At 44.6% G+C, this 72089-nt stretch overlaps 5 long non-coding RNA genes across 9 annotated transcripts in view; 3 read left to right on the forward strand and 2 right to left on the reverse strand.

The window, feature by feature from the left end:
* Positions 1-857: 857 nt before the first annotated feature.
* LOC307212709 lies at positions 858-6190 on the reverse strand. The gene is made up of 4 exons (XR_013837128.1): positions 6103-6190; positions 3777-3975; positions 2359-2447; positions 858-1270 (listed from the first exon to the last, which is right to left on the reverse strand). It is a non-coding gene; the product is annotated as an uncharacterized lncRNA (long non-coding RNA).
* LOC307212671 lies at positions 1464-35701 on the forward strand. 5 transcript variants are annotated; one of them, XR_013837071.1, is made up of 8 exons: positions 1464-2329; positions 5751-5909; positions 8077-8157; positions 10656-10755; positions 14996-15165; positions 17247-17303; positions 27605-27852; positions 32977-33202. It is a non-coding gene; the product is annotated as an uncharacterized lncRNA (long non-coding RNA). The 5 variants fall into 5 exon arrangements; XR_013837072.1 differs by lacking the exon at positions 8077-8157 and having other exon boundaries at positions 1470-2329; XR_013837073.1 differs by lacking the exons at positions 5751-5909; positions 8077-8157; positions 32977-33202 and adding an exon at positions 35466-35701 and having other exon boundaries at positions 1480-2329.
* LOC307212733 lies at positions 11595-14791 on the forward strand. The gene is made up of 3 exons (XR_013837154.1): positions 11595-12525; positions 13323-13679; positions 14058-14791. It is a non-coding gene; the product is annotated as an uncharacterized lncRNA (long non-coding RNA).
* A 17627-nt stretch (positions 35702-53328) lies between the features above and the next one.
* Positions 53329-60029, forward strand: LOC307212707. Its single transcript, XR_013837126.1, has 3 exons — positions 53329-53536; positions 53664-53791; positions 59639-60029. It is a non-coding gene; the product is annotated as an uncharacterized lncRNA (long non-coding RNA).
* Positions 60030-69789: 9760 nt separating this feature from the next.
* LOC307212693 overlaps positions 69790-72089 on the reverse strand; it is a 10136-nt gene continuing 7836 nt past the window's right edge. The window contains exons 2-3 of the long non-coding RNA XR_013837105.1: positions 71612-71689; positions 69790-69986 (exon numbers count right to left, since the gene is read on the reverse strand). This is a non-coding gene — a long non-coding RNA (uncharacterized lncRNA). The remainder of the gene's footprint in view (positions 69987-71611; positions 71690-72089) is intronic.

The raw sequence follows: 72089 nt of genomic DNA on the forward strand, positions 1-72089 counted from the left end.
GACCCAGAAGCTGTACGCCGGCTCCCTCGGCCAGTAAAGCGAGAGGAGCGCCGCAACCCCAGAGTCGGCCACGACTGGACCTAATGGTCAGGGATCCCTTTACCTTTACAACAACCATTGGACCTTCTTCCTGCAGCAACCATGTGCTTAGAGAATCTCCCATGCAAGAGCACCTGCTCACGTGTTGGATCTCCATGCAACTGGGAGACCTGTGCAATTGGACGCTCCCATGGTTCACAGCCCATACATGCAGGCAAGTGATTTTGCATTGGCATTTTTTTCTAGACAACCATGTCCTACATGCAAACAATGCATGGAAAGGGCTGGAGCCTTGGTACCTTAAAGTAAAGGAAACCCTGACCATTACATCCAGTCATGGCTGCCGCTGGGGTTGTGGCGCTCATCTCACTTTATTGGCCAAGGGAGCTGGCGTACAGCTTCCGGGTCATGTGGCCAGCATGACTAAGCCACTTCTGGCGAACCAGAGCAGCACACGGAAACGCCGTTTACCTTCCCGCTGGAGCGGTACCTATTTATCTACTTACACTTTGACGTGCTTTCGAACTGCTAGGTTGGCAGGAGCAGGGACTGAGCAACGGGAGCTCACCCCGTCGCGGGGATTCGAACCGCTGACCTTCTGATCAGCAAGTCCTAGGCTCTGTGGTTTAACCCACAGTGCCACCCATGTCCCTTAAAGACTAACAAATTCATTGCGGCATCATCTTTCTTATCAGTATCCACATAGTTGCTGATCATTAGAACAATTCATCACGTGTGCATATGGGAAAAACTGATGTACACACCCCTCTTCAAAGCCACATTAAGGCCATCTTAAATGGCTAGCATTCCCCCCCCCCCCCGTTCATTTGACCAAAACACAATAGCAGAAGCAAACTGTTCCAGGTAAGGACAACTTGGGGGTGGGGAAGGCTTCTACTCCATGGCTCCTTATCCTAAAAATGCACTGACTCAAGCTTGCAGCTGATCTGCTGTTCTGGGAAGTTGCTTTTATTGCTCATCTGGTAACTGTTTAGAGCTTTATGTGAAACAACCTGGTGGCCAGGCCCCTTTAGGGCAGCAATTCATGTCAGAACATTTGCTTTTGCAACCCGCCCCCCACCCCAATCTCCAGTTTGTTTCTCACAGAACCAATTCAGAGTCCAGCCTGATGCAGGTCCCTGGTTTTCTGCAGAAGCAAACAAAGCAACAAAGGACTAATGCACCTGAAGGTTTGACGGATTCCTCAGGAAGCTTGTTTTCCCTGCTTTCACTGGAAGACAAAATATATTTTGTTATGCAACAGAATGCCCTGTATTATTATTATTATTCCATTTTATACATTTCACTAATTTTACAATCATTTTAACATTTCAATACTTGAATTCCTTCCCCCTCTTTCTGCAGTTCCTTAAATTTATTTTAATATCTTCTGCATATCCAGATTAACTTAATTTGCTCATTGATTCATCTACTTTAAATATATACTCTTAGGAAACTGCAGGCTATTACAATAATCCTGCCAATTTTCTTATCTGATTACAATTTATCTGTAAATATTCAATAAACCATTTCAATTCTTCTATAAAAAGTTTGTGATCTTGATTTCTTACTTTCCTGGTAAGCTTTTCCATTTCTGCGTATTCCATAAGTTTTTGTATCCATTCTTCTTTTGATGGGACTTCTTCTTTCCATTTTTGGGAAAGAAACATTCTTGCTGCTGTAGTCGCATACATGAATAAATTTCTATACAGTTTGGGTAGTTTTGTCCCTATAATTCCCAAATAATGCCCCTATAATGCCCTGTATTATTATTCATCATTGTTATCAGCACCAGAATGAGATCATAATGGCCATTCTCTCTCCTTCAAGTGGACAAGTCTCTCTCCTTCAGTTGGCCACTATCAACATGAGGTCACAATGGCCAATCCCTCTCCTTCAGGTGGACAACATCAGCACAAGGACACAATGACCAGTCTCTCTCCTTCATTGGCCACTATCAACATGAGGTCACAATGGCCAGTCTCTCTCTCTCTCCTTCAGGGAGGCAGCATCCTCATGAGAACACAATGGCCAGGAGAGGGTCAGAAAAAACCAGACCACAGCAAGCTGTGTGTGCAGATGGTAGATGCAAGTGTTGCCTAGCACCCCAAATTGAATGGTGAGCCTTCAAAGTCCAGTAGCCATCGCAGGTTGAGGGCAGAGTACAGAGAAGAGATGCATTAGGCAGCAACTGATGGGCAAAGCAGCAGTAGAACAGCCAAGAGGAAACTACAGAAGAAGAGAAGAAGGCTAGGAGGAAGCACCCAGTACTTGGAGAGGAAGAGAGAAGGTAATTAGGACAGGAGTAGCAATGCTCACCTGTACTTGTCCCTGTTACAGTCACCCAGAGTCATAAGGCAGCTCATGAACATCAACCCCAAGCAATGAAAATTAACTTTCTGGGACACCTGTAGCAACGGAAGGGGAAGGGGTCAGATGGCACCATTAACAAGATGTCTCAAGTCAAATCAGAGACTCGTGAGTCATTCTGTGGATTGCAGGCTTCCAAGCCCCACTAGATTCAAAGGCAGAAATTAAACAGGTGCCAAAGGCTGCAGTCTTATACCAATTTTCCTGGGAGCAAGCCCCCTGAATTTAATGAAACTTACTTTTGAGTAGGCATATATAGGATTGTAATATAGCTCTCCCAATGAGATCAATAGAACCTTGGAGTGCTTCAGTTTGGGTGGAGCACACCCAAACATTCATTAAAGTTTTGTCTGCAGTATAAAGCTTTGCAGACTTTCAGGGGAAATGACACTTATAATTTCCAAGATTCTAATATATAGCCGTACGTGGGTGGCACTGTGGGTTAAACCACATAGCCCAGGACTTGCCGATCAGAAGGTCGGTGGTTCGAATCCACATGATGGGGTGAGCTCTCGTTGTTCAGTCCCAGCTCCTGCCAATCTAGCAGTTCGAAAGCAAGTCAAAGTACAAGTAGGTAAATAGGTACCGCTCCGGCGGGAAGGTGAATGGTGTTTCCGAGCGCTGCTCTGGTTTGCCAGAAGCATCTTACTCATGCTGGCCACATGATCCGGAAGCTGTCTGCGGACAAACGCCAGCTCCCTCGGCCAATAAAGCGAGATTAGCGCTGCAACTCCAGAGTCCTCTGCGACTGGACCTAATGGCCAGGAGTCCCTTTACCTTTACCTTTAAATGATAAATGGAGGCTGTGGGTCATCTCTTAAGGTGACCACACAAACCTATCATTTGGGCATGGCAAGGAATGATGCTCCATGAGAAGGTTTGGAACAACTTTGTTTTAAAGTCATTGCTCCGGTAATTTGCTGTTGCCCCACTTTTGCAAACTACAATGTATCCCTGATACCCTCTAATCTGTTTTGACTGAACTGGGAAAAGGTGAAGATTTTGGGCACAGTGGAGGGTGCCAAAGAACCCTGATACAGACAGAATTTTCCATATAATTTGCCTTCTCCTACTTCCTTCCAGATCCAAAGCCATGACCCCTTCTTGCTGAAACCATTTTAGGGTCAGACCAGAGACAAAAGGGCTGGTGTCATTGCTGCCAATTTCTGACTCAATGGGAGGCTATCTCAAAGTGTGGAGGGTTTTTCCCATGAACAGAGTGTACTTTACCCTATGAAACTCGAAGGCAGTATAATTAGCATTCTTACTGGGCAAAAGAACAGCTTTGATTGTGTCTGCATTCACTGGACATTTGTCTGCTATCCAAGCAAACACTGACTATCATTCTATGCACTTGTTCTACCCACCTGCTTGTTCTTAGAAAACCCAGCACAACTCTTACTCATTCCAGTGTTATTGGAGCAACGTGGTCTCATGTCAAACCATTTAGTGGCTTGTATTTCAAGAGAGTACCTGTTTTGTGACTTCTTGTTTTCTCAAACTCTTAATTATTCAGTTCCGTTCTAAGCTTTCCTCATAACCATATGTAGACAGCATTTTATTAATCTAAACAAGCAAATCAAGGATACTTAGCTAAATATTATAGATGCCCTCATGCAATTTGAAGAAAATAAGGCCAGTTCACACAGGTGTTTCTCCCAGAGTATGTCAGGTGAATCAGGATTTGCCACACTTCATTGTCTCATGGTGGCATATCTTACAGCTGCAGTAATAACAAGAATCATCACTGATCAATGGTTTTTGCATCTTTGCCCCAATGCATCTTGAAGAGTATAGTACAAAGACCTTCATAGGACGAGACACACAGTTGCCTCCACAGAATTCAGCAGCTAGATTGGTGACTGAGAGAGGCCACCAAGACCATATAACACTGTTCCTGAAAGACCTACATTGGCTCCCAGTACGTTTCTGAGCACAATTCAAAGTGTTGGTGCTGACCTTTAAAACCTTAAACGGCCTCAGCCCAGTATACCTGAGGGAGCAACTCCACTCCCATCATTCAGCTCATGAGGTCCAGCTCCGTCCGAGGGCTTTCTGACGGTTCCCTCCCTGCAAGAAGTGAGGTTACAAGGAACCAGGCAGAGGGCCTTCTCAGTAGTGGCACCCGCCCCGTGGAACACCCTCCCATCAGATGTCAAGGAAATAAACAACAATCTGACTTTTAGAAGCCATCTGAAGGCAGCCCTGTTTAGGGAAGTTTTTAATGTTTGATGTTTTATCACTTTATTATTATTATTATTAATAATATTCTTTTGGGAGCCACCCAGAGTAACTGGGGAAACCCAGCCAGATGGGCGAGGTATGTATGTATGTATGTATAAATAAATAAAAATTGGTTACACAAGGAGAGAAGTGCCATGGCTATTGAGCTTGTCTTCAACATCCCACACACAGCTGCCCAATCTCTGACACCCTGAATTCAGTGTGGTTGATGTGGGCGGGGCCAGGATACATCTACTGTTCTTTCTGAATGTAGACAAAATGTCTGGAGGTGACCGTGTGTATTCAGCCTGTGACACAAATAGATGAGAAACTGATTGAGCGCATCATGAGACATGTACAGAAACAATCTGATGTATTGCCAGCTACCCAGCATCCAATTGTGTGAGCATTTACATTTTTTTGAAATATTGATAAATATAGATGATTTGTTCATTTTTAAACTTTGAGGTAGAAAATATAGATTTCAACTAAATCCTGGTTGCAAAGGTGGGGAGAAGTGTCTAAAGAAATTGTGGGTGGAGGTACTGAATTTTCTGGCGGGGGGGTACCTTTCAATTGAGTTAGCAGAGAGTAAGGTTTTCTCTCTCGCTTTTTAAATAAATAAACCCTTTGTCACTGTTGCAAGTCATGGCAGCTCACTGGCATCTCCCTTCATTTCTTAATGTGGCATTGTTCCTCAGGCATTGAACCGTAGGCTGTCCCTTGAACAAAATTTGGATCATTCCCATGATCTTCTGTTTGTCAATAAAGTCAGATGCTGCTGGGGTACTGGAAAACTCTACCATGGCTTAAACAGCAGTAAATATTACTTTTTGGTCTAAGCAACAGAAGAGAAATGTGCCCTTGTGGCTCCTGAAAAATGCAGATAATTTATCCCCCAGAGTCTACTTTCATCCAACTCCCATAAAATCACTTGTGGGGGGCGAGCCTGCCCCAATAACTTTCACTCAGGCTGACTTTCAACAGGGAATGAGAGAAAGCTTGCCACAACTGTCTCATCCCATTTTAAAACCATCACCAATGGTAGGCCTGTGTTCATGACTCCTATTTGCTGTCCTGTTTTGATAGTTTTGCATTCAAAGCACATTCCTTTGCAGAAATTAGAAAAGGAAGTTTCCTTGCTGAAGACTCCAGCAAGATCTTCGACCGAGCAGCAGTTGAAGGCTGTTTCACACATTACGCAAACCTGGTTTTGGCTTCAGGTGAACATTTGACAGGGAGCTGCAGTCAACTCTGACCTCCTACCATGTGTGATGGTATGTGTGGCATTCGTATGGAGCCCCTGGTTGTCTCACAGACTAGTGACCCGTACGCCACTAATCCGCTGCCACCAACCAGGCCCTCCCCAGTAAATCACTTAGTCTCAGTCAGGTTCTCAAGTTAACAAAGAAGAGTGTAGTTTATTGCAGACACAAACAAACTGCATTCCAAAATGTTGTTACTCTTTACCATCTTAGTCTTATTTTATCCTGTCTCTATCTCTTCTACCTCCTCTCACATAAGAACCCACTGCACTAACTGTCTCTCTATTTCCAACTGCCTGCCAACTGCTTTTCCAACTGCCTTTCCCAACCAGCCAACCCACTAAAACCAACCAACTACCCACACCCAAACCTCGGGTAAGCCCTTTTATAAAAGCTAAGCTCCGCCTCCAGTTTTCCTATTGGTCTACATTTTAACCCTTTCTCCCCCACCTGTACAGACATTTTCAAACGAACGGGCAAACACCACAGTATGTTATAGGTATTTCTCAACATGAGCTTGTCTCCTGCATACAGTGCTTTTTCGGCTGGGGGAGTACGCATACCCCTAAACATTTTGTGAATCTAAGTTTGGCCTCATTGAGGGGCAGTGTTTCAATATTAGTAGGAAAATGAGAGTACCCCTAAACATATAATTTTTTAAAGAAAAAAAGCACTGGACCTATTATTAAGCCTTTTCTACTGCATCTTTTTCAATAGACCATATCGTATATAAATCCATTATCTCCATAGTATTTGCCACATTCCAAGTGTTATTGCAATCCTGCTAATGTTTTCATCTGCTCACAACTCTCTGTCCAAGGTCACGCCAACACCATACATTTAAAGAATACTTATGGCACCCCTCCAAAAAAAAAGAATCCTGATAACCGTAATTGGTTAAGGGCAGTGGGTTTTTTTCTGGAGGCACGCAGGGGTAAGCATACCCCTAAACATTTTGTGAATCTAAGTTTGGCCCCATTGAGGGGCAGTATTTCAATATGAGTAGGGAAATGAGAGTACCCCTAAACATTTTTTAAAAAAAAAAAAAAAAAGCACTGCCTCCATACATTACATTTCAGTGACATGCCTAAGGCATTCCAAGTGTACATTTTAAAATGCAATGCACTGGGAGATGCTGAATAATGGAAGACAAGGCCCTCCGCACCCTGACGCAACATTAATCTTTTCCTGACAGTGCAGTAACTGACTGGTATTGGCGTTAGCTTTGGGGTGGGGTGGTTATCACTGATTTGAAAGCTAAGATCCCACAGAAAGTTTCCATTTAGAGACAACGCAAATTGGAGAAAGGAATCAAGGATCTCCCCACTTCAAAAACTATAACATTCCATGGAGTGGCTCAGACACTCATGAATGGGTGCAGCAGGATGGAGGCTGGCTGTTCTACTTATCCTAGACAAACTTTATTTGGTTGGCTCCTTGCCAGGAAAAATAACCTATTGCAGTCCAAGCCCAGCTAAGTCAAACAGTTCATGCTTAATTAAGCTCACTGTAAGAGTTCTCTGTCCCCACCAAACACTAGAAAGCTGATATTCTCAGCAGGTGAGATTGAAACTATCCAGGTCTAGCTACCCAGTTTAAACTCCTGAAACAGGAGGGGAAAGCCTGAGCTGCAGCGTGCTGCAAATGGGTGTTAATTCTGAAAAGGAGACCAGGGTCTACTAAACGTGTGAGCGTGTATTATGCACAATTGTACCCCACACAGTCTTTGATGGCTTGTTTTAGAAAATAGTGCCCAATCATTTTTGCTTTTGGAAGGAGAGCCCAAATGATACCCGCTCCAGATCCGGCTTTTGTTAGATCATTCATAGCCAATTCCTAAATATTTCCTAATATTGCAGCATTCAAAATTATGAATTCCTTATGTTGTTCATCTCAGCAGCATGAAATCATAAAAAACATGTAGATTATACTGCTGCTTTAAATAAACAAAAAAGGAGTACTATGATCTTTCAAACTGCTTCTTTTCCAATCTTCCCTTGATCCAACTATCTCCACTAGTTTAACTATTGCACAATATTCTAGCATCCATTCCATCACCAAGGGTATTTGAGGTGTTTCCTGGCCAGTTAGTTGCCAGGAAAACTCCTACAGCTCTCAACCAATTTCCTACTGCTGTTATGTGTTCTGATTGAATATCCTTTTCCATGTTTCCCAAAAGACTTAAAAGTCGATCAAAAGGCACCACATATCCAACAATAGCTGCAAAGACCTTGAACAATCATCGCCCAAAATTTCTTAGGTGTGCATTGTTTTTGACATTTCCCTTCCATTGAAATGTATTGAAATTACTTATGTAGTTAATTGCATTCATTTCGACCACAGCCAAGAGAGAGAGAGATAATGTACGTTTTAGCAGAAGCTGAACTGTAGCAGAAAAGAAACAGAAATGATTGCAACACACTCAGGACAGGAAGGAAATCTCTGCCTGCCCTACTCAATGCAGAATGTGCACAAATGTGTCTGCTGTTTTTCTAATTTCCCTTCAATCCATCCCCGCTTCTAAAACACCTGCACTGCTCTCCAAGTTACACTGTGTGAAAAATAGCTCAGCCTTTATCTTCCAATGTCGTGTTCCCTTCTAGACTCAGATTTCTCCAGACAAGTCTCCCCAAAGGCTACAACATTCGGATGGCTTGCTCATTCTTGCATTTTCTTATGGGGCTTAAAAATGGCACTGCCTTCTTGGTAACGTCGTCGCACCCACTATTATACTTGGCTCACGTTCAGTTTGTAATCTACTACCATGTCCAGAGCCTTCAGACCAGTGTTGCCGCCCAGCCACTGATCCCCGCATTTTGTATATGTGTTTTATTTTGGTTTCCCTTCCCTGTGGGCATGTTAGAGGTCAGACACATTCGGCCAAAAGAAAAGGCAGACAGGAAAACATCTGTAGCATGTGTACAGAAGTTTCTCAGGGCTGTCTGTCTGCACAGAGGGATCCAGGCAAATAAACAGTGAGACTCTTCAAAAGAGTCTCCCTTGTTTTCAGACACAGAGGTGTGCAGGCCAAGTCGTGGCTTGATACGGCATAGAGTGGCTCACCATGGGATGATATTCTTGTCTTCTTCTTTTTTAATTACTCAGAAGCTTTGGTTCCAACCCCTGTTTTCAAAGGAGTCTGAGAATGAAATATGATTCATCCTGTATCTGTTAAGAGGTTCTATGACTGAGGAGTAGCTGATGGAATGCCCCAAACTGGGCCATGTCAGACAAACGAAGGAAACTGATTTCCTTTCCCCAGAATGGTTTATTGGCTTGGGCTACCATAATTGCTACTACATTGCAACCACAGCTGTGAAAGACTGACAAAAATAGAAGTGTGGCAGTGCCAGCCTCGGTTAGACCCATGTCTTTTATTTTATTTTTTACATTCCTAGAAAATAAAAGTCAAGTTAGGGTTTAAAAAGGTAAAGGTAAAGGTACCCCTGCCCGTACGGGCCAGTCTTGACAGACTCTGGGGTTGTGCGCCCATCTCATTTAAGAGGCCAGGGGCCAGCGCTGTCCGGAGACACTTCCGGGTCACGTGGCCAGCGTGACATCACTGCTCTGGCCAGAGCCAGAGCCAGAGCCGCACACGGAAACGCCGTTTACCTTCCCGCTGGTAAGCGGTCCCTATTTATCTACTTGCATCCGGAGGTGCTTTCGAACTGCTAGGTTGGCAGGCGCTGGGACCGAGCAGCGGGAGCGCACCCCGCCGCAGGGATTCGAACCGCCGACCTTTCGATCGGCAAGCCCTAGGCGCTGAGGCTTTAACCCACAGCGCCACCTGCGTCCCCCTAAGTTAGGGTTTAGCTTTGGCTATTTATTTATTTTTAAGTCAAAAGATGTTTGCAAAGAACCCCTTTGGATTTTTGACAACAGAGATGCTGTGGATGATGTAATGGGACTCAAGAGCCCAAATCTCACCCTCGCAGAAAATGTATCATTTAATGTGTTTCTGCCTATGTGCGCCGTAAATGTGCTGATGAACTGTTATGCATCATACTTGCCATATTAATCTGTGCTATCATAACAGTAGCCGATGGGAAAATGCCATGCGTTTTCTGAAACTCTCCCCCCTTTAACCTCTCTAAATGCCATCTGACATAGAGAGAAAGTATAATGAAAAGACCTTTATTAGATTGACCAACAGGGCATCCCATTCATAAAAAAGCAGGCAAGGGAAAGGAGGGGAGGATGCTGTAGCTGTGACATTCACAGTAGTCAAATAGGATGGGGGAAAATAGTGATTGACCAAAAGGGCTGGAAAATACTGTAACTTCTAATCCAGGCAGATAGAGCCACATTTGAGATCAGCAAAATGCCTAATTCATTCTTACAGCCTTTCCAGCCAATCAGTCCAAGTGTTTAGCTTTGAGAAGCAAAAGGCTAGCCTTTGGATAGCCTTTTGTGAAATTCACCAAATCAAAGGTAACTTAACATGTAATTGATGAGGATATGTCAGTATAAAAGTAAACAAATTGGGGGGGGCAGGGATGTACTTCAGCTTAGTATATGTTTGCATGTGTCTATACAGAGTCTTCAAAAAACTTTTTAAGATGCTCCATGATCGTTCTAAGTGAGAAATTGAGAGATACTGAAATGGGCAGGTCTGCCCATCCCTACTTGTGTGCAAATAGGAACAGTACATTGAAGGTCTGGATTCTGTCCAGCCAACAAGCAATCACAGTCCACATACACACACACACATGAAATAGAGGAGGATATAAACATTCTTTATGTGTTTTCCTTACACAGAAGTTCCTTCTGTATAAGAAAACCATAACATCTGAAGACTTCATGATCGCCGAGAGCTATAATTTGTTCCCCTTCTGTGTGACAGGGCACACGTTGTCAAGTAAGTGATTCCAAGTCACTGACTAGTTACTTTCCCACCAAGGGGGGTCCCGGAGCCGTTGCAATGATCTGTGAGTCAGCGTGAAAAAAGAGCTTTGAGAAATTCCAAGATGGGAACCATATGCTGGCATCCTCCCCTCTGAAATTGTGTGTGTGTGTGTGTGTGTGTGTGTGTGTGTGAGCACAGACCACCAACCAACACACCAATAACTTGCTGGGTGTCTTTATGCGTTTTCGGTTCTTAGCAAGTGCCAGATTCCTCATCTTCTGAAGCTTCCTCATCTTCTGAGCAGGTTCTCATATTGCACATGTGCAGTGTGTGTGTGTGTGTGTGTGTGTGAGAGAGAGAGAGAGAGAGAGAGAGAGAGAGAGAGAGAGAGAGGTTCCCACACCACCACAGCAAATGTGTTGGAGGAGAAACTTGACAAGACCAAGTATCTAACCCCTCTGACACTCTCCCTAGGTTTATCACTTCTGATGATAAAGCAAAGATGCTGCCTGCTGCTGAGAATGGGTTGCGTTATTGGGCATACTGCCTTGATTAAATCGTGGCCTATTTAAACAAAGAACAAACATTCAACGCGCACACACATGCATAAAGAGAAACACACATGAAACCATTTCTGATCATGGGCTGCGATACAGAAAAGACCCCCCGCCGCTTTGCAGAATGACGTTGGAATATGATCTGAGAATGATACCGTCTCTGTCAACAATAAACCCCTGCCATTGATCTTCTTTGCATATGGAACATAACGAGTGAAGCTCTTTTGCAGCTACTCGCTGCAGATTATGGCGCTGGAGAGTTTGAAGCGGCAGCACGCAGGTTAGCCAGTTCAAATTCCTGTTCTGGATCCTATATTCCCAAAGATTCATAGGAACACTCAGGTATCATACAGGATGGCTTGCCCTACCGTTAGACAGAGGGGAGCAACAGCCGCAGGCAAAAAATGCTGTGGGGCAGCAACAGCAGTTCCCAGATGTTCCTCCTCAGCCCCCTATCATCCTACATGTTGCCACATGGCCCTCTCAGTCCCCTAAATTGTCATAAGGTAAAAAGGTAAAGGACCCCTGGATGGTTAAGTTCAGTCAAAGGCGACTATGGGGTTGCGGTGCTCATCATGTTTTCAGGCTGAGGGAGCTGGCATTTGTCCGCAGGTAGCTTTCCAGGTCATGTGGCCAGCATGACTAAACCACTTCTGGCATAACGGAACACTGTGATGGAAACCAGAGCACGCAGAAATGCCATTTACCTTCCTGCCACAGCGGTACCTATTTATTTACTTGCACTGGCATGCTTTCAAACTGCTAGGGGGGCAGGAACTGGGACAGAGCAACGGGAGCTCACTCTGTTGCATGGATTCGAACCACCAACCCAAGAGGCTCAGTGGTTTAGACCACAGCGCCACCTACAATGTGCTTCATATGCAAGAGAGGGGTGCTATCTTGTCACCAGCGTTGAGGTAAGTAAGGTTCACATGCCAGTCCAGTAGGTTTTTACTTGTTGAAGGGATGCAATCTTCTTGACTGAGTGGTCATTTATTGCAATTCTAAGTTGCCACACTGTGTGATGGCACCTGATTGTGGCGTGCCAAAACCAGGTGAAGTCAAGATGCCCCCATACAGGAATGTTTATTGGACAAAACACGGTTTCTGCTAAGTGCCCCCAAAGACTACCACACTAAAATGCTAAGGCAACCAGTGAGGGGAGGGAGTAAGAGTGTTAAAGGTGGGGAAATTTGTCCTCATTCCCTCTGAACATAGCATAAAGGTAAATGTAAAGGGACCCCTGACCATTAGGTCCAGTCGTGACCGACTCTGGGGTTGCAATGCTCATCTTGCTTTATTGGCCTAGGGAGCCGGTGTACAGTTTCCGGGTCATGTGGCCAGCATGACTAAGCCCCTTCTGGTGAACCAGAGCAGCGCACGGAAACGCCGTTTACCTTCCCGCCGGCGTAGTACTTATTTATCTTTTTTTTTTTTTATAATAATTTTTATTAATTTTCCACACAAATAATAAAGAACAATATAAAACAATACAACTTCAAACTCATCAGTTCATGCCCTTCTTTCTTTGACTTCCCCATACCTCCCCATCCCTGCATCCTTGTTTAATGGTTCTTTAGCAACCCTTAGGTCCATTGTCCTAATTCCCTTTCATAAAAAAAATAATTCTTAAATTTTCTGTTTACTGCTGCAATTCTTTACTTCTTACCCCCTGACATCTTAACACTCCTCAATTTTACAATTATTTTTAAGATATATTTTAAATTTCTTCCAGTCCTCTTCCATTGTCTCTTTCCCCTGGTCCCGGATTCTGCCCGTCATCTCGGCCAGTCCCATGAAGTCAATCACCTTTGTTTGCCATTCTTCCAGAGTAGGTAAGTACTTATTTATCTACTTGCACTCTGACGTGCTTTCGAACTGCTAGGTTGGCAGGAGCAGGGACCGAGCAACAGGAGATTACCCCGTTGCGGGGATTCGAACCGCTGACCTTCTGATCGGCAAGTCCTAGGCTCTGTGGTTTAACCCACAGTGCCACCCGCGTCCCTTGAACATAGCATAGAGCACAGCTAAAGGTCTACACCTGCCTTTACTAGCCTGGTGCCCATCCAATGTTGCTAGACTACAGATCCCATCATCCTTTACCATACTGGCTGTGGAGTCCACTATGGTAGAATTGGTGGTGAAGAAAAGATGATCTTCTGCTACCTTTCCACAGAGAAATGATATGCCCAGATTCCTTGGTTATCATATATTTTCCCTAATGCAACTAGCATGCAAGCCTTTGCGCAGTTGATGTTGCTCATACCTGGTCCAAGTCACAGTTAGCTTCCGTTTCAGTTTCTCATGGCTATTTGGATTGTTTTTGATGGCTGCTCCCAGAGAATGCACACATGAGGAGGGGTTTGGACAGTTATAAAGGTAAAGGTAAAGGTACCCCTGCCCGTACGGGCCAGTCTTGACAGACTCTGGGGTTGTGCGCCCATCTCACTTAAGAGGCCAGGGGCCAGCGCTGTCCGGAGACACTTCCGGGTCACGTGGCCAGCGTGACATCGCTGCTCTGGCGAGCCAAAGCCGCACATGGAAACGCCGTTTACCTTCCCGCTGGTAAGCGGTCCCTATTTATCTACTTGCACCCGGAGGTGCTTTCGAACTGCTAGGTTGGCAGGCGCTGGGACCGAGCAGCGGGAGCGCACCCCGCCGCAGGGATTCGAACCGCCGACCTTTCGATCGGCAAGCCCTAGGTGCTGAGGCTTTAACCCACAGCGCCACCTGCGTCCCTTTTGGACTGTTATATAGGACCACAAACTTGAGTACTATCAGGCTGGGTCTTGTGAATAAGCTTTTGCTGGTGCTCCTGAAATAAGTGAAGCAACCCTTTCGGATAGATGACTTAAACAGTATCGGGTATCCCAAGATGAAAGGACACCATATTGATTCTTTATTTTTTACTAACCTTTTGTAGTCCCCCCCCCCCCAAAGGACAGAGAATGTGCTATTTTTTAGCATCTCACTCATTTTTCTTTTAACGGCGGAATGAAAATGAGCTCATTTTCAGCTCCACAAGAAGAGATTCCCTTCTTAATGTGTTGATTACATACTTGTAAGAAAATGTGAGCAATTATTGCTTGCAGTAAAACCAAATGTAATAGCTGTCGGGGTATTACGCAGAGTAATTGCTCTACAATTTGGAAGATTTTAAACAACCATGGAAAAGCTTCTATCCTAATTAAACCTATAGCAAGATGTAAAACTCATTATGTAATAGCCACATTAATACATAGAGGATGTTGACGTTGGAGATGAAAGAAATGTTGGGTAGTTGGGGAGGTGGGAAGGAAACAAATTGTGGGCTTGAGTAAACTAAATGGACAAAATGACAATATATTCTTTTTCTTACCAATGATCAACTATGGCTGGAAACAGACAGAAACATTCAAGGAAAGCTTGTGTATGACAGACATCTATACCATTGAACTGAGTGCTGATTTGGTCATCAACTGTTTTCTCTCTCTCATGCTTCACTCAGCCTGGTTGCCTATGGAATATATACACACACACACACACACATTGCCATGTATCCATCCTTCCCATAAAGAAAGGAAAGAAACATTTTCTAAAACAATGGCAAAACCACTCCAGGAATTTAGGGTGGTGACGTCACTGATGCTAGCCAGTCGGCACCTTCTGTAGTTGGTCTTTGCAGTAGAATTGCTTAGCTGTTTTATGGAGTTCAGCCCTAGAAAGCAGGCATCCTAGCCTCTTCCAAACCAGCTCTGTTGCTTCACAGACAGCTCTTCACCCCATGAAATATTCTTAAGTGTGACATTTTTGCCTGGCAGAAACACGTCACTGAGCTCTTCTTGCTTGCCTTGAGGAAGGATAGAGATGGCAGGGAATGGGGAGTGTAAGTAGAAACTAACCTACTGACCTTTGGAAAGTTGCCATGAAGTTTCTCCCATGCAAAAGGTGTATATTTTCAACAGCCACTTTATTTTTGTGATTGTAAATTGTTTTTAACTTTCCTGAATTTTGTGTTTTAATGTTGTAACCCGCCTTGGGACCTTAGGCAGGTGATAAATAAATAAATAATCTACTGGCCTCCTGTTGATGGGTATTAAGAAATTAAGAAGTGTGGACGTTCTCACATGGGAGACTGCTGAGAAACATTTTCACATGGCCATGCTCCACGTACGAGCTGGAACATGTGCAGACTCCTTAGCACTGGTGTGGAGGACTCCCTGGTCCTGAATGGGGTAACTGTGCCCCTGAAGGACCAGGTGTGCAGCCTGGGAGTCATTTTGGATTCACAGCTGTCTATGGAGGCACAGATCAATTCTGTATACAGGGCAGCTGTCTACCAGCTCCACCTGGTACGCAGGCTGAGACCCTACCTGCCCACAGACTCTCGCCAGAGTGGTGCATGCTCTAGTTATCTCCCGCTTGGGCTACTGCAACACACTCTACATGGGGCTACCTTTGAAGGTGACCCAGAAACGACAACTAATCCAGAATGCAGCAGCCAGACTGGTGACGGAGCAGCTGCCAAGACCATATAACACTGGTCTTGAAAGACCTACATTGGCTCCCAGTACGTTTCTGAGCACAATTCAAAGTGTTGGTGCTGACCTTTAAAGCCCTAAATGGCCTCAGCCCTGTATACCTAAAGGAGCATCTCAACCCCCACCATTCAGTGCCAAGGTCCAGTGCCAAGGGCCTTCTGCCGGATCCCTCACTGCGAGAAGTGAAGTTACAGGGAACCAGGCAGAGGGTCTTCTCGGTAGTGGTGCCCATCCTGTGGAACGTCCTCCCATCAGATGTCAAGGAAATAAGCAGCTATCTTACTTTTAGAAGACATCTGAAGGCAGCCCTGTTTAGGGAAGTTTTTAATGTTTAATGCTGCATCATGTTTTTAATATTCGGCTGGGAGCTGAATATTAAATATTATTATTATTATTATTATTATTATTATCCATCAGGTTCATCTGTGTGGGGACAGTTTCCATGGCACTGATTGCAAGAGGCTCCCTGGAATGTGCTACAGGGTGCTCAGGTTCACTACATGACCGACCAGTCATGTGCAGGCAGCTTCCTGATTTGTGTTGTGTGCTCGTATGCATTCTATTGTGGTTGTATTAGACAACGCGATGCCCTAAGATCAGTGGTTCTCAAACTTTCTTCTCTGGGCCACACTTTCAGAATACAAATTTGCTCCTACCATGCTGAATTTTTTTTATTGATAAGGAATACACTGGGGGAAAACAACAACTAGAAAAGAGCTCTCATTTTGAAAAGATATCTGCCCATCTCCTGCAGATGTAAACAATAATTTTAATACTATACTACAGGGATTTGTTTAAATGTTCCTTTGGTTGTCCTTGAATCTTCCCAACACAATGGAGTCTCCTTCTTTGGAGGTCTTTAAGCAGAGGCTTGACAGCCATATGTCAGGAGTGCTCTGATGGTGTTTCCTGCTTGGCAAGGGGTTGGACTCAATGGCCCTTGTGGTCTCTTCCAACTCTATGATTCTATGATTCTATGATTCAATTGCCGTCCTCTCCTGCCAAGCCAGTGTGGTGTGCCACACCCTTTGAGAATCATGCCCTAGAGAGATCTCTTACTAATATTCATATTATTATTTTTCAGTGTTCAATCTCTCTATTAGGCTAGTCTATCCCTCCCAAAAGCCAGCTGTCTGGATGACTGGTTTGCTCGTGGACCAGTTCTAAATATGGCACCGTAAGTCAATCTCCAACCAGACTGTTTGCAAAATGGCAGATGATTAGAGTTCAGGTTTAGAACCACAACAATGCCTACTTCTTACATAACCTCAAACTTTGGGAAGGGGCATAATGTGGCGGTGGTCCCTCTAAAGAAATCTCTCTGCTGTCATTAGATCTCCCACGGCTTTCAATGAGATAAATGGCCTTTGCTCGTGAATTTAGGTTGTCTCCGTTCAGGGTGTTGAGTTTTCTATTTCCTTTGCAGATACAATCACAAACATTTGGCTGGGCAAGGAAGGGGGAAGCCACAACCTGAATCCAGGTGGCACACTATATTGCTGTTTTGTTCTTTATCACTGTTATTCTGTGTGGTTATTTTATTGTTAGTACCCTCTTTGAGAACTGAAAAGGAATAGGCTATAAATTCTTCAAACAAACAGCTGGACTGGGGATATAGAAATTGTGCTGTTGCTAAACCCTAGACAGATAGAAGAAGCGGAAAAGAAGCAAAAATGAAATACACTGTATCTGCAGCCTCTGTTGTAGTTGGTGAGGTATTTGGATCTCTTGCATCCTCTTACTACCTTTTCCAATTGATTATATAATCCAATTTATAATTTTTAAAATGCCTACAGTGTATTATTTAGAATAGTCCTACGCCCATATATATTTATAAAGGCTGGCCCTGTCATTAGGCAGTGGGAAGAAGCCATCTCAGGCAGCAGGTGCTGAGGGCCAGGGAGCACAGAGAATATGTCACACGGCCTATTCTGTAGCCCCCAGACCAGCACGCTGCCCTTAGCTGCAATGGAGGAGGTTCTCCCATTACCAGTATTGAAGTAGCATTCAACTGCTAGGCTTACAGACCAAGTGTCTCTATTTTCCAGGGACAGCCCCATAGTTACAGAAGCCATCCTGGTTTCTGATTTGATCTCGCAATGTCCTGCGTTTCCTTAGGACGTCCCTATTTTCATCGGAGAAATGTTGGAGGGTATGGACTTATTCCACCCCCAAGCCAAGGAGATAAGTAAATATACAACCTTTAAAAGACCTCTGAAGGTAGCCCTGTATACAGATTTTTTTTAAGGTTTAATTTTTTAAATGTTTTTATATATGTTGGAAGCTGCCCAGAGTCAACCCAGTCACATAATAATAATAATAATAATAATAATAATAATAATAATTTATACTCTGCCCATCTGGCTGAGTTTCCCCAGACACTCTGGGCAGCTCCCAATCCAGTGTTAAAAACAATACAGCACTAAATATTAAAAACGTCCCTAAACAGGGCTGTCTTAAGATGTCTTTTAAAAATAGGATAGCTGCTTATTTCCTTGACATCTGAAGGGAGGGTGTTCCACGGGGCGGGTGCCACTACCAATAAGGCCCTCTGCCTGGTTCCCTGTAGCCTCACTTCTCGCAGATAGGGAACCGCCAGAAGGCCCTTGGCGCTGGATCTCAGTGTCCGGGCTGAATGATGGGGGTGGAGACACTCCTTCAGGTATGCAGGACCAAGGCTGATTAGTAGTACAGTGGTACCTCAGAAGTCGAATGGAATCTTTTCTGAAAGTCTGTTCGACTTCCAAAATGTTCAGAAACCAAGGTGCAGCTTCTAATTGGCTGCAGGAAGTTCCTGCAGCCAATCGGAAGCCACGGAAGCCTTGTCGGACGTTCGGCTTCCAAAAGAACGTTCGAAAACCGGAACACTCACTTCTGGGTTTGCAGCGTTCGGGAGCCAAAACGTTCGAGTTGCAAGGCGTTCATCAACCAAGGTATGACTGTAGTAGTATTATTGAAAAAGACACCCCTATTTTCACTGGAGAAATATTGGAGGGTATGGGCTTACCATCTTTTGTACACCACTGATTGGAGGAAGTGGAGGTGATGCCATCTTACCTTTTTCCTCAGGTAGCAAAATAAATGTTTTTGGCAGCCTTGTCACATTATGTACGGTATATAGGCCAGCTACTAGACATTTTAATATTGTGATCATAACTAGCAATTTTACAGCACTGTACTTTTCCGCAGCGATTTGTAGCTTGTCAGGCTTAGAACATCTTAGTGCTGAAGTCTCCAATGAAGCAAGTAGACATAGGAAGGATGGGCCAAAAGAAAGGCATTTCTTATGTCAAGGAAACACTTCAGATACTCCGACTTGATCTCAGCCTCCCTCCCTCCCTCCCTCTTAAAAAAAAAATGAAAATGAAAATCCCTGAGAATAAGTTTGCCTGCCAGCCCTCATGTTATCAGAACGATTTAACATTGACTTACGCTCACAGAGCCTATAAATCTTGACTAACAGCTTAACATGTGAGGCATTTGATGTGTCTGGGAACCTGCCGTATGAAAGAAATTAGCTGTAAAAAGGGAGCAAAATGCCTATTCCCATGGGAATACTCTGTTCAGCTTCTAATAGATCATTTGTTCATTTGGAAGATGACTTGTTCGTCAAAGTAAAATAGCAGCTTGCTTTTCAAAAAAAGGGGGGGGGAGAGAAAAAGGGGGAAGCTTTCTACCACTTTCACAGGAAATGCGGTGCTAAGGGCCAATAGACAGAGCAAATCATCATATTAATTACACGGTCAGTAAACATTTGCTCTCCCATGTTCCTTAAAGACTTGGATGTTTCCTGAACGGAGACCAGCAGTGGAACCGGCTCCGGTTAGTTGTAACCAGTCTGGAAGATGAATGGTGACAGAGCAGCTCTTCAACAGAAGCACAGTCTATTTTAGCAATAGGGGGTTTAGACTGCTTAGGCCAGCATTGTCCAAATGCTAAAAGGCAATGGTGTGGGGCTATCCAGTGTTTTTTTCCTAAAAAAAAAAAATGTTTGCATGTTGAGGTCCCCAAGCCACCCCAATAACTCACACATCACACATAATTTTTGTTTAAGGCTTTTGGCATAATTTTGGCCACAACTTTATTTAAATACATAACTATGAGTGGTTGCTTAGGCATTGGTTACGATTATCTGTCCTTGCTCCAGGGACAGAACTGTCTTCCGGATTCCAGCGGAAGCCAGTCAGGGAAAACAATATCGGGGAGAAATGAAGCTAGGCACCAGACCCTCACCTCTCCCCGCATGCTCCCAGAGGCCTTGCGCGGCCCAAGCCCGATGCCAGGGACTTCGACGAAAGCATGGCAAGCCCCCGGATTCCTTTAACGGAATTCCCTTGCAGCACCAGCATTGGAGAGCTAGGCACTTACCCCTCCACCAACCAATTTTTTAACCAATGCCTATCCGCAAACCTTACAAGTTGTGACGATTTGCTATGCAGTAGGCAAAAACCAAATGGCTGCAGCCAATCAGCCAAATGGACAAAATTCCTGCCAGGCACCTGCCCCAAAGCAGACGACCCCATGACAGGCATAGCAAGGTGAAGCGCAAAATCCCCATTTCAGGGAGGATGGGCGGGTGATCCAGTGTACGCAGCAAAAGAGGACACTCAAAAGAGCGCGCCCAAATTGGCAACATCAAAATCTCCCCAGAAACACCAGTACCCAATCACAGCCTGTGGCCATTCAAACAGATCAGCCCAGCAACAGTGGGGTGGCCTGCTAGACCCCACCTCAACACGTGCTCTCTATTAGTGAGAACACGCTTTAGGGGTACTACCATTTTCCTACTCATATTGAGATACTGCTCCTCAATGAGGCCAAACTTAGATTGACGAAATGTTTAGGGGTATGCATACCCCAGCATCCCCCCCAGGAAAAAAGCACTGGGGCTATGCAAATAAAATTATTTTGGGGCACAACCTGAGCACACATGCTCCCACCCGCATATTATAAATGCAAGTGGAAAGGGTGGTAAATGGATGGTAAGACTTCTTTTTTAAAAAATAATAATTTTTATTTGATTTTACAAATATAAAATTATAACAACACAATCACACATCTCAACAGTTAAAAGATTCCCTCGAATCTCTGGACTTCCCACCTTCTCCTCCATGGGTCCTTTTGTTAAACATTTTCTACTGCATCTTTTCCAATAATCTATATTTTATATAACTCCGTTGTTTCCGTAGTACAAGTGCTATTGCAATCCTGCTGGTGTTTTCATCTGCTTACAGTGGCCTCCAAGATAAATTACATTTTTTCCCATTCTTTGTTAAAGTTTTGGTCTTGGTTCCTGAACTTTCCGGTCACTTTTGCCATTTTTGCATAGTCCAACAGTTTAATTTGCCATTCTTCTCTGTTAGGGACTTTATCTTCTTTCCGGCTCTGGCCTAATAGAATCCATGCGGCCGTTGTTGCATACATAAAAAAATCTTTTCTGCTCCCTTGGAATATCCACACCTACAATTCCTAATAGAAAAGCCTCTGGTGTTGTTGTTGTTGTTGTTTGTTTGTTTGCTTTTTAATAAAAGTTAATTTAAACTTAATTCATTCTGGAGGTCTGTCCTTAACCTGAAACTGTTCTTAACCTGAGGTACCACTTTAGCTAGCCAGAGCACGATTTCTGTTCTCATCCTGAAGCAAAGTTCTCAACCCGAGGTACTATTTCTGGGTTAGCGGAGTCTGTAACCTGAAGCGTCTGTAACCTGAAGCATCTGTAACCCAAGGTACCACTGTATTATTTTCCTCCATATTGCAGATGGAAGAACTGAGGATCTGTGTGTGCGTCTTGCCTACATTGATTATTATCACACTTGATCTGCAGACTTCCTAAATATTTAGCCACTCACAGAGAGAGAGGTCAAAGTTAGAAGGCTGATACTATTTTATTGGAAAGAATCAGCTGAAGCATTTGTTATGTGATGTTTGTAATCAGCCTGCAATACTAGTGAAAGAATGTGTACCTTCCTAAATGCGCGCACACACACACACACACACAGAGAGAGAGAGAGAGAGAGAGAGAAACTAATGATGGCAGAATTTTCTATTGGCCTTTCACCAACTATATTTAATCACTTTATTTTCACCTCTGTTGATGCTTTAACTGCTTCCACGAGGTATTACGGACAATCTGCCATTTCTCCACCAAAATTTGAAGAACAGCACAGAAATGGCAGCAGATTTATAAACACAGCGAAAGCACCAGAGCTTCCTCCATTACTCTGTCATCAAAGATATCAGCCCTAGGTTGCGCTCTGAGTATTAGCCCATGTAGCCTGATATGAGTTCATGAGCCAGGAATTCAAAACACTAACCAGCTGTGGGAACCCGGGAAGGAGCCTGTCACACTAAATGGTATCCAGATTAGAGCTGTGAGAATTTGGGAAAGCCCATCTCACAAACAAGACTGCTCACTTAGCCCGAGAGGTGAAAGGGAGGGGGGGTTGACAGGAGGGGACTGTGGGAGAGAGAAGAAAATAGTTCTTCAGTCCTTATGGTCTTCCTTCACTTAAAAGTGACAAGTTCTACATTCGCTCCGTAACCGACTTACAGTACTGTTTACCAGTGCAGTGGTACCTCAGTTGCCGAACTGTTCTGGAAGACCATTTGACTTCTGAAACGTTTGATAACTGAGGCACAAAGGGCGGCCTGCAAAGTCAATGGAGAAAATTGGAAAAAACACAGCAGAAACCATTTGACTCCTGAGGCGTGTTCGAAAATGGAAGCATTTACTTCTGGGTTTTCGGCGTCCGAAAACCAAAACTACATCTGAGACGCTTGAAAACTGAGGTACCACTGTATTTGTTTTACTACCCATTATCATCCCCACCCCCAACACACTCTCTCCTCTGGGGAGCTGCTTTGAACAGCATTTTAGCTTCAAAAAACAACCTTGTGAGGTAGGTTAGCCTGACTGATGCTCACTTGCCTGAGACTGCTGCTGCCTCAGTGAGTTTCACTGCTGTGAAGTGATTCATACCTAGGCCGGTCTTCCATTTCAAAACCAATGGCAGGCATTGGCTGAGCAGAATTTTAAGAATCCAAACCCTCCAACAACCCACAGATAAAATTGGGATGCGGGTCTTTTGGGCCCTGCACGAGTCACGTGACTTGCAGGAGAGCACAGCCCCCCAAAACTGGTGTCTTTGGGGAATGCACTCTCATGGGAGCCCAAACATCTCGGACATCTCGGGATCCAATAAGAAGCCAGGGGGGGCTCTGTAATTCCAGGACGTCCTGCTAAAAGCAGGAGAGTTGATGAGTATGAGAATCCATACTTCTCAGAGCCCATTTTGGCAACCAACAGATCCCATACATTGTGTATCAGCCAGAGAAAAGATATTTTGAGTAGAGATGAGGGGAAAATTTGATTGAGTTGGCTGTTTAATACAAACCTACCTACTTTGCATTTCCTGGACTGATGCATGAACCAAAAAATCATCACAGAATCATGCAGCCCTTCTTCCAAATTTGCACTTTTCTGAATTCAGCAAAGCAGTGCTCCAGCTCAAAAATACATGCCGTGGACTCACAACTTGTGCACATTTAACTTGCACAATCACAGATTTCTCCGCTTGGTGGACAGCCAGCTGCGATCGTGCAAATGAAATGCATGAAAGGCAGAGCCAGTTAAGATCTTCCAGGAGCCTCCTAGAGTCCAGTAAGCAAGACGAGCTTTAAACTTGGAACTGGGGAAGCTACCATGTTTGTCCTGCTTGAGAAATATGAACGGCAACAGCTCATCTCTCTCATTCATTTTTGCTTTCCATTTTTGCTTTCCACATGGGCAACCCAGTTGCGCTTTAGTCTCTTTTGGCAGAATTCTGTCTGAAGGGAGGGTTGTCTCATCTTCTGGAAGTCAGATCTGCTGAGGTTCTGTACATATTGAGCCAGCCATGATGTCTGGCATGCAGGTGCTTGAGTTACAGCTAGCTAGCTACAGAGACAGCCAGATTTCAGGCAGGGAGGCTGAGCGAGGAGAGAGACCACCCATGGTGTTATTATACATAAGAGAAGGAGATGGAAGGAGAGACAGACTGATGCGACACACCCACCCAACAATGAACTCCAGGCTTGGGGCAAAGCTATCAAGCTCTCTCTCAATCTGAGTTACTGTAATATTTTCTATCCTTCTCCACAACAGAAGGCTGCCCCTTCCACAACTGAAAGCTATTCTCCCCCTCACAGATATGGGATCAAACCCCTAAACAGCCTCGGCCCTGTATACCTGAAGGAGCATCTCTACCCCATCATTCAGTCCAGACACCGAGGTCCAGCTCCAAGGACTTTCTGACTCACTGAGAGAAGTGAAGTTGCATGGAACGAGGCAGGTGGCCTTCTCGGCAGTGGCACCCACCTTGTGGAACACCCTCCCGGTAGATGTCAAGGAAATAAAAAACTACAATGGTACCTAGGGTTAAGAACTTAATTCGTTCTGGAGGTCTGTTCTTAAACTGAAACTGTTTTTAACCTGAAGCACCACTTTAGCTAATGGGGCCTCCCGCTACCGCCACGCCGCCGGAGCATGATTTCTTTTCTCATCCTGAAGCAAAGTTCTTAACCCGAGGTAATATTTCTGGGTGAGCGGAGTCTGTAAGCTGAAGCGTATGTAAGCTGAAGCGTATGTAACCTGAGGTACCACTGTATATGACTTTTAGAAGGCATCTGAAGGCAGCTCTGTATGGGGAGGTTTTCAATGGTTGATGTTTTGTTGTGTTTTTAATACAGTGCTACCTCGGTTTTCGAATGTAATCTGTTCCAAAAGACCATTCAAGTGCCTAAACATTCAAAAACCGAAAACTCAGTACGGAAGCCTCAAAACGGAAAACTCCTTACGGAAAACTCAATACAGAAGCCGTGTGGCACGTTTAACTTCCAAGGCGAGTTTGAAAACCGAAGCATTTACTTCTGGGTTTACAGCATTTAAAGCCGAAATGTTCAAAAACAGACACGTTAGAAAACTGAGGTATCGCTATATTAGTCACAGCTAATGTTGGAGCTGTGCGTCCCATACACGCTCTTCGAGGTTGTCATCGTGAGGCTGTCATCATTAACATGAAAGCGGATGTTCAAAGGCAGGAGATGTTTCCAGAAGTGGCCTTTTTCCTGGACACTCGGCTATTGACCCTGAACAGAGAAACCAGAGAAAGAGAGAGAGAATGCCAGAAAACCTTCAGAGGTTCTGCGGCCAGGGCTGTACACTCTGATTGATGTTACACCTGTTCAGACCTGTGGGAGCGGAGGACGGCATGCGTCTAATGAAACCCTCATTTGTGACTTCCCCTCTTGTTATAGCTGAGTCTCTTTAGCCTCTAAACTTTGCTCTAGACTTGGGCGGCTGCGGCGGGAGAGGGGGAGCGATGACAAACTGCTTTCTTCTGTCAACATTCTAATTGGCCTGATAATGAAACAAAATAAATACCCAAGTTAGAGGGATTTGAAATCCAATTTATTTTTGTTTTACTCCCCAAAAAGTGTCTGCTGCGGGGGCCTTTTCTGTGAAAATTCAATAAAAACAAAGCCATGAAAATAAATACCCATGGTCCAGAAAAACACACACACCACCCGCCAACATTTCTCCAATGAAAATAATAATAATAATAATAATAATAATAATAATAATAATACCCTGCGCATCTGACTGGGTTGCCCCAGCCACACTGGGCAACTTCCATCATATATAAAAACATAATAAAACATTAAACATTAAACAGCTTCCCTATACAGGCTGCTTTCAGATGTCTTCTAAAGGTTGTATAGTTACTTATCTTCTTAGCTCTGGGGTCACATAACTCCATAGCATCCAATATTTCTCCGATGAAAATGGGGACGTCTTAAGGAAAAGGGACGCAGGTGGCGCTGTGGGTTAAACCACAGAGCCTAGGGCTTGCCGATCAGAAGGTCAGCGGTTCGAATTCCCGTGACGGGTGAGCTCCCATTGCTCGGTCCCTGCTCCTGCCAACCTAGCAGATCGAAAGCATGTCAAAGTGCAAGTAGATAAATAGGTACCACTCTGGTGGGAAGGTAAACAGCGTTTCTGTGTGCTGCTCTGGTTCGCCAGAAGTGGCTTTGTCATGCTGGCAATATGACCCGGAAGCTGTATGCTGGCTCCCTCGGCCAATAAAGTGAGATGAGCGCCACAATCCCAGAGTCGTCAGCGACTGGACCTAAAGGTCAGGGGTCCCTTTACCTTTTTAAGGAAAAGTGGGACATTCCAGGATCAGATCAGAAACTGGGACTTCTTCTGTAAATCCAGGACTGTCCCCGGAAAATAGAGACACTCCTATTTTCCTATGTGACCTCCTTCCAGTTGAGTAGCTGCTGCATACTGGGATACATACATCATTATGCCGCCTTTCCAAAGTTAAAACTAGTGGTTTGTTTTTTTTAAAGGAAAAAAGGTGCCAGCACTCACCATGAAGCTGTAACAGCAAGTGCCAAACTCTTAATATGGGGGAGGGGGAGGTGTCGGGACTGTGTACCCCAGAAAAGTATGGGACGCAGCTGGCACTGTGGTCTAAATCCCTGAGCCTCTTGGGCTTGCCTATCAGAAGGTCAGTGGTTCGAATCCCCACGACGTGGTGAGCTCCCATTGCTCTGTCCCAGCTCCTGCCAACCTAGCAGTTCAAAAGCACACCAGTGCAAGTAGATAAATAGGTACTGCTGCAGCGGGAAGGTAAACGGCGTTTCTGTGCACTCTGGTTTCCGTCACGGTGTTCCGTTGCACCAGAAGTGGTTTAGTCATGCTGGCCACATGACCCAGAAAGCTGTCTGCAGATAACGCCGGCTCCCTCAGCCTGAAAGCGAGATGAGCGCCGCAACCCCATAGTCACCACAGGGGGGGAAAAGCACTGGTTAAAACCATGCTCAAGGCAGCATACGACATGAAAAAGCACATAATTACAAACATAACAAAAGTATAAAAGTATACAGTGGTACCTCAAGTTAAGTACTTAATTCGTTCTGGAGGTCCGTACTTAACCTGAAACTGTTCTTAACCTGAAGACCACTTTAGCTAATGGGGCCTCCTGCTGCTGCCGCACCATCGGAGCACGATTTCTGTTCTCATCCTGAAGCAAATTTCTTAACCCGAGGTACTATTTCTAGGTTAGCGGAGTCTGTAACCTGAAGCGTATGTAACCTGAAGCATATGTAACCCGAGGTACCACTGTAAATGAGACATCAAAAAGTACACGACCAAATTAGACCATTTCCAAATAAATCCTAATAAGGTCTAGAATAAAGATACAAAATAATAATGTCAAAAATAGCAACAACCTCCAACAAAAACCCCTAAACAATAGAGATGGGTGAGGCAATGGTGGGTTCTGCCTGGTGCAAACATACCAGCTCTGCTGCTCTGCTGCTGTATCACCACCATGCTGCCTCCCCTATTGCCCTTCTCTATCCCAGTATGCAGTAGCAATTCTACCAGAGTGAGGTCGGGTAAATCTCACAGCCGTACCGCAACATTTGTTACTGTATGTTCTGTTTACACCAATGCATTGCTTCTGACTCCTACAGAAAATGTTGAGCCACCTGCGGCCTTTAGTATGGCAGTCCCTGCCCTGTGGAACTCCTTGCCACTAGAGGTTTGGCAGGAAAGCTCCCTGCTTTCTTTCGGACCTCTTTTCCAAACTGCACTGTTCAGGCAGGCCTTTGGGATGCAAACGTTTTCTCTTTCTTTCTTTTTTTACCGACTAGGTTGTGGGGTTTTTTTTGATGTTTTTGCTGTTTATGTGTTTTTATGTTGAACATCACCTTATTTTTTTTTTTTTTTTTTAGGAAAGTGTGGTTGCTAAATATTTACATGAAGCAAAAAAACAAAGAAATTTAGCAGTGCTCATCCTGATTTCATGTGGGTGCGGGAAGCCTGGAGGGAGAGAAGAATGGTGGTTTGGAGGGAAATGGAGTTTAAAACAAGACAAAACTGCAATGGAGAGGAGAGTTGTGGAAAGGGAATCCTCTTCGAGCAATCCGTTCAGACCTCTGGAAACAATAACCAGTCTCTTTACCAGCCGACTGCTAGTTAGGTAAGTAGGAAAGCAGAAAGGGTCTCACAGAGAGATGTGGAAGTCATAACTCACATCCATAACCACACATTTAAAGTACCTTTGTAGCATTTTAACAGTTCTGGTCCCCCCCCCCCAAAGAATCCTGGGAACTGATGGAAATGTAAAGAGAAAGAAGGTTCTTTTTATCCTATGTGGTGGTCTTGTAAAAAGGGAACCCTGACCATTGGGTCCAGTCATGACCGACTCTGGGGTTGCAGCGCTCATCTCGCTTTACTGGCTGAGGGAGCTGGTGTACAGCTTCTGGGTCATGTGGGCAGCATGACTAACCTGTTTCTGGCGAACCAGAGCAGCGCACGGAAACGGAGCGGTTGGTGTGTTTCTTCTTGGTTGGTTGGTTGGTCGGTCGGTTAGTCGATCGGTCAGTCGGTCATTCAGTTGGTTGGTTGTTTGGTTGGTCAGTCAGTCAGTCGGTCGGTTGGTTGGTTGGTTGGTTGGTCATTCAGTTGGTTGGTTGGTTGGTTGGTTGGTTGGTTGGTTGGTTGGTCGGTTGGCCATTCGGTTGGTTGGCTGGTCGATCGATCAGTTGGTCGGTTGGTTGGTCATTCAGTTGGTTGGTTGGTCGTTCGGTCGGTTGGTTGGTCAGTCGGTTGCTTGGTCGGTTGGTTGGTCGGTTGGTGGGTGGGTTGGTTGGTTAGTTGGTTGATCGGTCAGTCGGTTGGTTGGTCATTCAGTTGTCGGATCGGTACTGTCAGAGCTGCCTCCAGGTCCCAGCTCACAGAGGACCAACGCTAGGCTGTAGTTATGTACAAAAGTCTTTATTGAGGTTCAGTTTCCATTTTAAAGCCGCAGCGCGCAGCTCTACGTCTCAACCCTAGACTGGCGAAGTCCCGTCTGAGTCTCCGCCCCTTCCACACCAGTTTAAGACTCTCGCCTTGCTCCACCTCTTCCTAAGTTCCTTTCTCCTCTGGGCCCTCCTGCCCGCTAGGGTTTCATCCTTCCTGGACTCCTCTGACGCTGACCCTGATGATTCTTCCCCCTCCTTCCGGCGGGCTTTAGGACCTGGTTCCCTATCCGGGCTACCTTCTGTGCCGCTCGCCTGTACATTTGAACTTGGCGCGCGCGCCCAGCCTGCAACTTTCCTCTTGACCGTTCCCTCGCTCTCCGATGGAGGCGTGGCCACCCCTGACTCCTCTTCTCTCGCTGGTGGTGAATATGTGGGCTCTGATACCTGGGACTCCTCCCCCCCACTACGCTCTGGTGGGGAAGCTGGTCCTGATTTCCAACTGCTGCTCTGGGAGTCCCCGCTGGCCCCTTGTTTCTGGGGTGTCCCCCTTGGGTCCCCCCTTGCCCTGCCCATCGGCGCCCCCTTCTGTGAATCTTCCGATTCGCTGGAGAGGCTCACGGAATCTATTGGGCTGCTGTCATCCTCTCCTACGCTGCCCTCGGATTGCTCCCCCTCGCTCTCCATCTCCTCTCCTCCCTGCGCTCCCGCTGAGTCCCTGACAGGTACCTATTTATCTACTTGCACTTTGATGTGCTTTTGAACTGCTAGGTTGGCAGGAGCAGGGACCGAGCAATGGGAGCTCACCCCGTCGCGGGGATTCGAATGCTGACCTTCTGATCAGCAAGTCCTAGGCTCTGTGGTTTAACCCACAGGTTAAAACTTCCTGGGAAGTGATATATAATGAAATGAAAAGGATGTTTAAAATAACCTCTGTAAAAAAAAACCCAAAAGTTTTTTTCTTTTGAGAATTATAGGGGCAGAACTACCTAAACTTTATAGAAATTTATTCATGTATGCAGTGCTTTTTTATATAAAAAATGTTTAGGGGTACTTTCATTTTCCTATTCATATTGAAATACTGCCCCTCAATGAGGCCAAACTTAGATTCACAAAATGTTTAGGGGTATGTGTACCCCTGCATTCCCCCAGAAAAAAGCACTGCATGTATGTGACTACAGTGGCAAGAATGTTACTTGCCCCAAAGTGGAAGGAAACAGAAGTCCTAGAAAAGGAAGAAAAACTTACAGAATATGCAGAAATGGCGAAACTTACGTGAAGAATAAGAAATCAAGATAACAATCTTTTTATAGAAGAATAGAAATGGTTTATTGAATATTTACAGATAAATTGTAAACAGATAAGAACATTCACAGGGTTATTGTAGTAACCTGCAGCTTCATAAGAATGAGCATATTAGGTTACTTTGGATATGCCGAAGATATAAAAAACAAATTTAAGGAACCGCAGAAAGAGGGGGAAGGAAGTCAAATTTTGAAAAGTCAAAATGATTGTAAAATTAATGAAATGTATAAAATTAGTGAAATGTATAAAATTAGTGAAATGTATAAACTTGAAAAGTATAAATAATTTTTTAAATAATAATCATAATAAGGAATCCTGGGAACCATAGTTTGCCCTTCACAATTCCCAGCTCCTTTAACAACCCACAGTTCCCAGGATACTTTGGAGTAAGCCATGTGCTTTAAAATATACGGTGTGAGTGTGACCTAGGAAGACCAGTGGCCGACTTGGGTGCTATGGCACCCTGTGTGAGGCCAAAATTTGGTGCTCCGCCCTTGCACTGTCTTCCCAAAGCCAGGTAAGGAGGCCCTGAACTGTCAGAACTGTGGGATGGAAAGCCAGCTGGCTTGGCCCCAGCCAGAGCATCTCCCTTCTCAGTCTTGCCGCTGCAGAGATCCATCCGTCATCCTCCTCTGACGTGCGTCTGTGACTCATGCTGCTGTGCATGCAAGAGCACACATTACTCAGCAGAGTAAACACACAACAGATCAGGCTCGAGGCATGGCTACTACACTAAACTACGCATTTATTATACATAAATCAGGACAAAGAAAAACATGGCCTCTCTCCTTGTTGCTGTTCTCGGAGAGAGAGAAAAGAAAAGCAATACAGAGTAGATGTTCCGCTCACGGGACTTCAGCAATCTGTGCTGGAATGTAAACAGACATGTGACATGTAACAATCCCACATATCTGCAGCAAGGGTGGAATGGAATTCCCAACATGAAGATGCTGCACTCAAGCCTCTGTCCCAAAGCCCAGCACCTTGCCTACCAGGCTTTGAGATGGCGCCCACTCTGCTCAGTGTGCAGAGCATGTGCACTGCTTGCACAGCCCTAAATCCACCCCTTGAAAGGCGAGGGGGCAGCCCCACAGCACCACCCACTTTGGACTCACCACAATCACTTGCCACAGGCATGTGGCCCCTAAGAGATTACTCTGAAGGGCATGCAGCCCTTGATAGAAGAAGAAGGTCCGCCCAGGGGTGAGGGAAGGGAGTGGTGGGGGCAGTGGGGGCGGGCCACCCCATGTGTCACCACTGAGGGGGGTGACAAAATGCCGGGCGGCAGTCACCGTGGAGCCTGCAGTGCGCCCGAGCCCCACGGTTCTCCTGGGAGTGACACGGTGGCTTGGGCGTCCGCAGGCTCCGCGCTGTCCCAAACGGTCTGCCCACTGTCTCCCCCTCAGCTGTAGGGTGGCTGAGTGGGAGGAGGCCGGCAGACTCCTTGGAGGCCCCGCAGAGCGTTTGCTCCAGCTTGCCTCGCCCCTGGTGCTTGCGCCCCTCCAGCTTGCGCCGCCCCAGGTGCCCAATCGGTTTGCTCCGCCTCTGGGTCCACCACCCCTATCCTATAAGGGATATCCTAATGGGCTTCCACACCACAGGACAGCAAGATTCAGCCTGAACCTCCATGCTTTCAGACCTTCCAAGTGTCCCAATTTTCCAAGGATGTCCCTGATTTTGAGAAGCCATCCCGGTTTCTGATTTGATCCTAAAATGTCCCACTTTTCCTTAGGATGTCCCTATTCTCATTGGAGAAATCTTGGAGGGTATGGAATTATCCAACAACCGAGCCATCTGAAGGCAATCCTGTATTTTGTTGTTGTTGTTGTTTAGTCGTTTAATTGTGTCCGACTCTTCGTGACCCCATGGACCAGAGCACAACAGGCACTCCTGTCTTCCACTGCCTCCCACAGTTTGGTCAAACTCATGCTGGTAGCTTCGAAAACACTGTCCAACCATCTCGTCCTCTGTTGTTCCCTTCTCCTTGTGCCCTTACATCTTTCCCAACATCAGGGTCTTTTCCAGGGAGTCTTCTCTTCTCATGAGGTGGCCAAAGTATTGGAGCCTCAGCTTCAGGATCTGTCCTTCCAGTGAGCATTTAGGGCTGATTTCCTTCAGAATGGAGAGGTTTGATCTTCTTGCAGTCCATGGGACTCTCAAGAGTCTCCTCCAGCACCATAATTCAAAAGCATCAATTCTTCAGCGATCAGCCTTCTTTATGGTCCAGCTCTCACTTCCATACATCACTACTGGGAAAACCATAGCTTTTACTATACGGACCTTTGTTGGCAAGGTGATGTCTCATCTTCCAGCATCATAACTTTTAGATGCCTGTTGTCTTTGTCCATGGAGTTTTCTTGGCAGGGATACTGGAGTGGCTTGCCAGTTCCTGCTCCAGGTGGATCACGTTTGGTCAAAACTCTCCACTATGACCTGTTCATCTTGGGTGCCCTGCACAGCATAATTCATAGCTTCTCTGAGTTATTCAAGCCCCTTCGCCATGGCAAGGCAGTGATCCATGAAGGGGCAATCCTGTATAAGGAAGGTTTTTTTAATGTTTAATGTTCTATTGTGTTTTTATATATCTTGGAAGCTGCCCAGAATGGCAGGGGCAACCCAGTAAGATATGTAGGGTATAAATAGTAAAATTATCATTATGGGATGAGAAATGTTGGAGGGTATGTACTTTTGTCACTCTGCGTAAGGTTGCCAGGTTTCTCAAGGCTCTGGGTGACATTCAAGGGGTGGACTCTGGGAGATCTTGAGTAACACTTGGTAGTTCCCCAATAGAGTGGAGAATGTTCAGATCATATTAAGATTGAGGTCTGCTGGGGAGAAAGGATCATTCCTGGGTGGTCAAGCAAAGTGCCAGGTTGTTCCTAGTGGGCCCTGGTGGGCATAGGGAAATGGAGCAAAAAGCAAATATGCTTAAACCCAGACATGGTTTAAGCTACCTTTATGGATTTATCTACTCACCCTTCAAACCAGCTAAGTGACCACATCTTGTGGTAGAGAGTTCCATAAGCTAATTATTTGTTTTCTTTCGTTTGTCGTAGCTCTACAGTACATTCCGTGAACCTAAGAAGCTGAGAGGAAGATTACTTATTTGCTTTGTGCATTCCATGTCTCTCATTAGGAAAAAAAAATCCGCTCAGCTTTCAGATATTTGCAACAATTCATGCTGCACAGGATCTTTCGTCCTTGCCATTATACGCTGAAATATGGGCCTGGAAAAAAATAATCCCACAGCAGATCAATGAAATAATATTTACATACTTCAAAGGATACTTTGCCTCTTTTCTTCCCCTTCGTCTTCAACACTAAGTGTCTTGGATATTTCAGCTCTCCTTACAAGTTTTTCTAATTGTATTTCTGCATTTCATGGTTATTTTCTTATTAGCAACATAATTTTCATCTGTTAAGCATTTGCATCCTCTATTAGAAACATCAAAGGCCTATAGCATTTTATGGCAGTCATCTCCATCAATATTCGAAAGAAAGAAAGAAAGAAAGAAAGAAAGAAAGAAAGAAAGAAAATGTATCCATATAAAATCCGTGATGAATATAGAAATTAACCCAAGTGCTTGCCTTAAACTGAGTCAGACCACTAGTGGCACAAACTCTGTGTTGTCTACTCTGCAGCAGTTCTCTGTGACAGGAATTCTCAGGTCTTCTGTTAGAGATCTATAATGTGGCCTTAATGGACTCAAAGCATGTGTTCTTTCATTGAGCCAGCATTCCCCTCCATGGTGCTTCTCAGATGTTGTTTCTAACTTGCATCAACCTTGACCACTGGCCATGCCAACTGGGGCTGATGGAAGCTGCAGTTCAAGATATCTTGAATGGTGCCATCTGGGGAGACAACACAGAACAATGATTTCAATGGGCTGTAATAATCTTCTTTAACCTCCTGCTAACAATTTTGTGTCCAGGGCAGCTGTCTACCAGCTCCATCTGGTACGCAGACTTGAGACCCTACCTGCCCGCGGACTGTCTTGCCAGAGTGGTGCATGCTCTAGTTATCTCCCGCTTGGGCTACTGCAACACGCTCTACGTGGGGCTACCTTTGAAGGTGACCCGGAAACTACAACTAATCCAGAATGCGGCAGCTAGACTGGTGACTGGGAGTGGCCTCCGAGATCATATAACACCAGTCCTGAAAGAGCTGCATTGGCTCCCAGTATGTTTCCGAGCACAATTCAAAGGGTTGGTGATGAGCCTTAAAGCCCTCAACGGCCTCGGCCCAGTATACCTGAAAGAGCATCTCCACCCCCATCGTTCAGCCCGGACACTAAGATCTAGCTCCAAGGGCCTTCTGGTGGTTCCCTCCCTGCGAGAAGTGAGGCTACAGGGAACCAGGCAGAGGGCCTTCTCGGTAGTGGCACCCACCCTGTGGAACACCCTCCCTTCAGATGTCAAGGAAATAAACAACTATCTAACTTTTAGAAAACATCTGAAGGCAGCCCAGTTTAGGGAAGTTTTTAATGTTTGATGTTTTATTGTGTTTTTAATATTCTATTGGGAGCTGCCCGGAGTGGCTGAGGAAACCCAGCCAGATGGGTGGGGTATAATAATAATGACCGCTCCCCACTTAAAACGGGGGGCGCCCTTTGCGTGGACGCGTGCAGCCCTGTATCTGGAGTGGCCCCATCAGCATAGGCTTTGCCTTCCCTCAGGTGGGATACCTGGAGGTCCCCGCCTACCCCAGTGAGTTGTCCAATCCCACCTGGGGGAAGTGTTGCCAGGGAAACCAGGCCAGGTAGGGGGAGGGATTACCTGCCCACACAATAGAGGGTGGATCCTACCTGGTAATCCTCACTTGGCTCCAGAGCTTCTCCCACCCTACCCACCCTCAGTTAATGTCTTCTTTTGCAGGTTAACTTTTCTTCATAGGTTTTGCAGGTTAACCTTTCTCCACAGGTATGCGGGCGCTGCTACGATAAGGTCGCTGTTAAAGGGCCGGAAAGGAATTTCCCTGCATTGGCAGGTTTTGCCTTTCCCGTAGCAAAATGTCACAACTTTGGTGGTATCAGGCCTTGGGCGGAATCCTTTAGTCCATCTTCCTCTTTGCGGCGGCGATACCAGGGTTCCCCGTTAAAGGGGTTTTTGAAGGGAGGCTTTGGCCGTACGCCGAAAGGTCGTCATTGCTCTCCCCTGCGGCGGCGTAACGGGGGCGGCTATCTCTGCTTGAACATATGTTCTCCAGAGCTGGCCCATCCCCCCACACACACTGGATAACCCTGATGCTCCCTAGGTCCCCGGCTGGGGACTTGTGAGGGAGAACGCCCAATGCCTGAGCCAAGGTCTACCCACATTTGAAATTTAATAAAGTTGTGGCCAATTTAATCCCATAGCACGTTGTCTAGAGTCGTTATTCCACATGACGGGGGGGACCACTCGGGATCTGGGGACTCCGCCTGTCCACGTAATAATAATAATAATAATAATAATAATAATAGTAGTAGTAGTTGTTGTTGTTACTTTGTTTTGCCAAACCAAGGGTTGTTCCCCATGCCATTTTTATTGTTTTTCATTTTCTTTATAGGATTAAGAACAAAAATATACTGTTAGTTTTGCAGTTGTGGATCTTCTGGGGTTAATTTCAACTCTTTTTTGAAAAGCCCCTTAACCTCAATGGGGCTGAAGCATCCTATGACATGGCAGTTTTGGATTTGCCACACGTTTCTGGATCCAAACTTGATTGGTTGTCTCTAAAGGTGCGATAGATAGAGTTGTGTTTCAGTTTTCCAGAAAGTGAATTAAAGATGTTGGTGAGCTAAATACTTTTTCTAGAATGGATGGAAATTTGTGAATATTCACTTTTCTTGAGCCTCATTTATGCCATTTTTTGAAGGTGGCTTCTTCCACCTTTAGATTAACCATATGGATGATCCCAGACAATCAGGGATCATGTAGTGAATAAGCTACATAGGCAATCAGATTTGACAACATGATGATATCACTGCAGGCAACTCAGGCAGATGTTTCATGGCTTAGTCGTGTGGATGATCATACTCACCCAAGGTTTACACAGTGAATGGCATCAGAATTTTATTCCCACCAGATCGATTTGGCTGCTTGGCCAATTCACTAAGGGCAAGTGAGAGAATGAGAGTGCATGTGGGCAATTAATATAGTGACAAGAAATACAGAAAAATCACTAAAAATTGGGAGTTCTTCAACACTGTTCAAAAATGTGCAAGAAAACCCCAAAACACCTATGAGCAGTTTTGGCTCAATCCTACAAGTTGTACTTACGAGGTTTTAACAGGAATATAAATGCAGAAATTCAAATGGCTCAGGCATCTGTCCGTTCCACAATGGCAGAACCATTGGACCAGGAAGTATCAACATAGAATAAAACCAGCCCCAGGGACCATTCCAGACAGGTAGAGCAAAGTTTTTGCTCTTAGGTAATGAGAGGTTTTTTTTATATTGGTTGTTAAACATTATGTGAGAGCAAGACCACTGTAAATACCCTGAAAAATCAATGCATTACAGCCTGGATTTTTGTATCATTAGGATGCTTTTGAAAATACACTCCCTCTATCATTGAAAACTGTTTAAATTGGTGCCTTTAGACCCAGCAAATATTGACCAGGGTATGTGCATCCTGAAGTTTGACATCCGCAGGGTAGACCAACTGCCTTTTTTCTGACATACATAAATAGCTAACAGGCCAACTGTGCTGGGGTTTTTTTTGGGGGGAGGGGGTCCTCACTGGCCAGGAATGTCTCCATTAGGGTCCAAGATCCTCCTAATAATTATTGACTCTAAAATCAATGTGCATTCCATGTGCATAGCCTTGATGCGAGCCAATAATACAGTATGTGCATTCCCAAAATCGTTTTAGGCAAGGTGCGAAGTCTAACTTTGGAGTTCCCCTTCTGACTATTGCCTAACAAGCCCACACCTATGTCAGACGTACCAAGGACCATGTTTGCTTCCCTGGAACAGTTCAATCCCCCTGAAACAGCTCCCCAAATTCCAAGCTGACATCACCTTTTGGCAGTGCTCTGTTCTAGCAATGAATCAATTTTTTTGTTCTAAAAAATTGTTGATTGCATATATCTAATTGTACATTTACTTACTTGAAACATATACATATGCATTTCAATCTTGTTAAGATTTTCAGGGTGATGTACTTCAAATATCAGTGGAGGATGGTACATTCACACAAATAAGCCACTGCTTTGATCAACCTCAGTGTGCAACACACACACACCCCGGCACGGCCTGATTTCTTACAAACAGATCATTGGGTACCATTGTCTGTCAGCTTCCTACTTCATATTCATAGCATTCATACCCTCTAACATTCCCCTGATGAAAATAGGGACATTCCTCACTGCCCATCCAACTGACACACACCCCCGACTCCCTATTTTTTGGTTCTGCCCGCAACCCACAGAAGGTCAGCAGTTCAAATCCCCACGATGGGGTGAGCTCCCGTTGCTCTGTCCCAGCTCCTGCCAACCTAGCAGTTCAAAAGCACACCAGTGCAAGTAGATAAATAGGGACAGTTGCGGCGGGAAGGTAAATGGCATTTCCATGTGCTCTGGTTTCTGTCACGGTGGTCCATTGGGCCAGAAGCTGTTTAGTCATGCTCACCACATGACCCAGAAAGCTGTCTGTGGACAAATGCCGTCTCCCTCGGCCTGAAAGCAAGATGAGCACTGCAACCCCATAGTCACCTTTGACTGGACTTAACTGTCCAGGGGTCCTTTACCTTACAACAACAGGATTCAGCATACACACCTTCCAGCGTCCTGAGAAAACCCCTTGACCCTGATTTTATTTTATAAATACACTCCAATAAATAATTTTTTTAAAGGGGCAAGATTAGTTGTGGACAAACAATGCATAAGAAAACCCCATAAAGCAACGGTTCTCAACCTGTGGGTCCCCAGATGTTGTTGGACTACAACTCCCATCATCCCTGAGCTCTGGCCTTGCTAGCTAGGGGTGATGGGAGTTGTAGTTCAACATAAAGGCCCCTTACACTCGACTCGGCTCCCCCTTTCTTCACGCCCAGGACTGCCCTGTCCTCTGCCTGCAATTCAAAGCCAGTGCGTCATTCAGTGCTGGGCGACAGCCTCTCCCACACCTCTCCTGCTCTTCAGCAACCCCTGTGGAGGAGGCTGGCAGTGGCGGCCACAGAGAGGCAATGATATGCTCCCTTGCAGCTGCCACTGCTGCTCAGGAAAAGCATCAGCTCATCCTCCTCCCTGAGATCAGTAGCGGCACTGGTGGGAAAAGTAGGAACATTCTTGGATCAAATCAGAAGCTGGGGTGGCTTTCATGATTCTGGGACTGTCCCTGGAAAATAGGGACAGCTGCTGTTGAAGCATGGGGGAGAATGGGGACAAAACTTGGTTCTGCCTGCCATTGGCTTTGGCTCCAGCTACTGTCTGGGCTTCTTTCCTTCCACTCTTTGTTGTTGTTTAGTCGTTTAGTCGTGTCCGACTCTTCGTGACCCCATGGACCAGAGCACGACAGTCACTCCTGTCTTCCACTGCCTCTCACAGTTTGGTCAAACTCATACTGGTAGCTTCGAGAACACTGTCCAACCATCTCGTCCTCTGTCATCCCCTTCTCCTTGTGCCTTCAATCTTTCCCAACATCAGGGTCTTTTCCAGGGAGTCTTCTCTTCTCATGAGGTGGCCAAAGTATTGGAGCCTCAGCTTCAGGATCTGTCCTTCCAGTGAGCACTCAGGGCTGATTTCCTTCAGAATGGAGAGGTTTGATCTTCTTGCAGTCCATGGGACTCTCAAGAGTCTCTTCCGGCACCATAATTCAAAAGCATCAATTCTTCGGTGATCAGCCTTCTTTATGGTCCAGCTCTACCAATCCCAATAGGCACCAGACAAAAACATCTGCCAAGGGTTTTAAAATGATAACAACACAGGAGGGGGGAGAACACACAATGTAAGGTGCTAGTCGTGGGGGGTCCTCAGCTTGCAATTTGGCACTAGCCAGGCTCTTTGGATGTCCAACCTAAATTAAAACAGAGACTTTGCAAGGCTCTAGCTGGCATGTGCCAACATGTATGTCTATTTACCCTAAAAGGGGAAGCATGGCCTGCCAAATACCAAGCAGAGAGAGTTGTGTTGTTTTTTCTAAAGGCACCTGCAACTCAGAATGTCTCAAAGGCAGTGGCGTAGTATGGGTTGTCAGTGCCCGGGGCCATGTGGAAGGGGTGAGTGGGTGTGAGGGAAATGGGCTCAGTATGCCTAATGGCGCCTGCATCACTCACCCAGGAGATAACAGACGCAGAGATAACAAAAGAAGAGTCATTCCGTTGTCTGGAGAGGTCACTTCCTGGTTTGCACAGAGAAACCATTTTCAATGGAGCCCAGCGATTGAAGGGTGCAGCAGTTTTGAGGCAGCCCCAGGTGTTGAAATTTTTAACCCCTAAAATTTTGCGCCTGGGGCAACCGCCCCAGTGTCCCCCCTACACACACTATGCCACTGCTTAAAGGAGGCATTAATGGAGGTCTCTGATCACAATGCTGATGAAATAGTGTAGCAACTCAGCCATGGGCGGAGTTTACATTTGCCTATAGGCATATTGTCACAAAGTAATCATTGAGAACAGTCCTCTGACATTTACCATTGCACTTGCTATCTAAAAGCCCCATACCACTTGTAAAAGTTAACTTTGGGCTGTCAATTCAGCTCAGAAGGATCAATAAAATATGATTGCCAATATTTATATATATGACAAGGAAGAGACATATCAGAACATTGTCTATGTACTGATAGATATCATTGTGGGGATCAAATGTCTCTTTCAATTAAAACACAATGATAAGGGGAGGAAGAGCACAACGATGCAAAATGAGAAATGGGAGACCAAATATATTTTCCAATATTAGCTCTTGCAGCTGAAATAGAATCCAACCTGTTGGCTAAAATTTGGCTCTATTCCTGTTAAAATACCTCCCGCTAATCAGTTCAGCATGTTAGATGTAGCAGCACTAACGCATATGTCTATGGGGCAAGCAAAAGTCCTTATGAGTGTGCTGTGTGGTATAATGTCTCGCATATTTCATGTGGAAAGCTCAGTAGTAATGCCAGAGAGGCCTGCCCTTTCAGCCTTTTTAAAGCTAAAAATCAATGCTCAAAGTTTGATTTGAACAAACATCTCAAATTCACAAATGATATTTGCTCTGAACGCTGGTGCAGTCTTTGAACTGAGCATCTGGAGATTGCGAAGATGTTTGCCATTCTGTTTCAGAACCCAGAGTTTGGCAACATGTAACTCAACGTGCACTTTGGAATGTGTGAACTTGGGGTTATGCATCTGGTTCATTTTATGGCAGGATATTTCATGAAGATGGAGACAATAAGATGGTCAGTTATCAAGTCTGAAACCCAGTAGAAGAGCCTTGAGTTCATGGCCGACAATCACTTTCCTTGCTATCTTTTACCAGCTTTCTCTTATCTATAGGTAGAAAATCCCATGTGACCTGGGATTTATCTACTTGCACTTTGACGTGCTTTCGAACTGCTAGGTTGGTAGGAGCAGGGACAGAGCAACAGGAGCTCACCCCGTCGTGGGGATTCGAACCGCCAACCTTCCGATGATCAAAATGATCACCCTCTCAAAACTAACCTACCTGTTCCAAACCCTCCCAATCTGGATTCCCCCAGCCCAACTTTGCAAATGGCAGAAAAAAACCACACTCATTTATCTTCTCACACGAAAAGCCAAGAAGCCCCAAATACCTGCACCTCCCTTCCTCAGAGGGAGGATGGGGAATCCCCAACACAGAAATATGTTACATCACCAACATAAAGCATATACACCACATAATCCCATATATATATATATTTTTATAATATTTATTAAATTTTAGTTTAACAATAAAATACATAGATAATAACACAATCTTTTCCAATATCCACATTTCATATTCATCTTTGGACTTCCTCACAACCCTTGTTCCTGCTTTCTAAATTCATAAATTTTACCAACAAATTATTAACTTGGTTTAATTCATATAGTATAAATTTCCAATATTAATATCTCAAATTTTGGGATTTAACATACTCTTATTGAAACTTAATCATAAAATGTTACTTATCCAAAATTTATCTTTTCATCTTCCAATTAAATTTAAATTTATATTCTTTATAACTAGTTTGTTGAAGCCATGTTTTTGCTAATCTTACATCTTTCTTAACATTCATACAACTTACAATATTTTTGTAGATAGTCCTTAAATTTCTTCCAGTCTTCCTCCACCAGTTCTTCTCCCAGGTCTCGGATTCTGCCAGTCATCTCCGCCAATTCCATATAGTCTATCAGTTGCATCTGCCATTCTTCCAGTGTGGGTAATTCTTGAGTTTTCCAGCTTTTAGCGATGAGTATCCTTGCTGCTGTTGTAGCATACATAAAAAAGATTCGATCCTTCTTTTGCACGCTCTGATCAACAATGCCTAAGAGAAAGGCCTCTGGTATAAATCATTTCCCAGAAAACCTTCACTCTAGGGCAAGTCCACCAGAGGTGAAAGAATGTTCCTTCAGCTTCTTTACACTTCCAACATTTATTATCAAACACATGGTATATCTTTGCAAGCTTGACTGGAGTCATGTACCACCTATATATCATTTTCATAATGTTTTCTTTCAAGGCATTACATGCCGTAAATCTCAAACCTGTGGTCCATAACTTTTCCCAGTCAGCAAACATGATGTTATACCCTATGTCCTGTGCCCATTTTATCATGGCTGATTTGACCGTTTCATCCTGTGTATTCCATTTTAACAGCAAGTTATACATTCTTGAAAGTATCTTAGAGCTGGGTTCTAACAGTTCTGTTTCTAACTTTGATTTTTCCACCTGGAATCCTATCTTTTTGTCCAACTTAAAAACTTCTTTAATCTGAGCATAATGTAGCCAATCTCGCACTTTATCTTTTATTTTCTCCATACTCTGCAACCTCCAGTTATCTCCATCTTTTTCTATTATTTCCCAATATTTCGGCCATTTGGCCTCCATATTGAGTTTTTTCAGGGCCTTAGCCTCCATTGGTGATAACCACCTTGGGGTCTTGTTTTCCAATAAGTCTTTATATTTCAACCAGACATTAAATACTGCTTTTCTGACAACATGGTTCACATAATCCCATATATACTACAAGAAGATGAGACCAAACAATGGCTACACCTGGGGAGGGACACAACTGACAGCTGTATTGTTTACAGTTCCTCAAATCCACAACCACCCCCTTGTTGAAAGAGGGAGCCAGCATGTTTAGGGTTGTCCAGGCAGTGGGGCCATTGGGGCAGGATGGGGGTGACAATTTTCTGTTGGAGATCCCTTGTTCCCCCCTCCCAGCACAAAAATACAGTTCCCAAGTTTCCCTGAAGAAAGAGAATGACAGTTAAACCAGTTCAGGTATGTCATACACTTTAGAGGGGATTCAAACGCACATTTAAGTGGATGTATCTGGCGCTGTGGATTAAACCACAGAGCCTAGGACTTGCCGATCAGAAGGTCGGCGGTTCAAATCCCCGTGATGGGGTGAGCTCCCGTTGCTCGGTCCCTGCTCCTGCCAACCTAGCTGTTTGAAAGCACAAAGTGCAAGTAGATAAATAGGTACCGCTCCAGCGGAACGGTAAACAGTGTTTCCTTGCACTGCTCTGGTTCACCAGAAGTGGCTTAGTCATGCTGGCCACATGACCCGGAAGCTGTACGCCGGCTCCCTTGGCCAATAAAGCGAGATGAGCACCACAACCCCAGAGTCAGCCATGACTGGACCTAATGGTCAGGGGTCCCTTTATCTTTACCTTTATCTGCCTAAACAAACAACTGCACAGATTTTCTCAGTGCTCTTTATCTCAGATTTACTGCATATTGAGGATTAATTTCTCTGAATCCCCTCACTAGAAATGAATGTTTCTGCCACCCCAAAGAAGTTTAGATTTTCAAGGAGTGGGGAAATGCTATTTGTATTCCACCCAGTAATGGAGAAATACCAAGTTTTTTGGCAGTTCTTTAGGCCCAGGATTTCATATAGGGGCAGAAATAGCCTTAAATGCACGCCAGCTAAGTATGGTTTTGTATTTCTTCGCACATTAGTGTGCATTCCACAGTTCTGGATGCAAAGCTGCACAGCAGGGTATGTAAACAAATGTCTCCCTGGGGAGAATTCACTGGGGCCAGAGTTTTTCTTCTCCAAGCCCAGAATCAAGATGTCTCTCCAAGGATATGTGAACTACGTCGCCGAAAGAAATTAAAGCATACTTCTCCGACTGCCAGTGAATGAAAGCAGCAAGCAACATTATTCCTCCACTGAGCATATTAAAAAATCTAATATCCATTTGTTGTGGTTGTTTTAAACATGCTTTAACAATGCTTATTGAGACCTCTCCTGCTATCGTAGGCACCATCTCCAGGGGGATCTGGGGCCTGGGCACCCACAAAATGTTCATTGTGGGTGCCCGGTTGGGCAACTCAACATGTTGCATGCTGAGGCGGGGGCTCCTGTATTTGGAGGTTTTTAACGTTTAGTGTTATATTATGTTTTTACACATGTTGAAAGCTGCCCAGAATGGTTGGGGCAACCCAGTCAGATGGGCAGGGTGTAAATAAGAAAATTATTTATTTATTCTTATTAGAAAGAGTATTTTTCTCTCTTGTTCTGTTAGCAGCTGAAGTGCTGAGGATTTCTGCGTGTGCTCAGCCATATCAAGCTGGGATTTGCTTTTAACAGCAAGCCAGCCTGTTCCACTTCATGGAGCAGTATTTCTTTGCTGAGAAAAGGTCTGTGTTCTTTGTCATCAGTCACCTGTCTCTGGGAGCTGTCACCTCCATCTCCCAACTTAGCAACCGTCCCGAGATAACAACCCGACTTTCTCTTTTCCCTTTCCTCTTAATCACAACACTTGCTCAAGTAGAAGATTCTCTCCTCCCACCCTCCTTCCTATGCAAGGAAATTGCTCCAAACTTCGCTGGCTTGGGATGCTTGAGGGATTTAATTGTTGTAAATTCCAGGACTAATGCATGGCTGATAACTTAGCAATCTACTTGCTTTTCACAATTCTTGGACTTTTTAGCTTAAAAAAAAAACCCTTATCAAAATTAGGTCTCGGCCATGTTTAGATTAAGTTTGTAAAGTTGATACAGATAACAAATGAATAGTTAAATAACAATATTAAAGATGAGAGTTACAAATTGCAATATAAATAAGAATATAAGAAATACAGGAAATTATGAACACTGGTGGAGGGAAGCCACATAGGTGTAATATTTATGTTTGTATTTGTGTAGTGTATTTGTATTGTCGGTATTTGAATGGTTGTATCTGTAAAGTTGTGTGTGCATTGTAAATCATAATAATAATAATTTTTTTTAAAAAAAAAAACAAAACAAAATTAGGTGTTGGCCTAAACAGCTGCCCCCACCCCCGTTCACCACCCCATTCACCGTTGATGAAATGCCAGGGGGGAATGTTTCCGTTATGTTTTTGGTCTTTGTGGAGAGATTCTACCTCTACCCCACAATGCCAGGGGTCCCAGGTTCTCCAGCCTTACTTGTCTACCCTACAAGTACCATGTTTGCCTATTTTTAATTCGCTTCTACCAATTCCTTCAGCTTCACAGCCACCTAGTAAAGTGGTTAGGCTTGGACGTGAGATGGGATCCAGAAAAAGGCTTAATTTAAACTGGCCTGTTAAAGGGACTCTATATACAAACGAAAATCTGATACCTATATTGGGGACCTCCACTGGTGTGTCCACATTGCACCGATTTCATTGCAACTCAGCTGCCGGGGGGTCAGGGCAGCACCTCCACCCCAACCCATCATGCCATCTGCTGCTGTTAGGACCCTGGAGGGCTGCTGGCAGTCAGGCTAAATGGTGAACTAGATGAACAAATTCTCTATGGCAGCTTGTCATCTTCTTCTTCTTTGGTGATCAATCATGGCTGGGTAAGATTGTCTTCCATGAACATGGTTTTAACAGTGAATCCGTAAGTGTGGAGGCCAATTTTGCATTCACACGTCCTTCCAGTGGGGACATAAGTTTCCTGGTGGAAACTTCCTCTTAGCACGTTTCTCCCTTTCATCCTGAGTTCAAGCGTCTTCAAAAGTCCATGACACCTTTGGTAAAGGCTGTTCTCCAGTTGGAGCGCTCACTGGCCAGTGTTTCCCAGTTGTCGGTGTTTATACTACATTTTTTTAGATTTGCCTGGAGAGCATTTTTAAACCTCTTTTGTTGACCACCAGCATTACGCTTTCCATTTTTAAGTTCGGAATAGAGTAGTTGCTTTGGAAGACGGTAATCAGGCATCCGAACAACATGACCAGTCCAACGAAGCTGATGTTGAAGAATCATAGCATCAAATGCCACGTGGAAAAACTGCAGCTTCAAAGCAAGCCCCTTCTCTGCTCATTTTTTTAAAACATAGGTACGTCTCAACCAAATGGGCTTAGAAACCCCTTTCAGACCTTCTTCTCATTTCAAAAGGCTGCAGGTGGAACGGGCAAGGAAAGGAGTGCTGGAGATAGAACTGGCACACACAGATACATCCTCCCGATTCGCGCTCCATTTCAGCTCCATTCAGGTTTGAGTGTTCTTCAATTCACATCACAGCATTGATCCCTAACTGAGTGGGGTCCCTTGCATGGTTAATTCGGAAAGAAAAATAAAGAATATGCAACTGGTGGGTAGTTGTGTAGAAAAATAAGAATTTAATACATTTTTAGCAATGGGATCTTTTTCAGAAGAAATGTATGGATGCACTGAAAATGCCATATTTGACACACACCCCAAAGCAAATGAGATGCATCCCTAAGATCTGCATCCATCAAAATTTATTTACACTGATGAATTTATCTTAATGCTGCCAGCATTTTCAGCTGTACACAGTTATTTTCCATAAATTCAATAAACATTTTCCAATCTTCTCGAGACATATGTTCTTCTTCTACCTCGAGTTACAAATGCCTCAGGTCACAAATGCTTCAGGTTACAAACTACTCTAACCTGGAAGAGGTACCTTGAGTTGAGACTTTGCCCCAGGATGAGAACGGAAATTGTGTGCCGGCAGCGCAGCAGCCGCAAGAGGCCCCATTAGCGAAAGCACGTCTCTAGTTAAGAACAGTTTCAGGTTAAGAACGGACCTCCGGAACAAATTAAGTTTGTAACTAGAGGTACCACTGTATGTTAAGCCTGCAAGTTGTGCATATTCTGTCAACATAAGTTGTCGTTCTTCTTTGGTTGAGACCTCACTCATTTTCCATTTTGGGGCAGATCTGCCTTGAAAGAGGAACCTGTGGCATCTTGTTTTCTGTTCAGTAGCTGCTGACCACTTTCTGTATCTGTGGATATGTGATTCCTATTCCATGGTCCCGTTCAGGAACCATAATGAAGTCAGGGCTAGGCTTCACAGCTTTTATTCACTCCATTCAATGAGACTATATAGCTTCCCTAATTACTAGCTTGTAAATTGCTCCATATCTGTGTGGCTTTTCCCAGGCTAGATATCCTATTTAAGGCTGATTCCCTCCCTAGAAGAACCTCTACTGGGAAATGAAGGGGAATGACTGCAGCTGTGAGGTGCCTCCCCATGTCTGACCCTGGGTCAACAGTGGTCTGCTCAGGCAGCAAGACTGACCCAAGGGGTTCTGGAATCCCCCCTCCCTCCCTTGCCTTCTGTAGGATTTTCACAGTTCCACATTTCTATACTGGCACCGTTCTATATCCACCCCCTCCGTGTATCTTGAGAACAATGTACAAATGTGATTCCAATTAGGTCAATAACAAATTCATGAAGTTTCAGCCCTCGCCATCTGTCGAGAGAGAGAGAGAGAGAGAGAGAGAGAGAGAGAGAGAGAGAGATGTTCTGTGGATGGTTGCAAGGGGGTGTTGGTTTTTTTGGAGGGGTGGCCATTATTATGAAGATTCCGCTTGACGAATCATCTGCATAAATAACAGCGATTAAAGGGGCTTTATTGGAATGAAGCAAAAGGCCAAATTAATAGTGGGACTGACTTAATTCCAAATGCATGACAGCCTCACATAATCAATCAATTGTCACCTGCATATTTTAACACACTTCAACAATTTCCACCCCCCTAGCAAAGACGATATTGGGAAAGATTGAGGGCACAAGGAGAAGGGGACGACAGAGGACGAGATGGTAGGACAGTGTTCTTGAAGCTACGAACATGAGTTTGACCAAACTGTGGAAAGCAGTGGAAGACAGAAGTGCCTGGAGTGCTCTGGTTCATGGGGTCACGAAGAGTCGGACACAACTAAACGACTAAACAACAACAACAAGCAAAGACTGGGGAAATGCTTCCATGCACAGAAATCCCACAAAAATTCCTAAGCATGTATAAGCATCAGTAAGTCCAGCTGAGTTCAAAAGGACTTACTCCCAAATACAGGGAAGCCAGATATTGTTGGACTACATCTCCCTGCAACGTCAGCCATCGTGGTTAGGGATGATGGGAATTGTAGTCCAGAAACATCAGGAGGGCACTACATTGGCTACCCCTGCCCTGGTAAATATGGTTTGGATTTAAAGCGCAGTATATAATTTAATATGGGACGCAGGTGGCGCTGTGGGTTAAAGCCTCAGCGCCTAGGGCTTGCCGATCGAAAGGTCGGCGGTTCGAATCCCTGCGGCGGGGTGCGCTCCCGCTGCTCGGTCCCAGCGCCTGCCAACCTAGCAGTTCGAAAGCACCTCCGGGTGCAAGTAGATAAATAGGGACCGCTTACCAGCGGGAAGGTAAACGGCGTTTCCGTGTGCGGCTCTGGCTCGCCAGAGCAGCGATGTCACGCTGGCCACGTGACCCGGAAGTGTCTCCGGACAGCGCTGGCCCCTGGCCTCTTAAGTGAGATGGGCGCACAACCCCAGAGTCTGTCAAGACTGGCCCGTAAGGGCAGGGGTACCTTTACCTTTTACCTTATATAATTTAATAGACTTATGAGAATGTGTTTGGGGAAATGAGATCCTTCTGCCCTTAACAGTGTTGAATAATATGCACAGGTTCAAAAACAAGTAATTAGCACCCAAATCTCACTATACACACTATAGATTCAAATAGTCAAACAGCCAGAGCTGTGAGTAGTACTGTAAACAAATAAGCAGCCTTAAGTAAGCCTTACTTTTTGTGTTTTTCCAGTCCACAGCAGCCGTTTCACCAGAAACCATGGTGCTAGGTAGTGGGAGAGACCAGATAAATAGGAGAACACCTTTTCATTCCTTGTTTGCCTTTACAAGATTTCATAGGGTTATTTTCTGGGGGTGTTTTGGGGGAGGAGGGTCAAAATCCCACTGGCAGGAACACATTGGAAATTTCCTCATAGATCATTGACTCATTATGTGAACACTCATCTAACAAACAATTTCCTGAAAACACACTGTGTTCAGATAGCAAGACTTGCCTATATAAGTATATGATTATTATTATTCTTCTTATTATTATTCTTGTTACAGATAGGTAGCCGTGTTGGTCTGCCATAGTCAAAACAAAATAAAAAAAATCCTTCCAGTAGCACCTTAAAGACCAACTAAGTTATTCTTATTATTATTATTATTACCCTGGTTTCCCCAGCCACTCTGGGCAGCTCCCAACAGAATATTAAAAACACGATAAAACATCAAACACTATAAACTTCCCTGAACAGGGCTGCCTTCAGATGTCTTCTAAAAGTCAGATTGTTTTTTTTCCCCTTGACATCTGAAGGGAGGGTGCCACAACCTAGAAGGCCCTCTGCCTGGTTCCCTGTAACCTCACTTCTCGCAGTAAGGGAACTGCCAGAAGGCTCTCGGCGCTGGACCTCAGTGTCTGGGCTGAACAATGGGGGTGGAGATGCTTGCTCTTTGTACATGCTCTTGAAGAGTAGCTATGTTGATTAGTTTGCTGGGTACACTGTGCTACAATACCTTAGAGCAAATGTCGGCTTCCAGATGTTACTCCCATGAGCCTTAGTGAGAATGATAAGTAGATGGGGATGCTGAGATTTGCGGTCCAACAACATCTGGTGAGGCCACACTGGCTTCTCTTGCCTAACAGACGTACTGGGTCTATTTCAAAGACAATAGTTTAGCCCTGAGAAAATGCACAGAGAAGATGAAGAACACTGGAGGACAGGAAAACCAAAAGTAACTAAATACACCCTGAATAGTACAACTAACTTGATTTGGATTGTGAGTGGAATGTCCAACTATTTACTCTAAAGACAGGAAAATCCTAGTTAGGTTTTCTTTGTCAGGGTTTCCCAAACTTTCATCTCCAGCTGTTTTGGACTACAATTCTCAGCATCCCTAGCTAGAAGGACCAATGGTCAGGGATGATGGGAACTGTAGTTGAAAAACAGCTGGAGGCCCAAGATTGGGAAACACTGTTCTAAATGTTTCATATGATGAGGGACAGCATGGGTAAGCATGCTAGCTTCATTGCCCTTCACAATTTGGAAGGATAACTAAATCTCATGGGAACTGCAGGGTTAGAAAAGGATACACATTACAGATGTTTTCCCTCCAACTCACAGAGACCCATGGAGATAGCCAAGGGGAGACAAAACTAGTACAGTCATATCTCGGTTTACAGTCATATCTCTGGTTAAAGACACTTCAGGTTGAGCATTTTTAGGTTGCTTCCTGCGGCGACCCAGAAGTAACAGAATGGGTTACTTCCGGGTTTCGCCACTCGCACATGCGCAGACACTCAAAATGACATCACGTGCATGTGCAGAAGTGGCGAATTGCGACCCGCACATGCGCAGACACAGGTTGCATTCTGCTCAGGTTGCGAACGGGGCTCCGGAATGTATCCTGTTCGCAACCAGAGGTACCACTGTACGAACTTAATCCGTTCCGGAAGTCTGTTCTTAAACCAAAACCGTTCTTAAACCAATGCATGCTTTCCCTAATGAGGCCTCCCACCGCAGGTGCTCTTCCACCATTCGGGTTCCATTCTTAGACCAAGGTAAAGTTTGCAAACCGGGACACTACTTTTGGTTTTGCGGAGTTCGTAAACTGAATAGTTCGTAAACAGGGCTGTTCTTAAACCGAGGTAGCAGTGTATGCTCTCCATCCCTCAGATTTGTTGTTGTTGTTTAGATGTTTAGTCATGTCCGACTCTTCGTGACCCCATGGACCAGAGCACGCCAGGCACTCCTGTCTTCCACTGCCTCTCACAGTTTGGTCAAACTCATGCTGGTAGCTTCGAGAACACTGCCCAAGCATCTCATCTGTCATCCCCTTCTCCTTGTGCCTTCAATCTTTCCCAACATCAGGGTCTTTTCCAGGGAGTCTTCTCTTCTCATGAGGTGGCCAAAGTATTGGAGCCTCAGCTTCAGGATCTGTCCTTCCAGTGAGCACTCAGGGCTGATTTCCTTAAGAATGGATAGGTTTGATCTTCTTGCAGTCCATGGGACTCTCAAGAGTCTCCTCCAGCACCATAATTCAAAGGCATCAATTCTTTGGCGATCAGCCTTCATTATGGTCCAGTTCTCACTTCCATACATCACTACTGGGAAAACCATAGCTTGAACTATACGGACCTTTGTTGGCAAGGTGATGTCTCTGCTTTTTAAGATGCTGTCTACAACACCTGAATAGAGCTACAGACATGCTAAAATGTGAGATAAATGGTTAGAACTTTGAACATATGTTTGCTCCATTCTAAAGCATTTATTTTCAGGTGGAGCATGTGTGCCTTGTATGTCTGGCTACACTTTACATTTGCCGTGGGAAAAGCAGCCAAACAATGTGTGCTCCTTCTGATGCTTCTTCCCCATCTGCTTCACATTGGGCAACACTTGAGGGGCAAAAGAAAGCCTTTCCCCCTGGATGCCGCTTGAGCTGACCCATCATTTTCCAGAAGCAGCTCAACCGAGCAGCTCAGCAAAGTTTTGCCTGAGAGCTACAAATGACCACATAAGCTTGTTTGAGTTGCAGCTTTGTACGTGACTGATGGATTGATTTTGAAGGGTTGTATTCTGGTATTTCCGTCAGAAGATTCTCAAGATGATTTACAACAGACTGCAACTCTACAAAAGCGGTACCCCAAACCTCCACACATAACATCCATAATCCAGTAGCCTTAAATTCTCTGGCAGGTGGCTGAGGCCACAGTGTTCTTTTCAGTTCTGCAGTCCCCAGAGAAAATTGCACCTAGAGCAGAATATTCTCTCCAACAGGAAAAGAGTGGAGGAAGCAAACTTATTGCGGTGGCTGCTTTTATTCTTTTTTTTTGGAAATATTTTTTTATTAGATTTTAGATAACAAATTTCAATTTAAACATATTATTCACCTTCAGATTTAGGATTCTCGGAATCCCTTGACTTCCCACCGCCCTTCCCTGGTTTCCGTTGTCAATCCCTTTTTCCTTCAGCTTATCCTATTTCTCTAATTTGCTAGAAATATTATTAACCATTTTTCCATTGTATTTTGACATTACAAGCATAACTCTAATGCTGCCAAGGGTTTTAGTTGTTTACAGTGTTCTTTTAAATACATTATAAATTTTTCCCATTCCTTCTCGAATTTCTTCTCTTCCTGGTCTCTGATTTTCCCAGTCAATTTTGCCATTTCAGCATAGTCCATCATCTTCATCAGCCACTCCTCTCTGGTTGGAACTTTGTCTTCTTTCCATCTCTGGGCCAGTAGTATCCTCGCTGCTGTCGTCGCATACATGAAAAGTCTTTTCTGCTCTCTCGGAATCTCTGTACCTAAAATGACTAATAGAAAAGTCTCCGGATTTTTCACAAATGTTATTTTAAACATTTTCTTCAAGCAGTGGCTGCTTTTCTGTCCAGTGAATGGAACTCGGCTTGTTGAGAGAGCATTGAACCAGAAAAAGTGAGCAGTGAGTGATCAGAAATGAAGAGTCGGCAAAAGCTTGATGAAATAAATTTCTTTTCAGCAGGTATTTAAAGCCCACCACAGTTGGCAGTTCCCAAATTGCACAGGTGGTGTAGAGGATGGAGGCAATTCAAGGGAATGATGGGGTTTGGGGTTTGGCATGTTCCCCCAATGCATCTGAACAAGTGGATATTTTTTAATTATTATTTTAATTATTATTTATACTTTTCAGATTTATACAGGTCACTGGTTTTACAATCATTTTGACATTTCATAACTTGACTTTCTTTCCCCCTCTTTCTGCGGTTCCTTAAATTTATTTTTAATATCTTCTGCATATCCAAATTAACCTATTTGCTCATTTATTCATCTGCTTTAAACATATACAGTGGTGCCTCGCAAGACAAAAAGAATCTGTTCCGCGATTCTCTTTGTCTAGCGGTTTTTTCATCTTGCGAAGCAAGCCCATTGACGGCTTAGCGGACTAGCGCTATTAGCGGCTTAGCGGCTTTTAGTGGCTTATCAGCTTAGCGGATAAGCAGAGAAGTGGCTTAGCGGCTTAGAAAAAGGGGGGGAAAGGAAAAAAAGTCAGAAAAACTCGTAAGACATTTTGTCTTGCAAAGCAAACCCATAGGGAAATTCGTTTTGTGAAGCGCCTCCAAAACGGAAAACCCTTTCGTCTAGCGGGTTTTTCGTCTTGCGAGGCATTCGTCTTGCGGGGCACCACTGTACTCTTATGAAACTGCAGGCTATTACAATAATCCTGCCAATGTTACTATCTGTTTACAATTTACCTGTTAATATCCAATAAACCATTTCCATTCTTTTATAAAAAGTTTGTCATCTTGATTTCTTATTCTTCCGGTAAGTTTTGCCATTGCTGCATATTCCATAAGTTTTTTTATCCATTCTTCCTTTGCTGGGACTTCTTCTTTCCATTTTGGGGCAAGTAACATTCTTGCTGCTGTAGTCACATACATGAATAAATTTCTATACGGCTTGGGTAGTTCTGTCCCTATAATTCCCAAATAATGTGCCTATAATGCCCTGTACAGTGGTGCCCCGCAAGACGAACGCCTCGCAAGACGGAAAACCTGCTAGACGAAAGGGTTTTCCGTTTTGGAGGCGCTTCGCAAAACGAATTTCCCTATGGGCCTACGGGTTCCCCCCCCCTTTTTCCCCCTTTTCCTAAGCGCTAAGCCGCTTATCAGCTGATCCGCTGATAAGCCGCTTAACAGCTGATCGCTAAAAGCCACTAAACCGCTAATAGCACTAATCCGCTAAGCTGTCAATGGGCTTGCTTCGCAAGACGAAAAAACTGCTATACGAAGAGCCTCACGGAACGGATTAATTTTGTCTTGTGAGGCACCACTGTATTATTATTCATCATTCACATTGTTATGAGCACCAGAATGAGATCATAATTGCCAACCTCTCTCCTTCAGGTGGACAACACCAGCATGAGGACACAAAGACCAGTCTCTCTCCTTCATTGGCCACTATCAACATGAGGTCACAATGGCCAGTCTCTGTCTCTCTCTCCTTCAGGGAGGCAGCATCCTCATGAGGTCACAATGGCCAGGAGAGGATATGAAAAAACCAGCAGGCTGTGTGTGCAGATGGTAGAGGCAAGTGTTGCCTGGCACCCCAGATTCAATGGTGAGCCTTCAAAGTGCAATGACCAGTCTCTCTCCTTCATTGGCCACTATCAACATGAGGTCACAAAGGCAAGTCTCTCTCTCTCTCCTTCAGAGAGGCAGCACAATTTCTACACAGTTTAGGTACTTCTGTCCCTATAATTCCCCTTTTGGAGAGCTTCTGGGGTTTTTTGTGTGTGTTTTTACCAACGTTATTTTAAACATCCTTTTTCATTTCATTATATATCATTTCCCATCTGAACAATCATAGCCTTGGAGTTGGCATAGTAAATCTCTTCACTTTGTGGTCAGTGTCCCGGTTGCAGCAAAATGGCAACGACACAGGATGCAGGAATTGCTCCACCACCCAATTCTCCCCACTGCGACTACCCTGGTAAAGTAGGATTTCTCTGTAAGTCATTTTTTATTTTTTATTTTTTAATAGATTTTATTAAAGTTTTAAAGGTTACAGAAAGAAAAATAGAAAAAGTTAAACAAACAAAGCACACACAAAAAACACAAATCCAACCTTTACATAACTTTCTTTCCTTTGCTTATTTCCTTGACCTCCTCACACCTCCCTTTTTTGTATTCTAGTTCAATTAAATATTTCAGCAAATCCTTTCCATCTTTGTTTTTATCCTAAAAATTTATCTTGATATACTATAATTTTACATTCTCCTCTTTCACTAATTACCAATCCATTTTTACTTAATCCTTTATAACATTTCTGCTAAAACCACATAGCTTCATTCCAGCATCCTTCTAACATTAATTTTACAAAGTTTCTGTAGATAAACTTTAATTTTTTTCCAATCTTCTTCCACCGACTCTTCTCCCTGGTCTCGGATTCTGCTGGTCATTTCTGCCAGTTCCATGTAGTCCATCACCTTCATCTGCCATTCTTCCCGGGTGGGTAAATCTTGTGTCTTCCAATACTTTGCAATAAGTATTCTTGCTGCTGTTGTGTGTAAGTCATTTTTTAATTCATTACTTATTTTGCATGCGAGGGCCTAATGTGGCAGAGCTCACTTTTCCCCTTCTTAATTGGCTCTTCAGAATCAGTATTTACCCTAGCGTAGTAGGCTACTTGTTAGGCATATCCTCAAACACACCCTCTATCTCTCGTACAGACAAGTGAAAAGCATTGTTAGAGGTAAACAACACATTGGAGCTAGGCCTATTCTGGAATCAAATCAGAAGCGGGATGGCTTTCATAATTCCAGGACCGTCCCTGGAAAATTGGGTTTGCATTTGGATCCTGCGTGTGAAACTCCCATCCCTGCTATAATTCATCATCCTTAATTTCTGACTGTTTGGCTTACATGCCGACCGTCCTGGAGCCATGCAAACAAATTATCTGCTCCATCTTTAGTCAAAGTGGCCAAATTCAATTTAGCAAAGATGAAGGGGTCACTCTCAGTGGACAACAATTCATATTTTTGAGAGTTAGCCAAAGGAAATAAATAAAGTTCAACTTTAGCTATCTGAAAGGCCTTGGAGACATGCAAAGCATTTGACTAATCAGAAGCTAGGAATGCTGTTTATGGAGGGTTGCAGTGACACGAAGCTACCGTGGTAATATGACAGAGTCTCTCTCTTCCTCTGTCCACAGCAAAGGGTGTTGTCCTCTATTCCTCTGGTGAATTCCCCATGTCCACCTAGATTGGGGTCAGGCAGACATCCAGTTGCCTGACATTTTTATGTGACCTTACTTGATTCCTGCTTCCTGAAACAATATTTGAATCGAAATGTAGCAGTGCTACAAAATTCGCTCTTCTCTGATTTTTGCAATGCCCCTCTCTCTCTCTCTCTCTCTCTCTCTCTTAATAATCTTTATTAATTTAAATTACACATGTATACAAAGAATTTACAACCTCATACTACAAAAAGAATATTAAAGAAAAAAGAATTAAGAAAAAAGAAAAGAAGAAAATACAGAAAAAAGAAAGAAGAAAAAGCAGATTTACGTGCATAAAAAACTTAATCTTCCTAATTAATACTTAAATAAACACTCAAATACTTAAATAAACACTTCTGACAAAACGAGTCTTCCCTTCTCAACAAAACAGTGTGTGCAAAAATATATATATTGGGGGGAAGTGTGCAAATAAATGCATGTTTGACAAAAAAATAGCACACACAAATGTGTTATATTGAGCAGGAGTAGGCAACCTAAGGCCCATGGGCCACAAGCAGCCCATGAGGGCCGTTTAACCGGCCCACGAGCCGCCCCCAAACTGAGCCACCTGCTCGGTGAGTCCCCACACACTGTGCTAAACTGGCGCAGCGCAGGGACTCGCTTCTGCGGCGCCGGAAATCGTGTCTGCACAGATGCACACACCAGAAATTACGTCTGCACAGACACGGATGCTAGAAATCGTGGGCGCGGGTGCTGAAGCGCAAACACAATCCGGCCCACGGAGCGATCTCCGCAGGAGTGAACCGGCCCAGGAGAGGTAAACCTTGCCAACCCCTGATATTGAGAGATGCTGCTTGCAAAAATGTGTATATCAGAAGAAATGAAAATGCATAATAAAATGCTGGCAAATTGTTGTATTGGCATTATTATTATTATTATTATTATTAAAAAAGAAAAGCAATACAGAAATGCGGAGAACTTAAGACTGGGGGGAAATGAGAGATTGAGAGAAATCAGACTGGATAGTTGTTGTTGTTGTTATTATTATTATTATTATTATTATTATTATTATTTTAATTTATATACCGCCCTATACCTGGAGGTCTCAGCGCAGTTCACAGAACAAAATCAAAATATAAAACGCAAAAATATATAATCGAAATAAAAACAACAACCCAATAACCTGCCCACCCCCGCAAAAACCCCACATTTTAAAAGGGCATAGGATGTTTCATCAATCCCTACAACCAGGCAGTGGTGCCAAATCTGTGACAATTACTGTGAGGGAGGGAAAAACTGAGGTTTATGTGGGTTCTCACGAGGCAAGAGACAGTGATTACAGCAAAAACCTTTATGGAACTAACAGAACTGGATAACAGAGGCAAAGCAACTGCTTATATACATTTCTGAAGGCGTGGGCCACTCCCACTCCCTACATGATTGGCTGTCTAAACTTCCAAGCTGCGAGTCATTACTCAGATTTTAAGAGCCAATGGCAGAGGCCCAAATCCTGAAATTGGATATCGGAACACAGGAGCTCAGAATCCTTGGTCTAGACTCAAGCTCAGGCAGACACAGACCGCTGAATACTAACAAAAACCTTGAGACCAGCCAATTGATTTGGAGATGAAGTTCCTTCCTGGACTCAAATATGGCGACCAAAAAAATTGCATAGCAAGGTCATTAGCAAAACAATAAACCACAAAAAACAAATAAACCACAGAAGTGAGGATGGGAGGGTGGGAGACCAAAAAGCTGACTGCAGTGTCAGGTGAACAGCTGAGGCCTCCCATGATTGACCAATTATTGTGGGTGGGTAAACCTGAATTTCCCCATGGCCAAAGGGAGGGAACATCTCCCATTGGTCATTGGGAGGGATCAAAATGGTCTGACACTGATAGTGAGTTGTGTGGTGCCACAACTGCCACCCACAACTCTTCACACAATGAGTGTAACACAAAGCCAGATTCTCATGGTCCATTGTACAAGCAAGCTTTGTTCCAGTTTGTCCCACTGTTTCAGCCTTTCAGGGTTCCAGTCCATGTTGCGTCTGGAGAACGAATGTCGCCCCTGTGCATTGCACAATCTTTAAGCGCTGATGTATACATAATTTTTTTTTATTTATGTATGCAACAACAGCCACATGGATGTTGCTAGCCCAGAGATGGAAAGAAGAGTCCCTACCAGAGAGGAATGGCAAACTAAGCTGATGGACTACGCCTGGTGTAGGCAAACTAAGGCCGGGGGCTGGATGCGGCCGAATTGCCTTCTCAATCCGGCCCGCAGACGGTCCGGGAATCAGTGAGTTTTTACATGAGTAGAATGTGCCTTTTATTTAAAATGCATCTCTGGGTTATTTGTGGGGCCTGCCTGGTGTTTTTACATGAGTAAAATGTGTGCTTTTATTTAAAATGCATCTCTGGATTATTTGTGGGGCATAGGAATTCATTCATTTCCCCCCAAAAAATATAGTCCGGCCCACCACATGGTCTGAGGGACGGTGGACTGGCCCACAGCTGGAAAAGGTTGCTAACCCCTGGACTACGCCGAAATGGCAAAACTGACCGGAAAGCTCAGGAACCAAGAAGACTAAAACTTTAAGAAAGAATGGGGGGGAATATGATTTATTTAGGAGACCACTGTAAGCAGATGAAAACATTAGCAGGATTCTAATAACACTTGTAATGTAACATACACTATAGACAATATGGAAAGATATAAAATATAAATTATGAAATAATATGCAGTTGAAAATGTTGACAATAGGACCCAGGGAGGGGGTGGTGGGAAGTCTCGAGATTCAGAGAAATCTCTATATATGGATATGTATTTGGTATTGTTACAACTTTACATTTGGAAAATCAAATAAAAACGATTTCAAAAAACAAACCAACGCTGATGCAGCTGCTTAGCAGAGGGAAAATGACACCCAAGCAAAGCGGTACTCATAAATAACCTGCCATCTTTGAAAAATTAAACGGAAGCCTCCCAGTTGACCTTTGGCCTCTGGTCTTTCGTAAAGGTGGCTGGGCAGGATGGCCAATGGAGACAAATCCACAAGCGCAAAAATCAATGCCGCTACTTAAAAATCCTTATGAAATACATCGGGACAGAGATGCAATGTATAATTAATTGATTAGCCCCAAGAGATCATTCAACGGAGCCTAGCACACATGAGCAACATCAAATTTAAGTGATGAAAGATGTAGCATACAGTAGTGTGTGTGGGACTTTTTACTGGGTGGGTTGGACACCCAGTAACACTCTGCCTTCTTGTTGATAACCATGCTACAAGCCAACTGTTAGATTTTCATTTTTTAAAATGAAAATAAAAAAATGAAATAAAAAAATGCTACTTATGTAGGCCAGCAATTTCCACTTTACACCAGGCCAATGAGCAGCCAAAGAACAGAAATAAGAAGACTCCTATGGGATCCACTATTCCACAGCTGGAGCCAAGTGTGGAGAATGATTCATGGTTTTGAGCCTTGACTTCTAACTGGATTGGCTACGGAACAATTAACCATAAAACGAAATCGTGCTTTTTCTTCCAGAACACTTTGAGGCAAAAGAACATCTTCAACAGCTTGCCCTCAGAGCATACCACACAACTTGTGCAATAAACAGCAACGTTGGTTTAAAAGGGGTGGCGCTGTGGGTAAAACCTCAGCGCCTAGGACTTGCCGATCGCATAGTCGGCGGTTCGAATCCCCGCGGCGGGGTGAGCTCCCGTCATTCGGTCCCACCTAGCAGTTCGAAAGCACCCTTAAGTGCAAGTAGATAAATATGTACCGCTTTATAGCGGGAAGGTAAACAGCATTTCCGTGTGCTGCTCTGGTGCCAGTTCGCCAGAGCAGCTTCGTCACGCTAGCCACGTGACCCGGAAGTGTCTGCGGACAGCGCTGGCTCCTGGCCTCTAGAGTGAGATGAGCGCACAACCCTAGAGTCTGTCAAGACTGGCCCGTACGGGCAGGGGTACCTTTACCTTTACCTTTGCCACACTGAGACAGGTTTATTTTTTATATAAATTTATTTATTTGGTTTTTCAAATTAAAGATTTATAATCACATATCCAACATACATCATAAAAACAAGAGTCCAAAGAATCTTCTGGACTTCCCCCCTCCCCTTTGTGGGTCCTATTTTTAGTCATTCCCTCCTGCATCTTTCATAATAATCCAAATCTTTTACATCTCCATAATGTCCAAAATTCAACATTAAACTACAAGTGTTATTCCAATCCTACTAATGATTTTAGCTATTTGCAATGGTTTTTAAGATAGATTATAACTTTTCCCCATTCCTTTTTAAATGCTGGTCTTCCTGATTTCTGATTCTTCCAGTCATTTTTGGATTGCAGCATAATCCATCAATTTAATCTGCCATTCTTCTCTGGAAGGGACTTTATCTTCTTTCCATCTCTGGGCCAATAATATCTGCACACCCATGGTCGCATACATACGGTAAATAGCATTTTCTGCTTCCTTGGGATGTTGGCACCTAGAATTCCTAAAAGAAAGGCTTTGGGGGTTTTTTATAAGAAAATGTTATTTTAAACATTTTTTTCACTTCATTATATATCATTTCCCAAAAATTTTTTACAGTTGTACCTTGGAAGCCGAATGCCTTGGCGCCCGAAAAAATTGGCTCCCAAACCATCGAAACCCAGAAGTGAGTGTTCCAGTTTTCAAATGATTTTCGGAAGCCAGATGTCTAGCTCGGAAGCCTTGCTTTGGTTTTTGAACGGTTCCAGGAGTTGAACAGACTCCCAGAACACATTCTATTAAAAAACCAAGGTACCACTGTACTACCTTGCATGTCCACCACATATGAAAAAATGTGCCTTCTTTTTCCTTACATTTCCAACATATTTGTGTACCTGTTTTATACATTTTTGCTAATTTAAAGGTAAAGGTACCCCTGACAGTTAAATCCAGTTGCGGACGACTCTGGGGTTGCGGCACTCATCTCGCTTTACAGGCCGAGGGAGCCAGCATTTGTTCGCTTCCGCAGACAGTTTTTCCAGGTCATGTGACCAGCATGACTAAGCCGCTTCTGGCGAACCAGAGAAATGCACGAAAACGCTGTTTACCTTCCCGCTGGAGCAGTACCTATTTATCTACTTGCACTCTGTGCTTTCGAACTGCTAGGTTGGCAGGAGCTGGGACCGAACAACAGGAGCTCACCCTGTCGTGTGGCCTCGAACCACCGACCTTCCAATCAGCAAGTCCAAGTGGCGCAGTACTTTAAACCACAGCGCCACCCATGTCCCTTATTTTTGCTAATTTACTGGGAGTTAAATATCAACGGTACATCATTTTCATATAGTTGCACTGAGACAAGTTTAGAACTGCAAGATGAAAGGTTTTGTTTGTTTGTTTGTTTGTTTTAGTGGTGGGGGGGATATCAGCAGAATAAATAGTTACAAGGTTTGATGCATGAAATGATGTTTGTGAAAATATGCTTCATTAAATGTTCCGAATGCATAGCCCTTCGAAATGTCATAGTTGGGTAGCTGAAAAAAGGAGGGCATGTCGAGGTCACCCCCAAATAAATCCCAATTAACACAGAATTTTTGTTTAGGTTTTTGGCATAATTTTGGCCACAACTTTATTAAAATACATAAATGTGATAAGGAATTGGTTCCGACTATCTGTCCCCGCCCCAGGACAGAACTGACTTCCGGATTCCTTTAACGGAATTCCCTTGCAGCAGCAGCAATGGAGGGGCAGGCACCACCAATTCTCATCCCTCCACCAACCAATTTTTTAACCAATGCCTAACCGCAACCTTACAAGTTGTGACGATTTGCTATGCAGTAGGCAAAAAACAAATGGCACCAGCCAATCATCCAAATGGACAAAATTCCAACCAAGCCCCTGCCCCAAAAGCAGACGACCCCATGACAGGCATAGCAAGGTCACTGCAATAGCCCCAAATTAGGGAGGGTGGGTGGGTGATCCGATGCACGCAGCAAAAGAACAGAGTCAGTGCTGCGTGGCCTGATTTTATAACCTTTGGTCCGTCCCACTAATTGGCAACATCAAGATTTTCCCAGTAACCCAACAGCCCAATCACTGCAGATGGTCATCCAAACTATCCCACCCAGCAACAGAGGGGTGGCCTGTCAGACCCCACCGCAACACGTGCTCTCCATGAAGGAGAACACGCTTTGTAATATATAGAATAATAATGAACATCTCAGGACTCCGACCCCCTTCCCTTACTCTTGAAAGGCTTTCCAAGAATATCCATACGGTCAAGGTTTATGCTCTGTTTCCAAAATAAGGGATCATGTGCCTTTGTCTCAACATTCTAAAACAAATGTTTAAATCTAAATGGATTCTATTTGGGCACAGCTGGAGTTTATATGGATCAGCTTACGGAATCAGGTCCTGCGTTTCTTGACACACTGCTACATTTCAGTCAATATTTAGTCAAACCTGATCCCAATTTACTACAAGAAAAAAATAAATCAGCCAGGAAGTTTTAAGGAGAACATACTTGTGTCTGAAACGTCTACCCATGCCTTCGCTCTCATAGGGTCAATGCAGGACTTTCCCATTATTATCATTATTAGCCTTTGAATGGTGAATTTGTAGTGCTTATGTGGCTTCCTTGGTTCACTGGGCAGTTAAAGCTAGAGGTGAGTCATTTAAGGCACATTTGATGCATTGCCAAAAGAACGTTGGAGGAGATTTGATGTTCTCAGGGCTGGCCCAAGACATTCTGGCACCTGAGGCTGCTGCCTGAGGCAGTTGCCTCACCTTGCCTTATGGGTGAGCTGGACTTGGATGCTATCCATTTTATTACATATTGTTCTGACGTATGTTCATATAGCTGTGGCCTATCGAACCAAATCAGCTGGGGGAAAAGTTACACAATGTCAATATGAGGTGTCAGATGGATTATTGCCATTCCTATCCTACGATCCAGTATGACAGCAGCCGTGCTCTGGAACAATTAAGATCAATCAGGCTCCTTTGCTGAACTGTTTTCGACGCCTGATGAAAATCTCTTTTGCTCCGGCAAGCCTACCCAAACATGTAATTTTATTATACTTGTTTTTAAGTTCTGTTGATTTTATCTACGGTCGTGATCATTCTGTTATGTCTACTGGTTTTTTTAAAGAGTTTGCTCATTTTGTTGGTATGTTTTCGATAAACATTTTACACCGTTAACTTCGTAGGGTTTTTAAATTTATTTATTTTACTAAGGAGTTTATACGTTTTGCTAAATAAATAAATCTTCATAATATGCATGCTCCAGAGGCTTCAGCTCGTGTCGTTCCTACTCTGTCTCTCTCGCCACACAGTGAACAAGGGCACTGCTAGGACCGGCAACAAACAGGACACAGTGGCGTAGCATGGGGGGTGCAGGGGGGGCCAGCCGCACCGGGCGCAACATTTGGGGGGCGCTCGCACTCGCAGCTCTCTGCCCCTACCTGGCTCACTCACTCTCTCTCACTGCAGTGCTGGCTGTGCGAATCCGATCCGAGCTGCCGGGTCGCCGCCCACTGTGGAGGGGGAGGGTGCCAGGCGTGCATTGCGGTGCGGAGCGGAGAGAGAGCGAGGGAGGGACTATCTGGGGGAGGGACAGTGCAGCGGCCGCCCAGTGCAGCCCTGAGCGCGGGAGAGAACCACACCCGACCAGCCCAGGCAGCAGCAAGAAGAAGCTGGCAGCGGCGGCAGGTTAGGGGTTAGGGGCGCAAATTACCTGCCTTGCCCCGGGTTAGGTGGCGCAAATTACTTGCCTTGCCCCGGGTTAGGCGGCGCAAATTACTTGCCTTGCCCCAGGTGCTGACAACCCACGCTACGCCGCTGAGAGGACACAGACTCCACTAGAAATTGGTTCTAAACAGTGTTTTCTGTGTTTGGCATCCTGTTAAAGTGCTGAGTTGTGAGAGAAGTTGTCATATACTCTTATGCTAGCTGGTGATGGGTAAAGGTAAAGGATTTCTGGACAGCTAAGTCCAGTCAAAGGTGACTATGGGGTTGCGGCGCTCATCTCGCTTTCATGCCAAGGGAGCCAGCATTTGTCCACAGACAGCTTTCCAGGTCATGGGGCCAGCATGACTAAACCGCTTCTGGTGCAACTGGACACCGTCACGGAAGCCAGAGCGCACGGAAATGCCGTTTACCTTCCCGCCACAGCGGTACCTATTTCTCTACTTGCACTGGTGTGCTTTTGAATTGCTAGGTTGGCAGAAGCTGGGACAGAGCAACAGGAGCTCACCCTGTCATGGGGATTCAAACCGCCAACCTTCTGATCAGCAAGCCCAAGAGGCTCAGAGGTCTAGACCACAGTGCTACCCGAGTCCCTATTGGTGATGGGTAGGGATGCAAGAAAGCACCAATATCTTTCTTAGAATCATAGAATCGGTTGGAAGGAACCGCGATGATCATATAGTTTAAGCTCCCCACAATGCAGGAATATCAACTTGAGCTTCCATGACAATGGCCATCCACCTCTGCTTTGTCGTATGCAGTGCTGTTTCCCTTCCACTGCAGCTCACTTTCCAACAAAGACTACAATATTCGTCTTGCTATCTGCAGAGGCGGAATTTTAATGTAAGTTGATTACTTTATCATTACGTGATTCCATACCATTCATTTCAATGCAAAGGAAACAAGATGCAGATAGGGAGGGGAGCCATCATTTATGTATCGTTGGTGGACTGGAAACAATAGGGAATAACTACAGCAGGAGTCTAGGCTCAGCTAATATTTATTTTATTTGGTGCTTCACCTTTGTATCCCACCTTTCGTCCAAGGAGCTCAAGATGGTTTACATGGTTCTTCCCATTTTTACTTCTTCATGTCTACCCTGTGAGGTAGGTGTGATGGTTCTAGGGGTTGCTCGTGCGTAAACTGGTGCCACACCTGGCTGGGTTGCCTGAGTGAACCTTTTCTGTCCGGACAGCCACTCACCCGTGGCTGTCTCAATCGCTGGCAGAATCCGTCAGTGGGCATTTCTTAAATTTCTTCCAGCAAAGAAGCTCTTTGACGCCTAGTCTCCTCCTACTCTCTCTGCGCGAAAGCCTTCTGTGCAAGGAGGGCGTGGGCAGCGGAGGACCTCTACTCTCCCCGCTGTTCCCCGGCAAGGAGTCATGGGACCACCCCGCTGCTTCCCCCATCTCCCCCCCTTCTCCACTGGTGCTACGCTGATTCTCTTCCCCAGAAGAGGGGCTGCCTCTCCCAATCCCGGGACGCTCTCTGGAATCCCTCTGGATTTTGCTCTCTCCCTCCAGCACTGATGGCAGTTCCCTGACAGTAGGTTAGCCTGAGAACAAGGGACTGGCCCAAGATCATACAGTGAGCTTTACAGAGGATTGATCTCTAACCTCCAACAACAGGACTGTACAAGGGTCCCCAATTATAAAATCATAGAAAACGGGACATACGTAGTCGCTCCAGCAGCATATCTCTATTTCCTCACATCCAGAAATGAAAGAAGGGCTTTTACTCTTGCTAGAAGCTCAGCCTTGCCCTCACCAGTTCTGGAAGGCTCCTATAGAAGGGTCCCATACGCACAGAGACTTTGCGCCTGCCCATTAGGGGAAATAGGAAGCCTTGAACATATATATTTTTAGATGTCCTTATTATGTTGAGATTCGTAGGGACACCATCGATCCTTTGCTGAAGAGGCTCGCCAATCTTTCAGACAAGTCTAAACTTAATTCTTTCCTCTTAGGCAACGATCATAAGACGACCTGTGCCCAGATTTGTAGGCACAGATCATCCTCTAGAATAAAATAGCTTACTAGGGAAATGCTGAAGTTGCCCTTTGGGGCAACTCAGGGTCAATCTCAGCTGTACAGGTGTATGTATATATCTCAATTTTAACGCATGAGCTATTGCTGCAATCTGCTCCGACTGTATATTTTATCTTTATGAATGCTGTTTTTATTGTGTTATGTTATGTGAGCTGGTCTTTGACCGTAATAAATTATCTGTCTATCTAAATTATCTCTCTCTAGCCTCCTAGGTCCTAATCCTGCACTCAGGCCCCATTGGGGTCAGCCCTTGATTTTGCTACCCAACCTCCTTCAATTTCTAGCCTTGCCACCATTCCTATCTTCGCCAAGAAATAGTATGATAGAAGATGCACTTAAGGGGGGGGGGTGGCTGGTGCTGTCTCAAAGTTCCTTGAAGCTTTGGTAATGTTTGCTTCATGCTACGCTCCTTCATTGCAGGACAAACGAAAATGGAAAGCCCCATTTTAGTTCTAGATAAATTATGTCAAATGTTTGCACTTTGGCAAGGAATGTGCAGGCACCTCTTCGCATCATGCTTCGCTGTGTCGGGCTATCAGGAGCTGGCAAGCACAGCCTCTGCTCCTCAGCTATGTAGGAATGCAGGATTGTCAGATTTCAATCAAGAGGGAAAGCTAGCCAGGACCTTCAGCTAAAGTAAACCTTGAGCACTTAATATTTAATACAAAAACATCCTGTCCTCTTAGACTGATTCACCTTCAACAAAGTACAACTTTGTCTTCGGAACAAGGAGATTACAAGAAAGAGGGCTTAAACTTTAATGGAATATATAAAACAGTAAATGATTAAGTTCCAGGTGGTGAGCACATTCTGATACCATGTGAGAATCTCACCCTGGCCATTGGATTGACACTGATTGACGTCACGTGTCACGTTTGCATGCTTTCAAGCTGACAGTGCTTCTCAGAACTGGAACAGAACCAAAGTAGATGCTATCCTACGTATGCAGGGACTGGATGGGCCAAACTATGTAGAAGCCATTTTGTCAAGCAAGCCGTGTATTTATTGTTGTTGTGTTGTTTTGAAAAATCAGCAGGCTACTTACTGCTGCAGTCCCACCTAGGGGTAAGTCCCACTGAACGCAGAGGGGCTTTCTTCTAAGTACAGTGGTACCTCAGGTTAAGAACTTAATTCGTTCCGGAGGTCCGTTCTTAACCTGAAGCACCACTTTAGCTAATGGGGCCTCCTGCTGCCACCATGCCACTGCTGCACAATTTATGTTCTCATCCTGAAGCAAAGTTCTTAACCCGAGGTACTATTTCTGGGTTAGCAGAGTCTGTAACCTGAAGCATCTGTAACCTGAAGCGTCTGTAACCCAAGGTACCACTGTAGATGTTTATGGGACATAGGGGAAAGCTTCAGAGAAAACTTGCAGTGAGTCTTGGCCCAATAGATCTTGAAAATTACCATAGAAGACGGTAAATGTCCAGTGAGCCAGCTTCTGAGCAGATGTCTAGATTTGAATCACCAAACCTAAATCTACTTTTCAGCATTGAACATGGCAGTTAGGAAGCACCTTAAAAATTTTTATTTGCTGCAGACATACACTTAGAAATGTGATTTAAACAAAGATGCATTTTTGAGTGTAGCTACCTTTGGCAATTTGTTGGGTGGGTGGGGACAAAATGAAGCCCCACCCACCCTAAAGATCAGAGGGGTGGATGTTTGGAGGGGTATTGTACCTTAGCTTTCCTAAATTTACAGGTGGCTGAAGGTTTTTGGGAGTTTCCTCTGGCTTTTAATAATCATTAAAAATGAAAATGAAAAAGCACTGCGACACCCACAGGCTCCCTCCATTACTGGCTGGCCACATTTTGCATCCCATCACATTGCTCTGAAAGCATTCCAGGAAGTAGAGCTGTCAGAAAGTTGCAGAGGGACAACTTGCAGTGAGTGGTACAGAGTTTTCTTTTCAAGTTTTCTTTATTTTCTTTTTTTTAAGTAAGAAATCATGAGACAAACCATCAGCCACCTGGTAAGATTAACCCATCAGCCATGCCACGTAGAACTCACAAAGTGCTGCCTACACACACAAACATACATGCATGAATATATACAGTGCTTTTTCTGGGGGTACGCAGGGGTACGCATACCCCTAAACATTTTGTGAATCTTTCTACTTTTGTCTGTTTACTGCATTTATTTTTCCATTTGAACTATAAAATGGTGGTTTTCTTGAGTCAAAATGAGAGTACCCCTAAACATTTTTAAGAAAAAAATAAAAAGCACTGCATATATGTGAAATTCCTCCCTCTGTCCCCAAGAAAACAGACAATTGGTGCCTGTTTTCACGGTGGGGGCAGTGGGTGTTTAGGAAACTGGGAGGAGCGGCGTCACAAGGGGGCAGGGGGCGGTGCACCCCAGGTGTCATGTCTGGGGGGTGAGAAGAAGACACCCCGTGGGGTGCTCGCCCCGCTGCCCCCGGGCGTGGTGGCGTGAGCAGCCATTGTGCCGCCGTAGCCGCATGTGGAGGATCCTCCATTCACGGCTGCAGCCGCGAGCAGTGCCGCCAAACCGCTATGTACAATGCATGCATGGTGTTGCATGCATGTGCTGTATGTAGCAACGCCACACATACGCTGTACGTAGCAGTTTGCCACCGGCTCTGCCCAAGCACAGTAAAGACGGCGGTGGGATCCCTCCATCGCTGCTACAGCCGCGAGCAGAGGAGACTGCTACCGCGAGCAGAGGACCCCACCACCATCTGTACGGTGCTCAGGTGGTGCCACGCTAAACTGCTACATACAACGCATGTGCAGTGTCACACACATATGCAGTACGTATCGACAGCATGCATGCGCCCTACGTAGCGTTGCCACACATGTGTTGCATGTAGTGGCACAACATGTGCGCAGCCAGCAGTTTCTCCCGCCCCGGGTGTCAGTTAGCCTTCATTCGCCCCTGACTGGGAGTGAGATTCCAGTCCGGTTTGGCCTAAAATCATAGAATCTTAGAACTGTAGAGTTGGAAGGAAGCCCAATGGTTGTTTAGCCCAACCCCCTGCAATGCGGGATTTGGGGGGGGCAACATGGGGCTCTAACCCTGAGATTAAGAGTCTCATGCTCTGCTGACTAACCTGCCTACTGAGGACTTGCACCCCTCACCATGAGTAAGGATATGGCTGTTGGGATTCAGAACTTATAGGGTTAAGATGTTCTGTGACGCCTCACATTCTGACGTTTGGAAGGAGGGAGGAGTTCTACTTTTTGTTCTCTCTGTGTCTCTGAGAGAGACGGACGGAAGCCATGAATGCTAGCAGTCCAGGAGATTTTGGGAAATGCTGAGCTGTAAATATTTGCTACAATAAAGAACTGTTGAATTTGGACATACACAGTGCTTGGTGTTTGTCTGGATCTGAAGCAGACTGCGACAGTTTTGATCCGCTGTGTTTTTACTCTGCAAGGCGAAACCGGAGAAAGTAAAGGTCTGCGCAGCTTGGCTGGGAGCGTGCCGGACCACTGGGGCTAATTGGGGCCATAAAGCAATTAGATGGCCAGTGCAATTAAGATCTTATCAGATCTTCACAATGGCTGCATTGCTGTAGATACTACTTCTGAAAACACCTCAGTGCTAGGTTTACTTAAAGTTGGTTGCACAAATACATTCATGTAGGTAACACCTTGCAGGCATTTATGTTTTCAGAGAAACCTACACTGATCATGGGGGGTGGGGCAGCCATATCAAATTCTGGCATTGGTCTGTAATAACTTTGGTGAATATACCTGAGGCTGTTTGCCTCAGTCAAAAACAATACGACTTGGAAATTGCTGCTTCAACCCCTTTGATGCAAACATTCCTGTTCCTGTTGCAATTACTTAATTGTTTAAAGCCTCCGTAAAGATTACATGGGGGCGCGGTGTCTTTGCAGATAATGCCAGGGGCTTGTCTCTCAAGCTTTGCTAGAAGCATGGAGATTGTAAGCAAAAGTACTGGTTACTGTTTTGTATCATTCTTTTTGTGGTGTTCCATTGCATGTGTCTGTCTCTTTGCAAGTAAAAGGTACTTTAAGGATATGCTTAAGGATATACGCCTTGCGGAGAGCTGCGCGAAGTCTGGGCGCACTGAGCTCAGCGCGCCCAGGCTTCAGCATGCAGGCAACTCTCCACAAGCCGTGGGAGCCCAGTGCGGGCTCCCACGGCTTGCGGAGATCTGCACAAAGCCTGGAGAGCGAGAGGGGTCGGTGCGCACCGACCCCTCTCACTCTCCAGGCTTCAGCAAAAGCCTGCATTCGCCCCATAGGACGCACACACATTTCCCCTTCATTTTTGGAGCGGAAAAAGTGCGTCCTATGGGGCGAAAAATACGGTAATAAAGTGATGATGATGTTGTTGATGATGTGATGATGTAGTAGGTGCAGCAGCAGAATCAATCCAATACTCCCACCAGCCCCTGTCACATGCAACATATATTGACCAAGACCTCTGCTCCATATAGACCAGTGTTGTTTAAGCTTGAACGACAGATTTGCCTTCTCTCTGAGATGTTTCTCATCACCTTATATAGACGGATTTTTAAACTGAAGATATCTTTTGACATGCTCAGCATGTGCCCGACTGCACGTGCCACAGCCTCACCCAGCATTGCATGCCTTCAGCACTGGACTCTTCCCTTTGCCTAGGCCAGTGTTCCTCAACCTTGGGCCTCCTGACTTTGTACTATAACTCCCATCATTCCTGACCATTATCTAAGCCAACCAGAGATTATGGAAATGCAAGCTGAGCCACATCTGGGCACTCAAGGTTGAGCAATATTGGCCTAGAGGCACCCCCATATAGTCTTATAAATTTAGCCTCAGCATATTCCAGTACTTAATATTTCTATAGGCTAAGTGAATAGGAGGAGGAGATCATGCCCCCCCAACAAGGCCTTCTGCTGTGAATGTTTACAGCCTGTAATGAAAACCACAAGTTTCTCTTTTTACCCAAATCAGCACACATTCCTGTGACCCATAGGCAAATACAGGAGACGAAACAGGGAGTATATGATTAATCATCGCATATTTCTGGAAGTTTAACAAGCTTCCAAAAGTACCATATTAGCCAGCCAAGTTTTCCTTTTCTTTTAAAAATCAACCTTCTTTTCTGCTTCTCCTTCTCCTTTTCACGATATCGGATGACAAGATTACATTGGTTTTCCCTGCATCTCTGCCGGTTTTCAGGCTCGCTGCAACTTCTGATCTTTTAAGGAAAGAGCCATACAGAAATATTGTCTCTGAATTAATAATCTGCCCATTATTTATGTTGCACACTTCAGGACAGGAGGAAGGCTTATTTTCTTTTAATGTTAAAATAATCCTCTTGGAGAACCCAGCACAGAGGTGATGAGAAGGAGGAGGAATAAAGACTCAGCAGACTCCGGAGCCAAGAGTTTGCTTGCTTACAGACAGATGGCAAATATAGCCAACATTGTGAAACTGCAGCTGTGTGCCTCCAAACCCTCAGATCTATGTGTGTGATCATCGCAGATTTTCTAATCATCTAATGGAGCACAGTCTCCTGGAGATTTTGGGCAACTTTGCTTTGCCAAACTCTTTTTGTTTTCCTTTCGAGGAACCGCATTCGTCTTACCCAGAATACAGTTCAAGGAAAAGAGCTTTCTTTCGAAAGCTACCATATGAAGCTTGTACAAAAAGACCAAGGAGGCTTTACTCTTTTTATTATGATTATGAGATCCAATTAAAGAATGATCTGCTGATCGGAAATACTGAATGACAAACACACATGCAGCCAGTTCACCAACAGAACTGCAAACTGTAAGATCCTGGAATCGAAGGACTGGTTGGAGCCATTGTGTATATTCCTAATTCATCCATAGGCTGTGTTTTGAGTGATGCAGACAGGAATAGCTCATGGAAGTTATCCTGTCTTTTCCAAGGATCTGGTCTTACATCAGCAGTAGAGAACCTCCTATTTCAGAAGTTGCTGGGCTCCAGCTCCTAACAGCCCCAGCCTGGTGTTCGAAACTCACATTGTTCTAGGTGCATTTTGTGACAGCGAATTTCATTGGCGCAAGCAGCTTCTGAGCTCTGGGCACAGTACTGCGCCTAAGATTTCAGATTAAATCTGCAGTGCGGAAGGAAAGGAGGGCCTTTTTCTGCCTCCCACTTCTAGTTACTCCCTGAAGATTGGAGAAGAGACCCTCTTAAGAATATTAGAGGGGCGCGCAGGGGAAGGACTAGACCACGTGAAAAATGACCACAATATTTTAGCTGCAGTTCATGCATTTTCAGCTTTGTATTCTTGTTATGAAAAAAGCATGCCTAGACATTCTGTTGTTGCACCCATAACTTAGGTTTAAGGTACCATTTAGCTCCTAGCTTTTATATCTCAGTTTCTAACACTGCCCCAGCCAGCAAACCAGTGATTGCCGTGGAACATCTGGGAGGGACCGAACCAGGTTACTAGCCCCTGTCTTAACATGGTTCTCTTCTGCCTGCTTTTTAAAGACCTGATGAAAGAGATCGCCTTGTATTCACATCCTCTTGGTCCAGCAGAGAAGCAACACATTGACAATCACCACATATACTGAACCTAGTGTGGAAGCCCTGTGGCAACATCCATCAGAATGGCATTGTGCATCCGTCAGATACTGGTACAAGGGAACAAAATTAACAATGCTCATCTCTATCTGCTGAAAGAAATATTCATTAAATCTGCATTCTTGTAGTTCTACGTGGTGGATGCCAATTAATGCTGCCCTCCTGAGCACAAAATGAGCTGCAAGGAAACATGAGGACCAGAAACCTAATTCACTTTGAAATAGAAGTCGAGGTTCTCAGGATAGCAAATGCTGTGCAAAATACCTGTTTGGGAGCTTGCCCAGGGAGCCATGACCTCGCTGAATGGAGGTGATGGACACAACACAAAAATACAGTGGGATCCTGCAAAACAAATGCACACAAACAAAGTATTTCTTGTGTCAAATGCACTTGCCTGCATAGAAAACTGGGCTTGGGGAAGAAATGTAACGCTTCTTTAACGTGCCGTTTTGCTTCCCAAAGTCTGTTGGCATCGTGAATTGCAGGAAAATCCTTCCTACTTGGATCTGATGTTTATGCAAATAAGAATACCAAAACAATCTGATTCTTTTTGCTTGTCTCTCCCCCCCCCCTCCAGATTATGCTCATGTACAAACAAACACAGTATTGCTTACACCAAGGAAACACAGAGCAATTCTGATCTCACAAAGGACTGGCCAACTTCAGCAAATTAAATGCCCAGGGCCTCTGAAGCTTCATCTGGTCCTAATTTTCCATCGACTGTAAAATGACACGCCGATGT

This window comes from Podarcis cretensis, assembly GCF_951804945.1.
Source record: "Podarcis cretensis genome assembly, chromosome: 3".
Classification (NCBI taxonomy): domain Eukaryota; kingdom Metazoa; phylum Chordata; class Lepidosauria; order Squamata; family Lacertidae; genus Podarcis; species Podarcis cretensis.